This window comes from Pelecanus crispus, chromosome 14 (genome assembly GCF_030463565.1).
Source record: "Pelecanus crispus isolate bPelCri1 chromosome 14, bPelCri1.pri, whole genome shotgun sequence".
In the NCBI taxonomy this organism is placed as follows: domain Eukaryota; kingdom Metazoa; phylum Chordata; class Aves; order Pelecaniformes; family Pelecanidae; genus Pelecanus; species Pelecanus crispus.
The window spans coordinates 6,589,024-6,649,971 of record NC_134656.1 but is presented as its reverse complement, the minus strand read 5'-3'; the positions used below and the strand labels follow the sequence as shown (position 1 = coordinate 6,649,971).

The 60,948-nt window shown below is 42.2% G+C and overlaps 2 protein-coding genes across 2 annotated transcripts; one reads left to right on the top strand and one right to left on the bottom strand.

The window, feature by feature from the left end:
- Positions 1-6,447: 6,447 nt before the first annotated feature.
- CTCFL (CCCTC-binding factor like) lies at positions 6,448-20,742 on the bottom strand. Its single transcript, XM_075721358.1, has 11 exons — positions 20,719-20,742; positions 18,952-19,464; positions 17,746-17,953; positions 15,879-16,049; positions 15,282-15,415; positions 13,212-13,332; positions 11,748-11,897; positions 10,613-10,773; positions 9,784-9,966; positions 8,896-9,016; positions 6,448-6,602 (listed from the first exon to the last, which is right to left on the bottom strand). The coding sequence occupies exons 1-11, from the start codon at positions 20,740-20,742 to the stop codon at positions 6,448-6,450; spliced, it is 1,941 nt and encodes a 646-aa protein (XP_075577473.1).
- Positions 20,743-34,955: 14,213 nt separating this feature from the next.
- PCK1 (phosphoenolpyruvate carboxykinase 1) lies at positions 34,956-41,925 on the top strand. The gene is made up of 10 exons (XM_009485397.2): positions 34,956-34,973; positions 35,168-35,442; positions 36,813-36,994; positions 37,605-37,808; positions 38,132-38,319; positions 39,297-39,459; positions 39,590-39,814; positions 39,907-40,038; positions 40,775-40,870; positions 41,471-41,925. The coding sequence occupies exons 2-10, from the start codon at positions 35,219-35,221 to the stop codon at positions 41,923-41,925; spliced, it is 1,869 nt and encodes a 622-aa protein (XP_009483672.2). The 5' UTR covers positions 34,956-34,973; positions 35,168-35,218.
- Positions 41,926-60,948: the final 19,023 nt, after the last annotated feature.

Genomic DNA, 60,948 nt, shown 5'->3' with positions numbered 1-60,948 from the left:
GGAAAATAACTACTATAACAGTTTTATAACTTCCACTTCACAGAGAAACAGCTGATGAGTTACAATAACAGAACAATGAAAAATCACCTTTGCCTTAAAGGGAGGATAGCTTAGTTCCCTCAGCATGCAGTGCTTCCAGAAAAAGGATGGCAGTTCAAAATCTTAATTATAATCAATCATTAGCCGCTACCTACCATTTGATTAGTTGGTAATAAAAGCAAGGCTTGCTCTTATCAAAGCAAACAGCAATGTCACTCCTCCTTTGCATTCCTCCCTTTAGCTGGAAATGTTGTTATGTGGATGGGGCAGGGATAGAACCAGTAACAGACGGAATCTGGAAAAAAAACAAAGCTAAAAATAAACAAAATTGCTTACAGAGGTAACTCAAATAGTGAACTACCCAAGAAGAAAGAAACTAAATTCTTCATTGTCAAGTGCCAATTCAAAGTGAAAACAGATTGAACCAAAACTGTCAGAGAATTCTTTACCATTCTGTAAAGATCACACACCCAGAACGCCAGACACTCCAACTGTTTCAGTGACTAACTTCAAACAATAGCTGGGCTGCTCAAAAGCACAGCAACAGGGAATGATGTTTGCCTGAAGGCATACTGTATTAATGTAAATTGCTTTCAAATGCACGTTCAGTTTTTTTAAACAAAACAAAAAATAGATATTAAACTGTGCGAGTGGAAGTTACTGTTAGAGCCATGTGTAGCACTGTCAGCCATAATTCAGTCATCCATTAGTGACTGCATGGAGTGAGCTTACCTTCAGTGGGAAGCACAGCAATGGGGGCCTCTACTTGTGCCGAAGGAAAACGTTACACATTTTACTCTTCCTACTTAAAGGTCTGAAGACTATTGAGTCTGCATGTCCTTTATGAACCTTCCCAATTACCACCAGACGAGACTCTCTCCATATTTCCTCCTTATGAGATGCTATACCACTACTCATGCCCATGGCCATTAGTCACGCTGCCACAGTGCCTTTATACCAGCTTAAGCGCTGACCTTTAAGAAGTTCTAAATGTTATTTCAGTTTTAATATTCTGAATTTAATGTCTCTGGAAGTGATTAACAGCACTGGCTTAATGTCATTAGGTCCTTGCCCATTTGCTCACCACCTTCTGCTAATGTAACTTAATCATTACATGCTGCAACTCCCCGGGTTTCTATTTCTAGTTTGCTGAGATTAAACTAGTAATAAGCAGCAGCATACTGTATCATCAGTGGGCTTCATTGCTCCTGAAAGAAAAAGGATTAAATCAGAGATTAATTTTGTTCTGCACATCATCGTCCTCATCTGCACAATGGAGACAACGTGGCTATGGCTGAGAGCACCAGCTTAGGCTTTCTCAAAACAACAACAAAAATCAAATTCCTGTCTGTTAAATTTTTGTCAGTTATATTTGCAGTATAGTTGCAAGATTGTTAAATAACCAAATTCATTTTAACAAACAAAAAAGTAATCACAGCAAAGATCTTCAGTAGATGTACCGACAGACAGCAGACACATTTCCCTAATCCAGACTCAGCAATCAGCAAAAAGATTTGAAAGACAGGGAAAATATTAGTTTGGATATGAAGGAGAGGATGGCAGGAATTTAAGATTTGATAGTTCAAGAAAATTTCTTGGAACATTCACAAAAATGCCAATCAGCTGGAAATCCACAATTTTCCTCATCTACTCTACTGGAATGACACTTGGACAATGAGTAAAGATCACCTCGTGGTAAAATCTTACATCCCAGCACGCAGGGGAAGACCTAGTCTTTGCGGTGACACTGACTGTGCATCCTTTCCACACTGTTGTGTCAAAGCTTAACTTGGAGAAAAATGAAGTCTATAGGAGTTGAGAAGCTCACCTTATTATGAAGGGTCTTAGCAACTCTCATGGTCTGTGTGCACACTTCCCCTCACCTTAAAAGACTTCATAAATTTGCCTAACAACTCTGTTGCTTGTTAAAAGCCTTAAAATCGCTTTAGTTAAAGATTTCTTAAACAGCTTAAATTATCATTAATTTTACATGATAGATTAAAATAATTCATCAGCAACAGAAAAGAGATCACCATGCCCCTCGCGCACACTCCCTACGCCTCCCTTGCACTGGTGGCACTCACCTGACCTTTCACTGAGCCAACTCAGTCAGCTACGCCAGAGCAGAAGACAAACGCAGCAAGGGCATGGGCAGGGCTGAAGAGGCGTCGCAGTCAATGAACGTGGAGGGACGGGCCGTGCAGCCGGGGCTGTGCCAGCTCCACCGAGCGCGAATGCCCATTTCGGTAGCAACAAGACAGCCCCATCTCACCATAGCTGCGCTTCAGCAGAAGACAGACAGGTACGCACACCCCATCCTCTTCCTCACAGTGACTACGCCTTGTAGCGGTACTAGGACTCACCAGCCTGCTAAGGAAAAAAGCTGCCAAGAACTCTTTTCACATAGCCTCGGCATGCATAAAATCACCCGCAAGATACCTCACTAAGGCAGTACTAAGACAAAAAGAACCAAAGCACCTTTGACATGCATCATAACCACCATGTTTAGTGGGCATGGTGGTGTTGGGTTGATGGTTGGACTGATGATCTTGGAGGTCCTCTCCAATCTTAGTGATTCCTAGTTTTTACTTTAATTAAAAATAATCCAGCCACCAAGCCAGGAAACATGAAATTGCTACTCTACCCTTAATTGGTTTAGTGGTGGACTTGGTAATGTTAGGTTAATGGTTGGACTGGATGATCTTAAAGGTCTTTTCCAACCCAAACGATTCTGATTCTACGATTTGTTCTGCTGCCTGCTTAACGAGATGTGAACGCTTGCTGCCACCTACAGGAAGCTCCGCTAATTACCGCCATCAGCCATCACCTCCCGCACAAAGCTTAATTACACGCTATCATGCAAGCACACGTCCCCACTTACCGCCCCACTCCTGCTGACACTTGCTACTTTTCTGCATTTCCTTGGCAAATTCTAGGATTTTCTGGGGAACAGTTCTTCAAACTTTCAGAAGACAACTCATTCGAATCGATACATCAAACTGCACGCACTTTTGCGGCATCATGTGCCAAGTATTAGCATCGTTGAAGTTACTATCCTTCAAGGTCTCATGTTATGGAGCCTAATTAGTAAAAATGTATCCAAAGTACTGTTTTTACTCTTTCTCTGCTTTTATCTACTGGGTATGGTGCAGGAACTGTACTTTTCCTCAGACGTTAACTATATAAAGCATAAACAATTTCTGCTTGCAAAGGAAACTCAACATGCATGCTTTTATGTCAAAATTTTCTTTTCTGAATAGCTGAATTATCCAAGAACACTGTTAGAGAATACCATAGAATACTTCAGTATTACCTGTTTCATGACATGAATCACTCCTGTATATTTAACAACTCGGTCATAATTAGTAAATTAAAATATTTTTAAATTGGCATCTGTTCAGAATATGTACTAGTTTAAAAGATAGTAATACATGTGTACTGGTCTAAAATACATGAATAATATAATTAAATTAAATTATCTTTGTAAACTAAACATCTGAAAGCCACAGTGATGCAAATTCTTAGTCATGAAGAACAATCACTGTTTGCAGTTAAAAAGCATGAGACCACTAGGAATGGCTCCTGAAGAGGCCAAAGCATTTCTTGATTTTCAAAAGAACACATTTCTAGCTTCTAACTACTTAAATAATAATTTTGCAAGTTCAGAGATAACAAGATCTTTTATCATTACATTCATATTCCACTTTATGCATACTGGTTTTCAGATGTCAGCACAAAATGAGTCAGCCTTGTTATTAATTCAAATGAACAATATTTATTCAGAAAATTGATCAAGTAATTTATACCACTTCTAAAATGAATTTTAACAAAGAAATCTGTTGCTTAGAATTTATGACACAAATGGAAACAGCACAAGAAGAATAAAGTCAACAACATTATTTAAACAATTATCATGGACCAAAGTATTAAGTCCTGTGATTGGTAAGGCAGCCAGACCAAATCATTGACTTCCTGAAACTGGATAAATATTACCGTTATGAAAACAGACACAAAACAACAATTATGAATCTTTATTAAACACTCAAGTAATACCATTATAATAGAAGGCGGACAAAGCTAATGAGTAATTTTGATAAATTCAAATACACTGACTTCTCAGTGATTGCTAAAAACATAGGCTACAAAACTGAATGAGGTTTCTCTTACCAACGTGGTAATTCTGTTCATGTATTTGGTTGAGCTGATTGATCAAGGTCTCGATGAGGCCTTTGAGTTGTAGAGCGGTCTATATCTTCTAAACTGGATAATTTACTCCTGTAAGACAGCAAGTATCTCATGCCAATACTGACATCCTTATCTCCTTGCCAGGTACATGGAGATACTTAAGACACTGCATGACAGTTAAAGCTCCTAAGCACGCCACTGTTTTGGGTCTTACTAACAGCAGAACAGTTGCCAAATTTAAAAAGTTGTTCTAGTAGAAGAGGCATGTAGACATCTTATTAAGTATAGGATTTATAGGATAAAGCTGTTCACTTACTATACTAACTGGAAAAAACTTTCATTTTAACAGTCTTTTCAAAGTAACAAAAGTTAAAAGTTCCAGTATTCGGATCTCAAACCGCAGTTCATCTGGAATGCACAGCACACAGCAGAATTTACTACCCCTGACATCAGCATAACTAGCAAACATAACTTGCTCAACATGCAAAACCAAATAATTTTATACTGGCTGAGTTCTGTATTATATTTATAATGAAGTTAAACATAGATGTTAGTCTTGAAATTAGGATAAGGGTTTGGCATTTTTATTAAAATTACTTGTTACATGACGATATTATTAAAATTGGTTAGTAATGCTAGTGCTTATTTATAATGAAATGTAACATAACAATAGCAGCATTAAAGATGAATATTTTAAACGTATTTAAGATTTTATGAACAGGTTTCCAAGTATTAATTATAAATGACAAAAAAATGAGTGAACAGTGCATAAATGGTAATTGTGATCATTGTAACTAATCATAAAAATCAATAGTACTTACTGTAATTACTCTAACTATATTAATTTTTTATTAAGCACTAAACCCAGTAGTTCTTATAACCTAAAAAAAAGTTAGAGCATTGTATTTGACAGGTAAAATTTCTCTGATTCTTAAAGGTACTACAAACATGAACTTTCCTAAATAATACAAGTGTGCTTTATTGAAGGCCTAATTAAAATCAAAGTCATGGGTGTGTTTTGGATCTAGCACTAAATGTATGATCACAATCTTACATGGAAACAGTTGCAAGAAGGCTATTTAAAGGGGAAGGAGGGGGGAAGAAAACAGCTACCACCTGCACTCAAAAAACAGTCAGCTTAATGTCATGGAAATTTATGCATTCCCAGAAAGGGGTGGTCCTGGACACTTTTCTGACACCAGCACACACTGCTGCTGCTTCAGTTTTTGTCAACTCTAACGATCATCCAGCTCTATGTCTGTCCAGCTAACTGATCTGACCAAAACTAAGACAAGAGAAAAGATTAGTTTCTTATTAAATCTGCAAGCTGATCCAACTCGCCCTACAGCCATATGGTTGCTAGAGCTGAAACAGAAGATAATTACGCTTGGGACATGGGGGAAAAAGACAGGACAGGCAGCATGATCCAGCTGTGAAACCATACCCCAAAGCTCACAGGAACTCTAATGACAAGCCAAGAAGCAAAGGATCTGCTTCTGCCACTATTTTCCATGCTGATGTAAAACTACAGGAACTCTTCTGAAGATAATGACATTATACCTATTGAAAACCACTGGGAAAAAGAGCATGGAGCTAATAACTAACAAATAATAACTAATTAAATAATTACTAGAAGAATGGGGCATAAAACCCTGCGCTTTTTTAGCACAAAATTGTATTTTAGCTTTGTGAATTCTATTAGAAATGGAAGTGTTTGCAGAAAGGAGATTTAGTAAATGTTCCTTGCATTAAAAAAAATCATTGCCTTTCATCTGCTCACCTCATGAAAGTACAAAGAGACTGCAGTTCATGCAGCTCTCAATTCTGTAGAGCTACTGAGGAATAAATTTACTTCAGATCAGTATGCAATTCTGTTGAGTAAATCTGGAAGAAAAATGAAATGCAAACAAGCAAATGAAATGCAAACAAGTGAAACAAACCTATCTACTTTTTCATAAATTACTCTGAATTAGCAATTTTTTCTTCATTCTGTTATTACATGTATGTAATAAAACAGGTGAAGGTTCCCTATAACTTTCACACTTTGGCAATGTTATTTTGGTTACACAGTAGAAATTGCAACAAGAAGAAAAATGAGAACAGAAGGGCTTCAACAGCCTTCAACCACTGTCTTTTCTAGCTTTCTAACTGGATGTAGTTACACACTTTGAACTGGTCAGCTGCAACCAGTGAAAACAAGGAAGACCAGAGTCTGTTCGTGCATTATTTGTCCATCATGTTGAGAATCATTTCACAAGTCGTTTCTGTTTTCTGTTCTCTCGGAGTTGCTGTTTCTATTCCATCTAAAACAGGAACAATCTCACTAGCACAATGTTCATTTTTCATGGTGGAGACATCTTGGAACGATTCCAGGACAACTTTGCAAAAAAAAATTAAACGTTGTGGTGATTAACCAGAAAGACAAGTAAATATTTCCATAAATTTAACAAATAGGTAATTTAATTTAGTGGAGAAAATACTGCCAATATATAACAGCAGCATCTTTTATTTTATAGTTGATTTGGAGAATGAATACATTTTATGTTGAATATTACATTACAAGCCATGTTAGTGAGTAGTACCCACGATATGCTTATCAGAGGAAAACTAACTATTATTTAACTGGAAATTTAATTCTCATATACATGCATTTTATTTTTTAGTTATTAGTAACAGCAAATCATTGACAGCCCCAGTGTTTCGTAAAGCCACACACAGTATTCCACAGGCCCCTGCAAGTTGTGCAAGAAGTGAACAGTGACATATACTTGCAAATGTCAACTTTGGGAAAAAACCTTCTGGAACCAGCACAGAAATTTCTAATATTTGTGTGAGTCAATTAATGGACTCAGTATTTGCATGAACAACATCTAAAGACACATTATCTTAGCTCTAGAAAATAATCTTCCGTATAAAGGGATCTGCAAGATACTGAAGAGAAACTGTTTGCACATAGCAAAACATTAATAAACAGCAAAATCTAATTATTGCAAAAACATAAACACTGCAGCTGTAACGTTTCTCTCTAACCATACCATTACAGCCTTACCAGTGAAAACAGAAGTGTCAATGCTAATGTAAACTCAGCTGCTGATATATATTCATTAGATTCAGAAAAGCTTCAACATTTCTTCTTCTCAATATGTCAAATTTTATCTCAGTGTCATTGGCCACAGATCACTGTAGGTATAATCTGATATACCAAAATTTAAGGGTTTAGGACACCTAGGCCTTAGATGTATCTCTATTCTTGTCTCTTACTCCATAAAAATCACCTGAAGAATCCTATCAAGGAGACTACTATGGCTTTCAAACAGCATCTGGGAAGCAGAGAGGCAAAAAATGACACGACGTTCTGGCCAGGCAAAGCTATTTTTTTGGCCCTGGGGGCCCTGAAGGTGACCTCAGAAACACATGGCCAGCTCTCACCCTGCAACAGTGCAGAGATTCAGCATTAGATCAAACAGACAAGGGGAAGGCAGGATGCACAAGGATGCAGGGTTCCTGCCCATGGCCTGACCTAACTGAATATTGCATATTGAGCTTTGTCTAATTCAACAGAAATGCACATTACTGAAATTACGAGCAGACACCTCCTCTGGGTCAAATTTAGACTGTAAGGTGAAACCACCAGAATATTACTACATATGTGGTGACAGGCTAAGGTTTATTTGCGAGAATAAAAACAACTTTTTCCTATGTTTTCCGAGTTGCAAATAAGATAAAACATCAATGATTATATCAGCAATGTACTAGCATAACCCAGATAGAAAAGGCACTTCACTTATTGCTGTGGAGTTCTTGCTGGCAAGACATCAACTGACCAATCAGTCTACTATTTTGGTCTGCCAAAACCTGGACTTACTCACTTTCTGGGAATCTTAACCTAATGAGAAAAGATGAAGAAGCAGAAGAAAGAGAAGGAAAGGGATTAACTATGGACCATCTTTTGGTTTATATTGAAGTTTACAGAATAAACACTCAGCGCTCTAGAGCTACCCACAATGAGTAACACCAAGCAATTACAAGTGAGTTTCTGACTGCACAGACATGCCGAACGAAGAGCTCTATAAACTGGCGCGATCACCTCTACAGTACGACAGAAGAATGACTCTAGCTATTTAAATCAGTAGCATTTTTATTATCATTGGATCACTATCTGGTCTCAGCACGAGAGAAAGAAGATGAACAATTTCTTTATTAACATGTGTTAGATCTTCTGGGATTAACATGCAATCTGAGTTCTGAAATTGAAAAGTTTTCAACCTGGTCTGTATTAAAGCAGTATATTATAAATCATGAGCTCTTAAGAAAACTCACTATGGCACAACTCAGTAATGATGTGTTTCATCCTCCTTTATAAAGGCAAAGAGAATTGGTAAAAGGGAAAAGGAAAATGCATTTGTAAGCATTGCTAAGCAGGGAGTTTAGGAAGACGTTTGCAGGAGCAGGGGAACACAAGTCTCAGAATGGGTACCTGAGCAATGACCCAACTCGGATGACAAGAATTTCTCACACACAATAAAGACTATTCTGAAGTATTCTTCCATTATTAGCACTTAAATTAGCTTCATTGTGAAACAGTAATTAAACAGCAGGGGAAAATCACTGCCTTAGCCTTTTATTCTTGATTCTAATTTACATGATTAAATTCTAACATTCGTTGATTACCTTCTTGCTTAACACGCTTTGGGTTCTCATGGGTTTTATTTTTGCCCTTGCTTCTTTTTCTGGGTGTAGCAGTTTTTGCCCTCACCAATCCACAATTTTCAGCATGCTTATGCATATTATTCTGTTAGCATAATGAAGCACAAACATATGAATCAAATATTAATGTATGTAAGCATTTTAACACACACACAAAACACAAATACGGTACTGACAGACAAATTTTGGAACACTAAGTGAAAGGCTGACTTAGTTAACAACCTCCATAAAACTCCTGAAGGTTTTCCAGAATACATATTAAAATTCTGCTTTAAAGGAACATTGCCATTTGGTTGGTATAAAATCCAATTTATAATTTTCTGGTTCCTGGATAAGCAATAAAGTTTTACATGTAAAATCTCTATGTGGAAAAAAAGGTTACATTTACTTTAGAAGTGTGCACCAGAGATATGTTCTCACTGCATATGAAGATGTGAATAATAATTTCTTACTTTCCCTGCTGAACTGGTCCTAGCCCTCTTTCACTTCAATTATCTTTCCAAATTAATTTGTCTTAGAATTCATACCTCCACACTGCCTTTTTATTTGTTTTAAGAAGACTACTGTATTAAACATTAGTAACTTCAATACTGGATGGTACAAACCAGTACCAACCCTGAAAATATGATGTGGCAGATATTTTCTACCTAAAGGGGATATTATAAAGTTCTTTATTAATCCCCCAATGTAAGGTTTGGGAAAAAGAACAAACAAGTTGTGCTGGCTTAGCATTAAGGAGTTAGCATGCCAGCCAGTACACTGCTTTTTACTCTCAGGCCTTTGTGACAATATGATCTGCGATACTTCGCTAAAGATAACTCCACTGAGATTCCTTAAAAGGAAGCGTCTTACCCGGAGTGAATAGCCCTTACCACATTTAGGGCATTCATAAACTGTACGCTTAGTATTAGAATCGTGGTGCTTCCTAAAGTGAAGAGTGAGAAGCTGCTTCTGTCGAAAGCTTTTGCTGCAGCACAAACAAGTGAAGGGCTTCTCACCAGTATGGGTTCGTTTATGTACAATTAAGCGTTGTTCCTGAAACAAAGAAAATATCTGTTACATAACTATCCCAGCTCTGTGATACGTTCAAAAAAACCACAGGCACACAGAAAAGTGCAAGGATGCTGCACAGACTTCTTGATTATCCTCCACTGTAAGCGGATGCTGAACACGTTGGGATACTGCCCACTCACTTGGAGCAGGTCAGAGGTTTTCCTCCTAACCTTATTAAGGTTGGCAGAGAAAATAATCAGAATGGAGCAATGGTACATTCCCACATATCAAGGCCAAAGCAATGCTATCCTAAATGTATTCTTTAAAATAAACTTTTCACTTCAGACTGAATTTATTCTGACACACCGCTGAAAATCACACTTAGGGCGCACATATTATATTTTGTTCTCATCACAGTGTCACTGAAAGTGATTACTCTTATTTTATACTTCCAAGCAGTTCATGTACGAAAGATTTATCAAGAAGGTAGCCTCAGACTTTCCAGCATTTCAATTTTACTGTTTATTTGTTAACCATTTATCTTGCAAACAAATGTAACTACACTGTTTTAGTTAGATTGCAGTAACAGAAGTTTTTATCTTCCCAAGGTAAATATAACTCCAAAGCCCACCGTACCTTGCCAAACCATCAATTGAATAAGCAATAATTTTTCAGTGAATTTAAATACCTGCTTACAAGCGTAGCTGCACTGATCGCATTTGAATCTTTTTTCATTTCTATGAGTCTTCTCATGCTGAATAAGAGCATAGCGCTCATGAAAAACAGCTTCACAGTAACTGCATTTAATTGCCACTGCCATGTAGGAATGCAGATTTCGCAAGTGGACACCTGAACAGTTATTAAAAGCAATTAATTTTAATAGTGAATTTTTTATTTCCACTATTTTGAACAAGAGTTAGACTCGCATAGCCCTGCGTAACACATACATTGTAGAGGAAAACACAAAAAAGAACTTTCTGTGTTCTCTGCAATGGGGGTAAAATTGCCAAATAGGCAATTTTCCAAATTGGTTTAAGATAACTAAAGTTGCAGCAAGATGTTGTAACTTTCCAGAGAAATTAAGCAGTTATAAGCCTAAATCTTACTGAGTTCAATGGAAATCATTTAACGAACCAAATCCTTTCAAAACGAAGTTTTGAATGCTTGAAGCATAGTAAAACCATTGTCTGCTGGACTGATGAAGTCAAAAGTTAACTTGCACTTTACTAACAAATGCAATTACATGTATTTCTTTAAATTATAAGGACAATATGCTCAGCAACTAAACACGCAGCACAGTTTTAGCTTAAGCGGTAAAAGTTGATTTGATATATGCAAAAAACCGTATATACTAAAACATTCAATCTATTTTAGTTTCACATATAGCTAGACCCATATACACATTTTAAGTAGAGCTGAGAAAGAAACAGAATGTGAGAACTGAAATGGCTTTATACAGATCCGACTATTTTTTGTGGTTTTGAGAAAAAACTTTTCAATACAACCTGGACATAGATTTTTGCAAGGTACCTTCTTACTAAAAAATAGAAAGGTCACAATGCCACAGGTATCGAGCAGAAAAAAAGCTAAGTGTTTGCTACTTTCCATTTTAAGCAAATTAAAACATCAACCACAAGATGTCACCACATCTCCTTGCAGAAGGAACTTACCTGCAAAACAATGAATACATTTTCCATAGAAATGCTCTATAATTATATAAAGTCATATATAACATATTTGGTATCATTGTAAGCAGTGAAAATGAGAGATTTCACCTCTAATTATCTCTACATTTCATTTCCAATTTTTTCCTTTCAACTCACCCAAGTCACTTTTTCGTGCAATAAAGGTACTACAATGTGGACACTGGTATTTTGGCACATTTTCTCCATGCTTCTGTAACATATGGACTTTCATGGTACCACTTTGAGTGAATTTGGCCTGGCAAATGTAACATTCATAGGGTTTTTCACCTATAAAAAACATATTAAAATAATATACGCTTAGAAACTCTCTCTACTCAATACAAATGCAAAATTCCCACAGATCTCAACATCCATGTTCTAACAGCAACAGTCTCCAAACCAACCAAAATGTTACTATTAGTTGACAATGCACCTAAAGAAGTTTACATAGCTGATTACAATGCGAAATCTTGGTTTCCAGAAGCTGCGAGTCAAACTGATGAAGCATAAAGCCATCAATATAATTCTAAACTATTAACTGGGAATTATTTTAATTAACTTTTGGCTTGAACATTTCACATACGAAAATGCAGAATTATTAAATGTGCAAAGAGAGAAAGTGAACAGCTGTAACAACATCATGATAAAAATGATTTAACACCAGCCATTGGTCATGGCAAAAAAGCAAGCAGTAAATTATTTTTTTGCCATTCTGCCCCAAAAAGTCACATCAGGTGTGAGTATCATCAAAAATTACATCAACACTGGCAATTAGCGCAGTCTAGTAAGAGCAGAGAGAAACAGCTAGTGTTGAGGACCCAACATGCACACAGATTTTGAACCAGCTCCAGTGTGGTTCTGTGGACCAAGTCCCTACTGGTACTGGCTAACACTAGGTGCACTGCTGGACTCCTCTGTTTGACTCCCATTAAAAAACAATTGAGTTTAATTGCACCAGACTGCCTCGAGATATGAATCAAAGCATGGTAAGTGGGGATATTTGGAAGATTTGATTCAAACCACACTCTCACACTCTGATTCAAACTAAAACACTAATCATAACATACATTGCTAACATAACTGAGCTAAGTTAAATCCTGAAGTATATGATAGACACTAACTGCCTTCTTCAGAAGGCATGCACGTTACAGAGCCATGACTGGAACACATTGCTTTCAATGTTGAAACAGTTTAATTCTTTGCGGACCAAATTAGTTACTAGCAATTTGGGGCCACAACAATGTCCATGTTTTGAACACACATTTAAACTCTCCCGTCAGATACATCTCCATATAAAATTAACTAGTTGAGAAATAAAAGTAAGAACTTGATCCACAGAAAACAAGACCACGTAAATGAAATATCTTTCTAATATAAAAAAAAGTTTAGGAAGAACAGCAAGACTGTAACTACTAGCACTCTGCAGCTAGACTTCCAATAGCCAAATCCAGAAAGTTTAAAGAAAACGTTTTCCAGGCACATATTTACGCAAAATCACAAATGAAAAAAGTGCTAATTTTAGAGTCTGAAATTAGATCACGCTAACACTATGAATGTTAAGGCCCTAAGGACATAGACTTGATCATTACATCAGAGTCCTACCTGAATGAGTTATAATGTGCCTTTTCAGTTTATATGCATCTTTGCTAGCATAACTGCAAAGGTCACAGGCATAAGGACGCTCTCCTGTATGTGAGCGAATATGTCGTTTCATTTTGCTTGCCTAGTATAAAAATAAGACATTTTCTGCAGTAACATTTACATTAGAGACATATCAATTAAAATATAAGCAATTTTACAAAATATATCTATTGCAATTTTAAATATTGCATCAATTCCAGAATCAGTGCTCTCCTGCCCCGCCCCCTTCCTGTACAATCAGCTCGTTGTGGTTTTAGGTAACATTTTTGTACTCTTTCCCCAGATGATCTTACTTCCATGTTTAGTGCCAACATAAACAAAAGGACAAATTTTATAATAAGAACATAAAAGCTAGAATTTATAAATCAGCTGAAGGGGATACCTACTACCTTCAGGCTACTTGGATATGCCAGACATAAAATTCTTTGAAAATACTCAGGAAAATAAATGAAAGACCAAACTCATTAACCAAAGTCTTTATTCATCTTCAAATCCCAATGAAGCACTTTCATTGCAAAAGTTAAATTCATTCTACTTTTTTTATACTCTTCTTGTGATATGTTCTATGTAAATATTGTAGGTATGCAAGCTAAAATTAGGCGTTACCTAATGTTCAATTCCTCCATTTACAAACATACTTAATGAATTCACTGCTAGATCCATTCAAATCTACAATACTATTCACTTAAATAAAATTAAACATGATTGCCAATCTTTGTTATGCAAAAGTCAAGTCATATGCATGGTATTACTAGGGGGTCCTTCAGCTCTCCTCCTTCAGGTAAAGCTTACAGCAATATTAGTGACAGTTCTGCAACAGAAATCAGCACTGAATACTTCCTTATGGAAACAAGGGAAAGAATAGGACACTTTGACATGAACTGAAAAGGTTTTTAAAGATGCAAGCTATCCAAAATCTAATTAATAAGATAAGGTGCATGGAATAAAGTTCAGGCTTGCTTACAGCTTTAGATGTGGATATAGCACATACAAAATTTAGATACTGAATATCCACTAAACTGTGACAGTAATTCAATCGTAGGTGACTGTGACTGTGATTCAATCATAGGTGTATGACTGAAAGCCTATTTTTTCCAAGTGAACCCTTAGGCAGTCTCTAATTTTTTTATTTCCAGATTAAGAACATTTCAATCCTGTAAAACCAAACATAAACACAATACATGAGCTTCATTTTAGACACTAGTCAGTCTTGTCCTACAGTATATGGAATGAAGTGTAAAGGAGGACCAACTATGCTGTTGTAGGATCAAATTCACACAAATATATTGCTGAGCAGCAATTTTAGTATAATAAAAAAGAAAACACCCTTAAAATGTAACTAGTGTTAAAAAGGTAAATAATTGTACAAATACTAATTTGAAGCAACTCATTTATAAATATTACTACATGGACAAAGTAAGGATTCAAGGAATTCAGATTACTTGCTCCTTTTCTGAGGGGCGATGGGGCTGAAAAGATGTGCATACAAATGAAATGCATGTCACTACAAAGTTTTAGTAACCAGCTATCTTGCAGTAATACTGCAGTAACATAGCAGACAAATGAAATTCAACCCATCGCTGTGGTCCAAGGCCATTAGCAGAGTCTGGTGGTCTTTGCTTTGATGCTATTGTACATGGGCCACGGATTCCTGGGATCCAGCAGATCTCCCTAGCTTTATGGTCTCTACAGTCCTCTTTCACAGTATCGAAGTATTACAGAAACAATAAGTTTGGCCATTCCTCCTAATTCAGAATGCATATATACATCCGCATCACAAGCTAAGTATTAATACTGTAGCTTGGCATCTGCAACTACCTCTGTAATGTATTGACTTGATCTCATACAGAAATCTAACAATAACCAAGGATCATACAGACAGTATGATATAGCACAGGTAGTTCCCAAATTAGCAGAAACTTCTCAAGGTTAAAGATCTCTGCAAAAATGTTATAACTTTACAGTACAGTAAAATCTTAGTATGTGAAAGCCTAAAAACCCTCCCAAAAGATTCAGGAAGGCTGCACTTACTTCTACACTAGAATATTTACACATTGAGCACTTGAAAGGTTTTTCTAAGGTATGTTTGTAGCGCCTGTGTCGTGAGAGCTCACCACTGGTCACAAATGCCATATCACAGTCGCTGCATTTATAGGGTCTGGTCCCTGTAAGGATACACCATTTCTTAGAACTTTATTTAACAACGTCTGCCTTAAATCAACATGCACAATTTTTTAATAGAACCTCTTCTGAGATTCGGAATTTTTATATACAAAAAATGTAGACCATAAGTTTATTATAAACATGTTTTATCGATTTGCTGATTTGGTTATATAGCAAAATGAAAACATCACAAAAAATTCTATTATGCACACAGGAATTAGGCACAACTGAAGTCAATATTCAGTTGACAAAAATTTTTAGAATGTTATTTAACAAAATAAATGAATACATACACAGGGAGTTACTAACTATAGACCATGTCTTTCCAGCATGGAACTCCAAACGAGATCAGAAAAGCTTCTGAGCACAAAATGATCACAGAATACAGCTTTAAGACAGTCATTTGCCTGTTAATTAAGTTCTGCAGACAATATGTAAAATGAAGTATTTTCACACATTAGATACCTGTATGTGCATTCACATGGTTATGCAGGAGAGTAGCTGTACGAAAAGCCTTAAGGCAAAGGTGACACACATGACGTTTCTCATCAGAATGGGTTTTCACATGACGATTAAGACTTGATAATCTGAGTGAGGTGAACGTGCACAAACCACAGCTGAAAACTTCTTTTTCTTCTGTGAGAACAAAGACACATTTAGATAAGCCACAAAATAATGACTTGACTTTTTCAAAAAATAGTACCAATTTCAATATAGTTCCTCTACTTTGGGTAAAACTACTTCATACTTCTACATAAAAGGACTTCAAAATACATTTAAAAAAAATCAAGGCGTCAGACAGAAGTTATTGTATCTATTTAAGACTTAAGTGATTTGCCCAAAAAATAGTGCCATGTGTTAGTGATACAGTTTAGAACCTCATCCCAGGAAACCTAACTCCTAGCCTAGCTCTCACCTCCAAGACAGGATGAAACTTCCTCTCTTGGTAACATCATTAAGACCTGCTTCATCAAGGAACTTACAACCCATGCAACACACTTTTTGATGACAACTGTATAATTAGTACTAAGTAAGTTTGTTCGAAGACCTGGAAACGGCAGGTTAAGCTATTCTCAGCTTTCTGCTAGTCCTGAATCCGTAAGCCTAAGTAAAAAACATCATGATGTAAAAGCCTCTTTAAAATTGTTAGTTGAATTTGAGGAAAAAAAGATCAATTCCTTGAAGAAGTCATAGAATAAAGTTATGCTTTCTGTATTACATAACATTTCCAAGTTCATGGCACAGCAGTAATGAATTTCTTTTGAGCTTAACAAGAGTAAATGTGCAACACTTTCATTTTTGAAGAAGATTGGAAACTGCAAAATGGCAAATACATTGTATTTGAAGAGCCTTTCCAGAACAGTTGTCTCAGCTCCCAAGTGCACGCTCTGTAATGATTTTCATGCTGAGACCAAAATGTATTTTATACAATGCTTTATACCACACAGAGATGTGCAGCTAACACTCCACTTCAGTAACAGCAAACAAAACCACTTTATTGTTATTTATTCATTGTGGATTCATGCCCACACAAAAGAACATTGTTAGCTTTGTTAAAGCTGATCAAATGTGCTTCCTATAAACGCAGTAACTAAAACAAGGGACATCAACAACTGGTACAATACCCACACGTTAAACAACCTCAGCCAAGACACCTCAACGTCCAGATACTATGACACACACGTTTACAGACTCTTCCACACTACCAATGTCATACAACTTTTACAGTACATACAGTTTCTAGGGAAACAGTTGCTTATCCACTCCCTTCTAAGTCAGTCCTTAACTTCTGCAACATACTTTTATGTTCCTAAAATCTTAAATCAGCCATTTTCTGTTACTTTTACTTAGGTTCTGGGAGCTACCTTGCCGACAGGCATTGATACTTGCCTACCACCCTCAGCCAGCAACTTGGAACCACTCTTAAGCTCATCCATAAACCCCTGAACAAGCACATTTTGAAGCTGAATAAGGGAACTAAGACTAAGTAAATTACTAGGTTTATTCAAAGATGTTTATTATTAACTTTGAAATCTCCCTGGAGGTTTCAAATACCACATACTGTTCAAAAGACCATTAATTTCTAAATGCCATCCAAAATGCCTCTCCTGAGCACAACACAGGTGACACCAGCCTGAACAAGTACCTTTTATCACTTAAGGCTCAAGGGCATTATTCCTTCTTCCAAATTTCCACAGAATGTTAGATTTAACCTAATTTAAACTTAACAATTAACGCTGTGAATATTTAATGTAAGATTTCAACCTCACTTCAAAATCTAACTTCACGTATGTTATCTAAAAATGAACTACAAAGATTATTAACTTTTTACCTTTTTTCTGATGTGGAGCACAAATCTGAGTTTTTAGATTTCTGGGATTTCTTACAACTGTTTGTTCTGATGGAGTTGCATATTCCTGCTCTTTACCTCCATCGCATGAGTCTGACAAATCATCACTGGCTTTGCAGCTCTGGCTCATTGTTTCCCCAGGAGTGAAAAAAAGTACCTTTCCTCCCCTCTCTTCAGATGGGGTCAGTTGCTGGTCCTTATTTTCAAATGCAATGACATCATCTCTGTCAATCTATTTAAAAGAACAAAACATTTTACAACTTCCCTCATCAAAGGCAGTCGCTAGTGGCAAAATGACTGAGCTATCAACAAGATGCAAGACACTAATTCACTTTGATTTTCAGCCTTAAACGTGATGGACAAAACCTAAACCAAAAATCTGCGTTTAACATACAGTGGCCTAACTGGGAGGTGAACAATTACTAAAATTGAGCCCTAGCTCTTCAAAATTTTGTATCAAATTTCAGAGCATCATTTTAAGATTACAGCACTGAGAACATAGAAACTTGTATCGTTGCATTTTAAAAGCATTTTAAATTTAATTTCAGTACACATACCTTTTAAAAGAAAACAACAAGAAAGTATGCTCTCAATTTTTTACCAAACTAATATAGGACTTTTGCAGCCTAATGGTAATGCTTATGTATTTTTCTTTGTCATACAGCAATTAACAAGGTTGTGATACTTTTTGCATTTGATGAACTTAAATATGACCATACCTCGGAAATTATCTAAGGTGGCATATGAGTTTTAAAAGAAAAAGAAAAATTATAAAACCAATAGCTAGCACAGGATAAATACCAATGTTTGCATGTCCTTTTAATAAAATGCGTGAGAGCAGATTACATATCCAGTTTTAACGACGACTGCTGTATTGTACTAATGCAGGAAAAGGGAAATTGTCGAATGCTACTTAAGGGATCTAGGCTGTCAAACCAAGTAGCACCAAACTGGCAAACTGAATTGAAAACTTGTCTGAACTTCAACAGGTTAGTCATCTAGAAAGGCTAAATTTTTAGTTTGCCTTTCTAAACACGGGATGAAATTATAAAAAGCTGTACAAAGGATTAGAAACTTAAGCCCAACAAATCTGAACGCCTAGAAAAAATAGTATTTAAGTCAGAACCAAATCAGTGTGACAGTACAAGCTAACAGCTAACTCATCACCACCTTCACCACATCCAGAACTCGTACCTCAATCAGCAGCACATCTGGTGATTTCTCTGTTGGCTCGCTTTCTGAACTCTTCGCTTGCCCTTTATCTTGCAAAACGCTAATCTGCGTGAGCCCTAAGTCATAAAACACACAGATACCTTCCCGCACGCCGTGCAGCACACCCTGCCCCTGCGGCACCACCAGCTGCGGCACAACTGCCCCGGCCAGCACTGCCACCGCCGCGCCCTTCTGCGGGTGGGCACTTATCTGGCAGGCTGCCTGCACCTCCTCTGCCTTCGGACACGCCGTCTGTAGCATCACCAGGTGTTCTTCACCCTCTTCAGGAGACAGGGACCACGCTGGGGGGACGCTTGCCCCCGTCCGCATGTCGAGTGCTGCGCTGTGGTCACTGGCACTGCTCCTCTCCTTCGCAAGGGTTATCCCGTCCCCATCACACTCTTCTCTGCTGTCCCCGTTTTTCTCCGCACCCCCGATTGTGGTGAAAGACTCCAGCCGCCCTAAGGCCACGTACGCTGCTGAGTGAACCTGTTCAAAAGGCAAGATTAAAAACGAGGGCAAACCACAGGCTTTTCAGGGCAGCCCCCGGGCCCTGCCTCGCACCCCAGCCCTCGAACCACCCTGCCGGCCCGCACAGCTCCCGCACACGGCGCGCCGCACGCCTGCCACCCCCCGCCGCCTCCCTGACCGCCCCGGCCCCGCTCCCAAAGCCTCCCGGCCGGCCCTCACACCCTCAACCCCCCCTGCTCCGCGGCCAGCGGCTCCCCCACCCCACCCCACCCCACCCCACCCTCCGGCCCGCAGCGGGAAGGCTCCCACCTCCCGGCCGGGAGCAGCCGGGCGGCCCGCGGGCAGGGAGCGCGCCCCGGGCGCCGCGGCGGCCCCTCAGGGAAGGGCGGGCCGAGCCGGGGCCCTGCCCGAGCGGGCCCTTCCCGCTGCGCGCTGAGGGAAGCCCGCCCGTGGGGCAGAGCCGGTTCCTCACCTGTTCATTCCCCAAGAGGGGCAAGGGCCTGGCAGGGGCGAGCCTCCGAAGGCCTCCCCGTGAAAGGCCCGTGCCCGACGCGAGCAAAGAGCCCTTCTCCTCACAGCCAAAGCGCAGCAAGTCCGCCCCGCTGGCCTGCGAGGCCTCCTGTAAAAGCGGCGGCCTCCTGTAAAAGCAGCCTGCCATTTTGTCGCGCTCGAGGCCTGGATGGAGATCTCCCAGTCTTAATTGTAGGCCCTTAACCTTCTGCTCCCGCTTGGCTGGAGACCACGGGGCTGAGCTCAATTGGTTTCCCCGTCGTGGTTTAACCCCAGCCACTTGCTCACTCCCCCTTCGGTGGGACGGGGGAGAGAATTGGAAGGATAAAAGTGAGAAAACTCATGGGTTGAGATAAAGGCAGCTTAATAGGTAGAGCAAAAGCCACACATGCAAGCAAAGCAAAACAAGGAATTAATTCACGACTGCCCATTGGCAGGCAGGTGTTCAGCCATCTCCAGGAAAGCAGAGCTCCATGCTCCTGCTCCGGCTTGAATTTACCCACAGACTGCAGTCCCTTAGCGGAGTACCTTATTCCAGGTCAGGTTGGACGGGGCTCTGAGCACCCTGATCTGGTTAAAGCTGTCCCTGCTCACTGCAGGGGGGTCAGGCTAGATGACCTCTAAAGGTCCCTTCCAACCCAAAGCATTCTATGATTCTATACCTGCTCCAAGTGGAGCCTTACCTATGCGCCGTGGTCTCTTCAGAAGTAAACCTGCTCCAACATGGCCTTAGCCATGGCTGCAGTCCCTCCAGGAGGGTACCTGCTCTCTCTTGGGCTTATCCATGGCCACATGCTTTGAGGTGCTCCAGCGTGACCTCATGCACGGCCACTGATGCTTCAGGGTGCTCCTGCTGCAGCACGGCCTTATCCACAGCCACAGATGCTTCGAGGTGTACCTTCTCCAGCATGGACTTGTCGTTGGGCCACAATCCCTTCAGAGGTATACCTGCTGTGGCACACACATAACCACGGCCACAGATGCTTCAAGATGAACCTGCTCTGGCATGGGCTTATCCATGGCCACAGACACTTTGGGGTGTCCTGCTCCCACATGGACTCATCCCCAGGTCACAGTCCCTTCGACTCGAGTCACACTGGAGTTCCAGCCTGTCCAGTACAGCAGCACAGAAAGAGCAGCCAATGGCCTGGCCACTGCTAGCCCAGGCGCATGGCCACTGCTGTTATCAAAGGGTTCCCGGGCACAGTGGAGTAAGTTGATCAGCAGTACAGCAAGCAGCGAAAGCAAAAAGCAGCCGCTAACGAGCACTAGACTCTAATATAGAGTAAGGCAAGCATGCCCCATGGCAAGCACAGGAGCCTGCTGATTAATAGCTAAAGAGCAGTAACAGCTATAAATTCAATTTAGCACATTCCAATCAAACCTGTCATTATCTCAAGCCCTTTGAAGCCCATTTTGGGTGCCAAGAAGGTCTGTTGTAGTTTAACCCCAGCTGGCAACTCAGCACCACCCGGCTGCTCACTCACTCCCCCTCAGTGGGATGGGGGAGAGAATTGGAAGGGTAAAAGTGAGAAGACCCATGGGTTGAGATAAAGACAGTTTAACAGGTAAAGCAAAAGCCATGCACACAAGCAAAGCAAAACAAGGAATTCATTCACCACTTCCCATGGGCAGGCAGGTGCTCAGCCATCCCCAGGAAAGCAGGGCTCCATCACGCGTAACGGTGACTTGGGAAGACAAACGCCATCGCTCCCAACGTCCCCCCCTTCCCCCTTCTTCCCCCAGCTTCCCGTGCCGAGCGTGACGCCATACGGTGTGGAACGTCCCTTGGGTCAGCTGTCCCGGCTGTGTCCCCTCCCAGCTCCTTGTGCCCCCCAGCCTGCTCGCTGGTGGGGTGGGTGAGCAGCAGCAAAGGCCTTGGCTCTGGGTGAGCCCTGCTCAGCAGTGAGGAAAACATCCCTGTGTCATCAACACTGCTTCCAGCACAAATCCAAACCATAGCCCCGTAGGAGCTACTATGAAGAAAATTAACTATCCCAGCCAAAACCAGCACACCCCGCTTGCAAAATATTTGAAGTACTTCCCATGTTTCTCTCACAGAAGCACTTCAGCCTGGGTGCCATGTTGCTGGAGTGCTGCTGAAGAGCTGGCTGACTGCTAGTGCCGCAGCATCTCTTACCCCGGGAGCTGAAGTACTTCACAAAATTGGCTGAAGTACATTTGCAGAGGCAGTAGAGCAATATATAAGCATCATTACACTATACTTTAGGCCAGAATTGGTTATTCAATGAGAACAAGAAGTTTTAGACTTAGGAGTTCTCCAAAGGCATTGTAAAAATATCTTTGAGGTAAACTTGTACAATTTGAGGGACTTAACATTTAATCTTGTGTACCCTTCTAGACTAGCAATTTCCAACCCTCAAACATTTTATAAGGCCCACTTACTATTAATACTCTATTATACACTAGTGCAAAGGATGGATTTGGAGCTTTATCTCTAAATATTAGTTCAGTGCGTTGCAAAGTACAGTACATTGCAAAATGACTATAGCCCAGTGAGGTCCAGACACTGCTAAACCACGTACTGAACTTTAAACAAAACAAAACCAAACCCCTAACCAATTCATGGCTTTTCTTTCCTGTGTAAGTAACCCATTAAAACTGGCATTTGTGAAATATCTTTAGCACAAAAGAGCAGCAAATGCCACTGGCCTGTTTAGCTGTACTATGCCATCAGACGAGATGGTGTTTTGCACAAAGCCAATATTATACGGTGTGTTTCTGAGTACAGTTAACACTGCTGGGTACCCAGGAACCATGCGTCCCCTTTTCCACTGAGTTTGGCAGGGACATTATTACTGTTTCCATGTTTTGGGCGCCTGAGATAGCAGGTGCTATACAGCACTATTGGAAAAGCCAGTGATTCTGATTACTGCAAAGGATGTAGCCATGAAAAGTACATCAGTGGGGCCACTGTAACAACTTGTAAGAATGAAAAATTAAAACCTTCACATCCTGAAAAATGAATCTCATGATAAGCCTGATTTTAGGTTATTGACCTTACTGGACCTTATCCTTAGAGACAGCAAGTTCCTGTACCTCCCATAAATACCCTTGACAACAACTACTATCCACAAATTTGCAGAATCCTAAATGCAAAAGTAATGTACATTTTTTACATTTAATAACTGCAAATTAGTCATAACTATTATGTTACTTGGAATCAACACAAATCCAAAGCAATTATTTAAGGTTGAATATGTATTCCAGCAATTTAGGACTGATATTTTAGTTAGATACCACATTATTCATCATCTACAGAATCTGTGGGCTCTCAAAACCGAAGAACAGGATGCAGAATACACAATATATTCATATAATTATGCTGCTGGTGACTGTAGCCAGAGATTATACTTCTTACACATTTCTGAATCTTTTCAAGTTACTATGTATACTGTGCCATTATGACAGTTGAAGGGCACTGAGGAAAAAAGTTGTTATAATAATATATCCTCCTTTAGGTCATTTTAATGAGTTTTTCTGCACTTGAAGAGTCATCAGCATCCAAGAGTTGTCCTGCCTTGTACTTCTGCATTATTAATACCAGCACCATCCATGCAGCTACAGTTAAAGGTCTGTCATTATTTCCATTATAAACTGATATTTTCAAGGATTTATAACTCAAATGCAGAATAATCCTTCAGTTCATTTTTATTGAATTTAAAGGAACCACTTGGATCAGCAATCTACAAACTCAGCCGCTTTCTAATTACATTTTGACACGATAGAGGTTAACAGCTCCATAAGGGCTGTTATGGTCTATTGTGTGTACAATCTCCAGTTACCAATACTGCCTAGTGCACCATCTATCTCTAACCACATTCAAGCTTCTACCCACTCCTCTAAAGGGTCTATTTCTTTCTAACAGATCAACAGCATGAAAAATCTATCATGAAAAGGAGAGAGGACCTTTTTTTATTTTTTAAGTCATAATTATATTTTGGGGGGTAAACACACTCAATATGAATTATTGTTTGTTAGGAGTATTTCATAAGGAATATAAGGAATTTAATGTAGGCACATTCTCTTCTGCTAAAGTAATATTACATAAAGAAACAAAATTCAGCCACAAAACTGCAGATAAATTGCTGATAAGAATCTACCGGTGCATGAAAGTGAATATACAGACAACTAAAATCCTAAATCAGCAGAGTAAATTCTACCCTTGGCTGCACTAAGGAAACACAGCAAACTTTGTTCTGATCTGCGTTTTCCTCCGAGTATAAACAGAGCAGCTGACTTTTTTGATGAGTAAAATATTGGATTATCTGTTCAGATTGTCAGTCTTAAATCTGAATAATGTCTTTTATAATATTTAAGATTCTTAATGCTTGTTAGATGGAGCTAACTTTTTGAAAAGCTCCATTACTATGTAACATAAAGCATATTTGACCTTGAAGGTAGTTCAAAGTCTTCAGTTTCATTCTCTTCCTGTGTTTTAGAAAATCACTTTGGGTGGCTGCAGAGGCTGTATAACCAGCCTTTACTATGTATGCTTTTCACCTCCATCTTCCTATCATAGGTCCTAAACTACAATCCTCTGATGCCTACAGAAGGATTGCCATCGATTTAAATGGGTTTGGAATTAGGCCCAGAATAGATAACTATGTGAAGCAATAACGGCGTGATTTATTTACACATTTTTGACCTGTCCACAAAACTCAGAGTAAATCAGGACTGTTGCAGTACACTTGAAAGAGGAAAAAAAGCAGGGGGGGAAGGGGGAGAGACGAAAGCAAAAAAGCTAAACAAATAAGCCCCAATTTAACCTCCAATGCTCCTAATTGTTTCATTTATGATATTCCATCTTGTAGTTGAAAACTCCATTCTTCTCTAGAACATGACTCCTGTTAGTCTACGAGAAAACCCAGTCTTTGTTGTGACTTATTTTGACAGCTTTAATATCATTTTCCACCTGGCATCTGGAAAGTTTTCCATTTTCACTTTCCTCCAATGTCTCACTTTTGTTTCCAAGTATATGTCGTATTCACACTGCACCTGTCATAGCGGTATCTATGTGCCTTAACACCGCACTGAAAACATATACGCCTTTACTTTTGCTCATACACCAGGGACAATTCCTACCTTCATCACCTGTTTTGCAGTGAGATATTGCCCCTCTTAATAATGACAGCAGTAGATAACCTCCTTCACACCGTCACCTGTTTCAGAGAAAGTGAGTATACTTTTATAATCTTCTAATTCATGTAACTCCTTTAAATATTTTTCAGCTTATGAATTTGTAGTTACTAAATGGTTGAAACCTTTTCACTGTACTTTCTGGTGCTGTTGTCAATTTGTTCTTTTAGCGTCCCACTTTCACACAGATGAAGCACGTCTTCAGAGACGACCAAAAACCTTAATTAAAAAAAATGAAAGCATGTCAGCTAATGAGTGAGATTAAAAATAAAATTATTATATTCTTTTGGATGCTGTTCTAAGCAACTGAAAGTTGCACATTCAGAATTAACTTAGTGCTTCAGTGCTGGCCTGGAAGATTCTCAGGAGAAATTATACAGTCTGAATTTCAGAACAGATACTGATCACTTGGAAAGAAGAGTATTATTAAAATCTTTTAGCTTATTTTTTTTCTTATTTGTTTTCCCCCCAGATATCTGGTTCTGAGATGGGAGCTGGAGTTTATTCTAGCAGACATCATTTAGGATTCAGATCTGACTTGGATTTCCGGTCTACCTAAAAGAACACAATTCTCTGGTCCCTGTCTCTATGGTCATATAAAAGCTAGTCAGACCTCAGTCCCAGGAACTTCTGAATATACAGTCCTGCTTGTTTCCTTACTTATTCCCCAAAGCAAAGTGAAGGTGGGAGCATAGCAAAGCAAAGACAGATAGAAGTCATCCTGGAGGGTTTTGATTGACCAGTGTCTAGCCCAGCTATAAATTACCACTTCTCTTTCTCAGTGCAAAGAGGAGGGTGAGGAGAGCCGCAGAGCTCTCTCGGAGGCACAGCACTTGCTTGGACTTCCTGTTCATGCACAATCAGCTAGATGTAGGCTTTGCCTAAGGCATGGGGAAAGCCTTGCTTGGCTCTCTCTCCAGTGCTAATCTTGACTTTGACAAGACAAATCATCTCTTTAAATATGAGTGGTTCTTGTAGAACCAAAGCCACTTCTATTAAGTTAAAGGACTTAATAATTTTAAGTATTGCCTATGCTTTTAAAATCCTGCTCCATACTGTTAATGTTTAGAATTATATAGCACGACAAAAAAAACCAGGGCATAATAGCATACAGATGTTGAATATATAAAAGGGGAAGTATTTAACATAAGCTTATTGGAGCTGAAAGTACCAGGGATGATTGATTGCTCAGACACAAGGCAGGGAAGTGGTCTAAAAAATATTAACCATAATTGCAATTTACCTATTAACAGTTTCATCTAACATCATGATATATTTAGAAACAATTCTGCGATCCAGTAATGGTCCGTTTGCTGCTTGCGGCAAACAGCAGATCTATGTGCCTGGGTCTGTTTGGAAGAAGGATGTTTACTTGAGAAGCATATTACTTCTTCCATTTCAAAAGACACTAGCATGGTTATACAGTTAACTACACCTCAGTGACTTCCACTGTTTTTACAGAGTACTCTTTAATCCGAGAGATAGCAAAGAAAGTTTTAAAGACAACTCCCCTTAGTTAGTGTAAAGGTTTCTGCTGCTGTTTGTGCAAGGGTCAAAGAGTTAAAAGTTTAAAAGGCAGAAAGTTTTCCTCTTGTTTTGCTAAACTGGAGGAAACGTGCTAGACTTGTGCAGAATTTGATTGCCAAACACAAAGTGAAGATACACAGTGAGAAGAGATAGTAAAGGTTTAACCCAACTGATGTAAGAAACAAACTCCAAGGATGCCCATGTTTCCTTGCTTTTACATTTTATTGCATTGTTAATCTTTAATCAGGAAAACAGTTCTGAGAGCAGCTCTTTGTGCCCAGCTAAACAGTCACCATTGCTTGGAAGTTAATAGGATCACCAGAGTATGAGACCATTAAATCATTGTCCTAATAAACCAATGAGTGAGATGTACAACCCAAAGGAGTTCAAATTCTGCTTCCACGTGGATATGCAGCAAGTGCACATTAAACCTTGCAAAATCAGCAGTAAGGAGTTAGTTGGTTGGTTCAGAAGAGCAGTAGCTTCCTGTGTGATTTTTTTTCCAGCTCAGATCACAAATCGGCATGGGCACTAAAGTTCCTGAGGAGCTTGAGTCAAGCTTCTCAATTCAAAAATCCAAGGAAATCTAGAATGGGCTACAACAATTAAGGGCATATTTAAAGACACATATATTAGTGTGACTTCACTGACAGCAGGTGATTTACTCCTCAATATTTATCAGCAGAGATACCTTAAATCTTAGAGTCTTCCTCTCTGCTACAGTGATACATCACCTAAAGACCAAAACCAGATAACACCATGCTTCTCCATCATGAACAGGTAACAGAAATATGGTATAGCAGGCATAACTGTACATCTTTTATGCTTCTATAAGAATAAGCAAAGTCAGCCTTATAGTCCTCCTCTTCACAATCTTTTTAAACAGCAAGATGAGGAAGTGCCTAAAAAGCAAATGAGAATAGCTAAACGACTTGTGTTTTGTGAATAATGGTTATTACTCTGTTCAGAGCTGCCTCTACAAACTTACAGTCTCTTGTTCTGTCTCAAACCGCAAGATCTCCTTGACAGAGCGCATTTATGCTTTCACCCAAAATAATGAGGTACTGCCTTAGTGCTAATGCAACGCAGATACCTGAACTATACAAGGTTAACAAGTGGGTTACTTGTTTTATTTTATTTGCAGAATGCAAGTTGGTTGGTATTCATTTGTATATATTAGTTTAAGTTCATGTATAAGAGGTTTCACTTTAAGTAAACAGTATTCATATGCGAATGAATCATCCTGAATCAGTAAATTTGGAGACAGGTACAGACGGTCAGTCAACAGAAGCATGTACAGCAGACTCAGAATTCTGTCTTCCTAAAAGCATAAGAAAAAAGTATCATCTCCAGGGTCCAGTTGAACCCTTGACCTCTTTACCAAGCGTTGCTTGCAGCAATAATCATACTTGTGGCGCTTGTCTGGTAGGAACCATTTACACTGACAAAACAAAAATGCTTTTACATTGAAAAAAATCCTATTGTCGTCCACCCATGTTGCCTTCTTCCTATTAGAAATGTGCTAAGCGTAAGTGTACGGTATGTAGGATTTCACCTGGCCCCTTAACACTTACCTCAGGGTTTTCCAGTAAACACAAGATCTATTACAGAGGTAATTGGGTTTTTCTGTAATGCTGATGTTCCTACAGCAGTCAGGTTCAAAAACCAAAAGGTATGTAGTGCTTGACATAGGCACATTTGCCTTCTGACCTTTAGATGTAGCCTGGCTTTTATTTCTGCACAGTCAGCTTCTCTATCCTGTTGTTGTTGCTTCCAGTGTTACAAAAATGCATGGCATATTCATCAAAACTATTTTCCTGGGACAAATATGGAACAAATCTCACTTGAAACAGAAAACACAGTTCAGCCCCAGTTGGTGCTTTTGTGTTGCTAGGAAAGGAGAAAACAGGTTATAGTAAATGGTTTTCATTTCAAATAAGAACATACTATTTGCATTACAATAATCTAGAGAGGACCCAGCAGGGACTATCTGTGGCACAGATATAAAGATGAGAAGAGTTATCTTGTTTAATTAGGTTTTAAACTCCTCTGGCCAGGAACTATCTACCAAACTAGGGAGAATGCACAAGAATAGAGAGAAATTGGCATTATGACCTCCCAACCCCCTTCCTATAAAGGGAATAAAGGCTTGGAGATGTGAAGTTACATGTCCAAAATCAAATGGGGAATCCATAGCAGAGGACAAAACACAAGCTAAACCTTCTGAATCTGCACCCACACTTACTGGTTAGAGCCATCCTTCTTTAAAGAAGTTGGCTTATGAAGGACATAGAACTGTGTCCAGTGGGTCAGACTGCATGTAATGAGGGATAAAAGTGACAAGAGAGACAAAAGGTAAATGGAAGTATTTAAATAAATGGGAAAAAACCACATTGCCAGTCAGGTAGAGAGAGCTGTGTAATCCTGAAATGACAACAGAGTGCAAGTGAAGGATCGCAGAGAAATAACGAACAGCATGCAAAAGGAAGGAGCAAGACAAGACAGGGTTATCTCGCCCTAGAAAAAAAATAAACCAGTTTAAATTTTAAAAGGTGCTGCCATGTCATTTCTTAAGGCCTGAGGAGGTGAAGTCTCCGTAAAAGGGCACAGTTAGCAGGTCCTTAGTTATCAGCAGGAAGCCAGAATACTGCTCTTGAAAAAGAGGTTGAAACATCTCCTGCTGCTTGAACCTGTGTGCAGGGATTTGTCATTTACCCCCTCCGCAGGTAGAAAGCAGGGAGCCCTTGACAGCTGCAAACACACACCTCTGTGGTAAACAGATTTCGCTCCAGCAAGGGTTACCATTTTTATTTGCAAAGCTGAATCTCGGTGCCATCTGGGCTTTGTATGACTGAGCAGAGCAGATGCTGCAGAGGTGAAGGGAAACACACAACCTTATGCTGACTGTTTTCCACTCTGTTTAGTACAGTTTGTCCCCTTCTCTCCTGGCTGTGGTTCTGCTGTGCATCCAGCCAAAAAAAATGCAGTAACCATGCAAAAATCATGTCATGTTCTTATCAACCTTGTGCTGGCTAAAGTAAAGTCAACTGAAGTCTTGGTGGGCCCAAACTCTCCATGTGCCTATTAGACCTTCTACAGTAGATGAGGAGAGCTCCCGAGCTCACACTTGACAGGGTTACACATACCCGGCCACTGGTCAGAAAGTGGCGATAGAGCCCATTACTCACATTCACACTGATCCCTCATATGGCTTTTATGGAAGAGAGAACAGTGTTCCTACAGGGAAGAGTCCCCAGATCAGAGTAACAGCTCAAGAAACCGCTCCAAAAGAGCAACTGCTTATCAGGGTTAAGATTACATGAATCAATCCATCTCCAGAGCTAATGAGCTGGTGAGAGAAAATGATGAACAGCGAATAACGTGCTGCTCAGAGCCACTAATTGAGCAAACACCATTAATGGGGAGCCGCTTGCTGCTCTGCATGTGGGGTGCCATCTCCCACCTGAGATTCAGGTGCAAAATCGGAGTCCAAACTGAGTGTCTTGTGTTGCTGAGAAGGGTCAGCAGTGTGACAGGAGGGAATGCATTAAACCTCCAGCATCCTTCACAGACAATGTGTGGGTGAGCCACAGTACCACCCTAGCCAAGATTCCAGCTTTTATTCCTTACAAGAGAAAACGGAAAAGAGAACCAAAAAAAGTAAACCATTTCTCTGCCAAAGCAGAAGAATAACAAGCAAGAAACCAGTCTGCTTGTGGAATAATGTCAGCCTTGGCACGGACTGTGGCACAGACAGGACTTTCCCTAAAATACAGCCAGGGATTTGATCACTTAAGCTGATACTAAACTAAGCATCAAAGGTTGGTGACTTTCATCAGGGACCATAAACACGCACTGATGCATGTTCCCCTCTGCTGCGATTTACTTCCATTTGTTTTGAGAAGCTTTAGCATGTCTGTTGTCAGGATGAAGATGATGGACAGGCTAATGAAAGTGCAGTCTAATCACAATAAATCTGACTACTTTTTTCCCCCTTTCTCATTCCTCTGCCATCAGAACAAGCCACTTGAAGGCAGGCAAAAAAGTTACCTCACTGTAGTGATCCACAAATGTTACGTCTTACAATCTGCCCAAGACAAATACTGTATCTGTACACTGGAGAGAGGGAGGTGAGAAGGGGAGCACTGTGCTCCCAGTTTGCTGCTACCTGTTCTGCCTGGTCCCAGGGGCTCAGTCTCATGGTTCACGCGGCGCACGAGGAGGGGAGGGTGCAGCACATGTGGCCGGAGCCCCCAGACCTCCTGCAGCTGGGTCAGTGCCGAAGAACTGCCTATAAGAAAAGGGGCTGTGAGGTGGAAATATCACACAGGGCTGTGCACGGTCCGGAATAAACACTTGGCTCAGTCACAGGCTCTTTTGCAAATGCACGCAATTTACACGGTTCACGTTTTCTTCTGGAAATTGAGGGAGCAGTCCCTGCCCTGGTCTCTGTGAGCTGTACACTTGCAAGGGCTGCCCTTGAATCCGGGTGCGTGCAGCATCCAGTCCAGCAGCAATTGCAGTATGCTCAGTATGAGCTGAGCACAACTTCACAGCAAAAATAACAATTGAGAAGCAATGTTCTTCTATTAGTAGAATAGCTTTAAAGAGAATCTTTTAAAAAAGCTACAATTTTATAACAAAAAAAACAAATGACAAACTCTTTGGAGGTGACAATATGTAGGATAATTAGCAATGGGAGGGGAGTAGAAGTTGAGTATTATTATATGTAATTAACAACTTTCTGATCTCATTGTGAGTGCTTTGTTGCACCTTGGTTTGTAGTGATGAGTTAAGCTTTCTTATGACACTTTTTCTGAGCATCTAAGAACCTTTACATTTATTGCACTGAGTTCCAGTAAGTCAGTAAAAGCCAAAGTGCTCAAAACCTCTATTTTGAACAGCCTGAATAGTGTCCCATCAAAGCAAACATCCTGAAAACGTTCCTTTCAAGGCACTTGTTGAATGCTATCATCTCAAAATGTCAGATTTACACTCATTTAAATAATTTGACAGCTTCCAAGAAGACACCTGATAAGCATCACATTCAAGTGCCAAGAAGCACAGAGAAAAAGTGCCAAAAAAAGTTAAATCCGAAGAAATTGTATCAGCTATTAGATGAGTATTATAATACAGTTACTACTAAAAAAGGTTTCTCATTTAAATGGAAAATAAACTTTACATTCAAGACAATTTTTTTTTAAAAAGACTTTACATTGCCCCCATACCACCTCCCATGTTTCTCACTAGTGAGATCTCCCAGCTCACTGAATCCAGACGGCAGACACATACATGGCAAACAGCAGTACACAGCGGTGTTGGGTGAACACCTCGAGACCCCTGTAACCGAGCCATTGGAGATGCTACTTCTGGGGTTTTTTTTGTGCGAGCCACCTGGAGTTATGAGAATTCAATATCTTCAGGTTAAACCTTTAATGCCTTCTGCTGGCTATCTAAAAGCTGAATCTCTAAATGAGAAGATTCTTAAAAAAAAACTTGGCTCTGATTTGCATATGCTCCAGTTATTTCATTGCACCAAATACTATGTGTCTCTTTTATATATGGGCTTGAGGCTTACTGTGTGTTTGCGATATGCTTTGAGATCCTCTGATGGGAGGTGTTACCTAAATACAAGTAATTTGATGCTTAAGTGTCTTGAATTCCCAGTGGACATCTGCACTCAAGCCCTGCTGCCATCACAAATTAAAAACATTTGGAATCCTTAATGTGATTTTTAATGGACATATGTTCGTAACACAGTGCCACCAATTTGGCATATTTAGTGTCTTCTCAAGAGAAGCCCACAGTTTGTATAGCAAGATTGTGGGAGGTTAGGATTGCAGTGCGAGAAAATTTGCACAACACCTGCCTGACTATAATTTAATTGGCAGAAACTAATGCTCCGGGCTTGGGGATTTTATTCCTCCGCTCAAAACTGAAGAGACACTAGGGACTAATCCTGCTGTCTTACACTGTCAATTTTAAGCTTTTATTCTGACTTTACTTGTGCTGCAATATGATCATTTTCTGGTCCACTTTATTTTTTTCTGACACCTGAAGTATTGCTGGTTTACTCTGAGTTGTTATTTCTACGTATAATGACTTATCTGACAACAGGAAGGACTCAGTATTTTTGTACTTCACTGAAAAAGGGGTCTGCTTAGTATTACTGAAGATTATGCCCCATTTTATTTTTAATGAAGTACTTAGTGATATGTTTTAAAAGGAAAACAGGACTGAAATATTTCTGATCAGCTCCACCAGCAACACAGTACGTGGACTCTGAAGACAACCACCACTGCTGTCATTATTAAATTGTCTTTGATTTTACCTTTGCTTACAGCAGAGCCCCATCTGGAGCAGTCTTTGGCACCTCTTATCCTACCAGATTTTTGTTTTCCTTTTCAGGAATGTTTGGCCTTGCAGTCCACCAAGGACAGCCCCTCTTACTTCACTATTTTCTTCCCTTCACGTTTACAAAACATAATAAAAAGCTTTGCAGGAGAGATAGAGGATACCGTCCCAGGGGAGGCGTTCCTGCAGCGTGAGGAGCAGCTCCGTGGTATTTTAGACTTGCAGGGCAGGAAGACAAGCTGCAATCCTGATCCGTGCTGCCCTGCCAGACCTGGCTGTTCAGGGCTTGCAAATCACTGCTGGCTGCCTCAGCAAAAGCCTTGCTGGAAACATCTCATTGACCACACAAACCTGCATAGGTGGCGGGTTATGAACATCATTTATATAGGGTGCTCACATCAATTTTGTTGCTTTAAAGAACTCCCTGAAAATTAGTTGGGATTCCTAGATTTCCTGTTCTGCAAATTACCGGTGACAATATTTTACATACATGGTGGAAGCCCCATCGATATAAAAAGTGACAGGTTGGCATGAAAGCATCGCCTCATCCAGGCCCCAGATGCTTTGCTGGCACTGGGTGTAAGCTGAGGGAGATGAAATGGCAGCAGGGTTATTTCTACAGATTTATTTGTCTGAAATACCTCAGTCTTCACACACCCAGACTGCATGGACAAATGGATGTGAAGATCAGCCTTTCTTTATGGGCATTGATGATCTAAAATGGAGTAGGGGAAGGTAAAGAGCTGGAAGACAGGCAGGAACAGTTAGAGGCAAGACCTCAAAAAGTCTGAGGTCACACTCTCACACTCAGAATTACAAGAGTAGTAGTGGCTATTGGTATCAAATACTGCCACAACAGATACGGAGATGTACATGTCTGTAGATGTACACGTGTCTGTATGTGTACATATGCATGTAGTGCACTTCACACATATAACAAAGCGTACAGCCACATTCCTGAGCAGTTTTGTGCCTTTTCTTTGAGTACTAATTTAAAGATGGGTTAGTTGGTAGACTTGGTAGTGTTAGGTTATTGGTTGGACTGGATGATCTTAAAGGTCTTTTCCAACCTAAACCATTCTATGATTCTATGAATATTTTATGACCCCCATAGGACTCTCAGTAAAATAAAACATAGCATTTGAAGGAGGGGGTTAATTACTGAGACAGTTGCCGATCTGCCTCTTCTGAGCTTGTAGCAATAGAAAATAATTTTCCGTTTGCAAGAGCCTAAAGCAAGCCATAAGCAAAAACTTTCTCTCCTGCACTGAAGGAAACCAAACATTTAGATTTACATTGCTTGTTTTTTTCAGAATGGCATGTATAAAAATAACGCCTCCAGGCAGGCGTATGTAGTGGTTATTCAGGCCTGTCAGTGCTCACTGTTGAACTTTATCCCCGGATCAGGCCATGTTCCCAAGGTGAGTAAACACACCTTGGACGAGCCTCCACTTCACAGCCAACTAGCGAGCATCTGCCTACCAAATGTGCCAACTGCACTTTGCCTGGACGACCCCAGTGTTCCCAGTTCCAGATACTCTTTGTACTCAACCTTTCCCACACACCGAGAAGTTAGGACGCTTTTGGTTTCAAAGCCAAATTGGATCAAAGTTTAGTTAATCTGCTAAATTTTGTAACTGCTTCAAAACAGCAAACCCAGGGGCTAAGAATCACTGCTTTCAGCATTCATTAATCAAACCTGTTAAATGATTACCTTGTCAGGGCTGCTTTGTTGACAACTCTGCATGATGACAATGTCAGTGGCACTGTCCCAAGACAGATCCAGTGGTGACGTAAAGGACAAGCCTCCCTCACCTCACCTAGTGGGATGGACACTACCACGAAGAATATTTAAGGAAGGAGGATACTTCCTTGGAAAGCAGTGATCGCAAGAGTACTCCAAAGCAAGTGAAACAGGATCAACTGAAAGGGACAGCAGAATCCTCTCTGACATCCAACTCAATCTTATAAAGACAGTAAGTAGAATGGCCTCTATTTTTTTTTTCCAGCTTGAAATTACCAGTGATCCAAGTTCTCTATATTGATTTTAAAGCAGAAGTTCATAAGTCTATTACAAATTCTACCTTTGCGTTATACATTGTTAGGAAGGCTTATTGACACTGGTTAGGATGTCATAGTATGCTAACGCACCCAATATATTTTATTTTAGATTGTGTTCAGTATTTCAAAGCCATCAACAGAATCCACTGCAGGTTCAATAATGCCCCCGCAGTTGAAAGCAGAGGTAAACGTCATGCCCAAGGTTGTCCAGGGGGATTTGCAGAGCCTGCCTCCAGAAGTGAGGGATTTCATTGAAAGTAATGCCAAGCTGTGCCAGCCTGAGAGCATTCATATCTGCGATGGCTCGGAAGAAGAAAACGAAAAAATTCTGGACATCATGGTAGAACAAGGCATGATCAAGAAGCTGAGCCAGTATGAGAACTGGTGAGTAGCCTGAAGGAAGTCAAGTATCAACTCAGAATCGCAATATGCATTTTCTCTCCTGTTTACTTTTAAAACTGCTTATAACCCTTTGATATTTGCTTTCCATGAACATTTTGGCACTGTAGCTTACATAGGTGAAATACTCAGGAAAACAAACCTTTTTTCTCTAAAAATTAAGGCAAAGCATATTATTCATTTGGACTATCAACTGTACATTGTCTCTATTGATTAGTTACATCAGGGAACTGAAATAATGTCATAAGACTTATGTAACTAATCATTAGCAATGGCTAAATATTATTTAGCAAATACATCTTTTGAAGAATTCTATTTTAGTCAATTAGTTTATTCATCAAATACTTTTTTGTGGCATTCAAATAGCTCTGTGGGTGTTCAAATATTATTCAGTACAGGCATTATTCATATCGTGCCGATGAGCTTTGACTGTAATGTATTCAGCAAATAATTTTTTCAAATATTTCATCATCTCTCCCAACTAACCCAACATGAAAGGAGAATATTAACAACAAGTACATATTCAGGAATTACATGCCGACCAAGAGATCTTCATGGAAGAAATCTGCAAAGTCTTTTGAATAACTAAGTGCAGGAATTTGGCAATCTGTTTGCAGACTATTTGGGAGAGAAAAGGGCAAGATTCACCAGATAAATTATTCATTGTTAATTATATGCTTAGCTGTAGTGATGATGGTTATGACAGGCCAACTAGAACATTTTTATACTTGTGGAAAATTCCTATGCACAGAGGTGAAAATGTAAAACAATCCTCTCTATTGTAAATAGATGGCAAAAATTCTTTAGAGGGGGAAGAAGAATCCCCTTTAATAAACTCCTTCACTTTTTATGATCATGCTTATACTCAGTATTTCTTTTGTGATGCCTCTAACTTAAAGGACTATGCCAATCCACTAAGCTGGATTCTGATCCCACAGGCACTTATACCAACAGTTAAAGTACTTGCCTGGCATCCACTTTGCTTGAGGCATCATTTTGTGGTTCCCATGCAAAACAACTTCACACTGATGAGAATGAGAATTAAACAAGATTAACTTTTCCCTGAAAGTCAGCAACAAAGAATAAGACTGAGATAAGAGGGAAAGAAGTATTAACGTGTAACCAGAATTTCCTAGGCCATAAAATTTGTTATTTTTACTGGAAAGTCTTGAAACAGTTTGTATGAGAGAATGTATCTGACTGATTTTTGAGTTTGTCTGTTATACTGGCTCTGTCACTGTAGTTTTGACCTTACAAAGCATTGTACCCTTTTGTGCTAAACCAGTCCCAGAGAAGGGTAAAAAGTGCTCTATTGACAATTAAAGTCTAATTTCCTGATTTTTGGTGAAATGCAGCTGGTTGGCTCTCACTGATCCAAGAGATGTGGCAAGAATTGAGAGCAAAACCGTCATCATCACCCAAGAACAGAGAGATACCACTCCGATACCTAAAACCGGAACTAGCCAGCTGGGTCGCTGGATGTCTGAAGAAGATTTTGAGAAAGCCTTCAATACCAGGTTCCCAGGCTGCATGCAAGGTAGGCAGGAAAAGGACTGTTGACGTTGAACTTCTAGGATTACAGAGACACTACTACTAGTTACTGTAATCTTTAAAGAAAGATTTTAGCTGAAGTTTTAGGTTTATACCCCTGATATGAATCACTTTGTTGGTTTCATCTGGATCTTTACCGTAGATCCAAACACCTGTGCAAGAACAGGCCTCAGTCTCTTTCCAGTATTCTTCTCTTCATAAGGAGGGGCAAAGTAAGGTAGGAAAATGTAGGTGATTTTTTTTCCAGGAAGTTACATAGCAACTAAGCAGCAGATATGAAGAGAGGTAAGAATGGAGGGCCCCCATCCCCAGCAATAATTTCAGGTCCAGTAATTTACACCAACAGACAACTTGGCCTCCACCCACCTTTACTACTGGCTAGACAATTTGTCTGAAAAGCTGCTTTCAGAATTTAAGATAAAATTTCTTGCTACACAATTAGACAAACAAACCTAAGGCTCTTTAAACATCATCAGAAACACCCACAAGATAAACAGCTTTTAAAGGAGTCAGAAACAACCTCCATATTAATAAAGATTATTTCAAAAGTTCCTTGTTTTGCTCTTTGCCACATCTTGCTACTCCCTGTTTTCCAGGACGTACAATGTATGTCATCCCCTTCAGCATGGGGCCTATTGGGTCTCCGTTGTCCAAGATTGGGATTGAATTGACAGATTCACCGTACGTAGTGGCCAGCATGAGGATCATGACACGGATGGGAACAGCTGGTTTGAAAGCCCTGAGCAATGGGGAATTTGTAAAATGCCTTCACTCAGTTGGATGTCCTCTACCGCTAAAAGGTAAGAGACATTAAAAACTGTCACCCCTGGAAATTCCCAGAGGCATGTTTTAGAGCTGACTGTGTGTTCTCAGCACATGGGAGACACTCACCGTAGAAGACCAGGGTGGTTTCTGTAACAGCACTAGGTTCAGAACTCAATTAAAGGAATTAAAGCTCAATGAGAGTTTCACAGAAAGGAGATTATTATCCCTAGTATTTACCAGGGGGTTTCCTTTAAAGCATCTGGTATGGGTTGCTGTCAGAGGCTCTATGCTGATGAAACAACAGCGTGATCCAGCATGGAAATCGCTGCATTCATGAGTACAACATTCTGTTCTGCAGAGCCATTAATCAACAACTGGCCGTGCAACCCGGAGTTAACGCTGATTGCCCATCTCCCGGATCGCAGAGAGATCATTTCATTTGGCAGCGGTTATGGAGGAAACTCCTTACTGGGGAAAAAATGCTTTGCTCTCAGAATTGCCAGCAGAATCGCCAAAGAGGAGGGCTGGCTAGCTGAGCACATGCTGGTAAGAGCTACTAAATCATGTGTGTTTGAACAGCCATTAAACCCTAAATTAGCTCAACATAAATACATCACATCTTGCTATCAATGAAATTAGTCTCATATGGATAGTCCTGTAACATTAGATATTAATTTATCACATGGCAGGCTTATGAGAAATAGGAAACTGCTTGCAAGGTTAAGTACCAAACATTTTAAAATAGTACCTGTAAAATCAGAAACCAAGAAAGATTTGGAACTTCTGACAGTGGCTACACAAGTGTAGGCAGACCCATGTACTTGAGCAGAGCCTAAACATCATCACTGGGGATCCACATTGCCCCTGCAAGTCTAATAGCAAAAGATTAATGGAAGTTTTGAAAATTGTCTTTCATATTATAAAGAGGTCTATGCACTCAAAAAATATGCAGATATTGAATTTTCTAAATGAATTCTGCTCTACACCCTTCCTGCCTTTCCTTTCTGCTGTCATTTAAACATTGTACTACCATAAAATACCACTGAAAAAAAGAATTTCAAAGTGCATAAGAGAACAGTCTCGGAAAAAATATCTATGGACTCCGAGAAGTGCGGAAGTATCCATACATGAAATGCTTTCACTACACTCCAGTTGTGCAGCCAAAAGAATATTGCCTTGTTTTCTTCCGTCTCAGCTGAGAAACACAGCTGTATACAGTCTGTGTATCTTCAATCAGCAAAATAAAAAACATTTAGCTTGAATTTTATATATATATACACCAGACATTTTTTAAAAATGTAAGAACTCCTTACAGATATTCTAAGGTCAAGAAGAGCAGAACTTTTGATTAATAAAGTACTGTTTGATTTATTTGTCAACTATATTATGTGGTATTTCTTCTGTAGGAAAAAATTTGCATAATTAAGTATTTTATCATTATCACTTGCTGGAAGACAATCTTCAAAATGAAAAGTGCAAGAAAAAAAAGACCATATTTGACAGTTGCATTAATTTTTCAATAGATCCTGGGCATTACCAATCCAGAAGGTGAAAAGAAGTATTTTGCTGCAGCATTTCCTAGTGCATGTGGAAAAACTAACTTGGCCATGATGAACCCAAGCCTGCCAGGATGGAAAATTGAGTGTGTGGGTGATGATATTGCCTGGATGAAATTTGATGAACAAGGTATAGAACTGAAAGGGGATTGTTTTACAGTCCAGTATGGGTTGCTTTTAGGTGCAGCAAGACATGCTACAAAATTCTGGATAGAAATGAAACAGTTTGATTTATTTATGTTTTGTCATTTAACTTCCAGGCAACTTAAGGGCAATCAACCCAGAAAATGGCTTTTTTGGTGTCGCCCCTGGAACCTCAGTCAAGACAAACCCCAATGCTATTAAAACCATATTCAAGAACACCATCTTTACCAATGTAGCAGAAACTAGTGATGGAGGTGTCTATTGGGAAGGCATTGATGAGCCATTACCACCAGGAGTAACACTGACTTCATGGAAGAACAAAGACTGGACCCCAGATAGTGGTAACCTGGCCCACTCCACAGTCTCTCTTGGCTTTCCCTGCTGAATTCAAGTTAATTCTGCCATTGTGACCTTTTCATTGTATTCTGTACAGGGGAACCTTGTGCTCATCCCAACTCACGATTCTGCACTCCAGCCAGCCAGTGCCCCATCATGGACCCTGCATGGGAATCACCCGAAGGCGTGCCCATTGAAGGGATTATATTTGGAGGCCGCAGACCTGCTGGTAAGAGATGCAGCAGCCACATATCAAGGGTGAAGTGCTGACCACAGAAGGGTTGAAACACAACTGGGCATAGACACAGGTTTTGCTTTCATAGCTGCAAAAGCAAGGAAATAACCACATTAGTCTAACTTCTCCATGTTAGCCTTTGACACACACAGTTACAGCCACTGATGTTTCAATGTCTGAATTGTTAGATGTTAACACAAAACAGGTCATAATAATAAAGGGCTGGAGAGAGATCAGGACCCACTGACCTGGGTAATACATAGACACAGCAAATTGCTGTACCTGTCTCAATTTACTTGCAGTTTAACTAGTTCAGCTAGGAAATGGTTAGAGAAATGAACCAGTTGTAGACAGGTTACAGAAAAGGAAGTAAAATAAATTGATCTGTTAAAGGTCACCTACAGTTGGAAAAGAAATAAGAGTAATGCTAGGTCTGAATCTGATATCAGGACCACAGGACCAGATTCTATTTCCAGTAAACTCTGCTGGGGATTCTGAGGTCCCAGATATCTCCCACTGAGCAACTAAACATGGATGTGGTAGCCAGTTTTGAAAACATTCATATAAACTTCTTTGCTATGAGAGGGCAGGAAATGAACTAGTTAAAAAAAACAGGAAAAATTAGAATACATTGTACAGTAACATGCATTCGGCAGTATCTCAGGTAGCAAAACATGTTATAAAAATGTTTCTGGACCTCTAATTACTGAAGTGATTTTGTTCTTTACAGGTGTGCCTCTTGTATATGAGGCCTTTAACTGGCAGCATGGAGTATTTATAGGAGCAGCTATGAGATCTGAAGCAACAGCAGCTGCTGAGCACAAAGGTAAATCAAAGTTTAATCTGCCTACCTGTATTAAAAGCAATCCTCTCTGGACTGCCTGCTCTGTCCTCCTCCCTTGCTCTTTCACATTTCAGTCTTGGCAGCTAATTTTGCAACCTGTGCCTTTTCGCAATAGAAAACATTTGTACTGGGATTAAAAGGCAAATTCTCTGTAAAAGTCAAATTAAGCAAAATAATCCCCTAGGTGGCAAGCATACAGAACAGGGTACAGGCATGGAGTTGCCAGAAGCCTTGATATGGAGTTCTTGTTGCAGTCTGGGATAAACAAACTTAAATTTTCTCTTCTGCTAGAGCTCAACATAAATACATGAACAATGAAAGCCAGCCCTTGAGAATCTTCATTTAGGCTGCTTGACGTGAGATTTAAGATACTAATTTCCACTGATTACAAAAATTAATTTAATTTGTACTTTTTTGTATATCAAGGATAATGCTTGTATTGCTTCTTAAAGCTCTTTCATTCAGAGGCAGAAGGGTGGTTAAGGGACCATGGGCAGTAAATCCTGGGAGGATCTGGATCTTTGCGCTTTAGAATAAATGTGCTATTTATTACCTTACATTGTCCATTTGTGTTTTGAACAGGCAAAATCATTATGCATGATCCATTTGCCATGAGACCTTTCTTTGGCTACAACTTTGGCAAATACTTGGCCCACTGGCTCAGCATGGCACATCGTCCAGCTGCAAAACTACCAAGGATCTTTCATGTTAACTGGTTCCGGAAAGACAGCCAAGGGAAATTCCTGTGGCCTGGCTATGGAGAGAATTCCCGAGTGCTGGAGTGGATGTTCAACAGAATTGAAGGGAAAGCCTCTGCCAAGCCAAGTGCCATAGGTTACATCCCTGCTGACACCGCTTTGAACCTGAAGGGTTTAGAAGATGTCAACTTGACTGAACTGTTTGATATCTCCAAAGAGTTCTGGGAAAAGGAGGTAGAAGAAATCAAACAATACTTTGAAGTGCAAGTTAATGCTGACCTTCCCTATGAAATAGAAAGAGAAATGCTTGCCTTAGAGATGAGGATAAAACAGTTGTAGCTGATCAAAACAACAATTATTTATCAATCTACACATACTAGAGACAGGACAAACACATTTTACCTAATAACCACTGGAAGCATAATGGCACACTGATGGGCAGGGAGTTATAATGAAAGTAAGGTCTTAGTTTAGTTAGAATATAGGTAGGGGCATTCTAGAAGTAACGTCAGACCTAATGATTTATAACTACATCAGTTGTTGTGAATAGGTGAGCAGCTGTGGGAAGGTATGTGCATGTGGTCTTCAAAACCCTGATCTGTCGCTTACACACGCATATAGCCATGATGTGTGTAAATTACTTGCCTAGTTCTGCTTATACAATCCAAACCAATCCAACCTTCAAGGTGTAGCACATTGTTTCTATCAGACAAACCACTAGTGTCTCAGACTCTACAGGAAAGAAGAAAGAAAGTTAGATGCTGTATATATCTATTACCTAAACATATTTCATGGCTTAAATATTTTTTAGAAAAATGAAGTTGTAACTTTTATCAGAGTGAAAGATGACTTTGTATTACTAATGCGTATTTAAGATATTGCTATTATATATGCCTCATGTTCCTGTGATTTCCAGATGTTTTGAATGGCCTGTTCTTTAAACTGTTGAAATAAATGTTTATACAAAATATGACCTCATTTCCAGTATTCTCACTGTTTATAAACTACATGCATATAAATTGGGCCTCCTGTCAATACCAGAGCACAGAGAAATTCACACGTGGAAGTTAGATGTTGACTAGCATTGATCTGCTAACTCGTAAGCCAACTAGTTTAAGCCACCTACTGTCTTTGCAACTTTTATTCAAGCCAAAGGAATGATCCAGAAATTATGATACCAGCTGCGAGCAGTCATCCAGCTAGTGACATGCCCTCCATAACTGGCCATTGTTAGTTAACTTCAGGCATTTATAAAATAAACTACCCTCCAGGAAAGCCCCGTATTAGGACCTGGCTCATTTGCTAAAGTCATAGGATTTGTCTCTGTTCTGCAGTACCTTGGCTTTTGCAAGAATAACTAACAGAGCTGTTAAAGTAAAGACAGTTTGGGAAGAGTTTTCCAGATTTGTTGAGATGCCTAAAGCCTTAGAGCTCAATGAAGATAGGGGTAGGAGCCTGTATTGGCTTCCTTGTAGATCCAAGATACTAAAACCATTGCATGTTCTCCCAATTAAAGGTGTCCTTTACATGCTTCCCATGTCCCTGGCAGGTATCCTGCTTTTTCACTTTGAATGCTTGATCTCCCAAAATATATTGTAAATATTTGCTTAGCAAAAAGAAAATCACTTACATTGTGTAATAAGCCTTTTTATAGACCCTGCTTCCTTGCAAAACAAACAGTACCAGGGCTGGTCAACAGATGCCCTTCAAAGTTTGCTAGGAGAGGTCACATAGCCTGAAAAGCCTCTACCTACCTCCTGGCTCCATGTTTTGGACTTAACACTAACATTATCAATTCTGAAGCAAATAATACAGCATAAGTCAATAGATATATCACACAAAAACCAGACAATAGAAAGCTGTGACGAAAGCAGAGAACAGTGCAGCCTCTGTAGAGATGATCATTGGTTGACCTGCTTGCTGGTCAAAAACCACATCTGCATGGATGCAGGTCTCCTACGTGGTCATCTTTAGCCTGTGTACTCTTGAGTGGGCTCCAAATTAAAAGAAAAAACAAGATGGAAGACAGTAAATAAGTCAGAATAAGTGAGCCAAGAGACACTAGTATATGCACTCCTCAGATTCAAGAACTAATATCATGCGTATAAAATAAAGTTGTTTATAAAGTAATTCTATAAATAGTTGATGAAAGGCTTGGGCCACTCCCAAACTGATATGACAGTATTGGACCTAGTATTTGGATAAGGCTAAGGAAGAACAAGGAGATCTAAGAAAATCTGTCATGCTAATATCAGAGAGTTATGGCCAGTTACCGTCTCAGAGTTTCTTATGGGCCTCATGAGAGGATCCCTGTCCTGAGCAGTACAAACATATTCCAAGTACATTTTGAAATGCTGCCCAGGAGACGTACAGAAGCTCGGGGCTTTCCAGACCTGCCTTCTCAAACACAACCAGGCTCGATATTCTGAATATTACAAATTAAATGACTCGTACTTCATGCCAGTGCAATCTGTGCCAAAGGCCCAAGCCCAGAAGGCACATGGACGTGGGAGAACTGAGTGACACTTGCCCCATAAAATGCTGCTTAATGAGGAGATAGGTACCATCACTGTGGGACAATACAACCATGACTTTGTAGCACATGCCCAGCTAGCAAGATTGGTATTATAATGTGCTAACTGCCTTGAAAACATCATACCCCTGCCCAAACCATTGGATTTCATATTCTGACTAAACCCTCGCTTTCTCCTCCTCACCCCAAGAGGTTGACAGACTTTCCTTCCCTTGACCGCCACTGCCCTCGGGGTTCTCCTCTGGATATTCTTTCCATATAACATAACACAACTCATGGAAAGTGGCTATCACAAGCACTTCTGGCAAAAATATTTAAACCATTTGCGGTTCTCCCGCTCCACGCATTTTAACCACATGCACCTTTTCAAACACTGCTCAGAGACTGACGGGTGTGCAAGTCATTCCAGAAACTACAGAAAATGGGGGGGAAAAATGCTGTACTGTTAAGGCTGAGAACAAGAAAATAACTTTTTGCGTGAGTCATTCAACAGCTCCTTTGTATGTAAATATATCCACAACCCATCAGCATCTATAGGGAGTACAATTTACATTTTGAATGATCAAAATGTTTAGTATTGGCAGAGAAAATGTTTTAAGAGAGAAGGCGGCGGTTTAAAATTTAGAAATGTAGTCAACCGTGCCAGATTATGATCTCAACTTCTCTCCCTCCAACAAATACTATGCTCCATAAAAACAAAATGAATTAGAACAAAATGCTTTTAAATTGAAATTTGGAAGTTCCCCTGATTTTCAAACGAAAGAGGGAAAGGCAACAAATGCAATAAATTTCAACAAATTAGTAGAGAAATATAAAACTTGGTCTATTAAATGTGATTCAGAGAAAGGAAGCACAGGAAAGACTAACACATGAAATGTACAGAGCCATAACATTTGCAACAGCTGTGTTATGAAATGCACTTGGTATTCTGGGAAGTGAGAAACAAAATACTTCTTTTAAACACTTGTGGATGTACCGGTGGCAGAAAAGAAGAGAGACAAAATCAAAATCACAGTTTAACCATTAATACTATTGAGGATATGGTCTCTGGTACCTTGTTTATCCCATGATTCACCAAACAAGACAACACAGTGCTGGATGCAACACATCTGGGGAGGCTGTGCTTGACTCCCATAAAGTTAGTGCGGTCCCTTTAATGACCTTTATCTACTCAGGCAAAAAGTCTGGCTTCAGTGCCAAGTACTCCTATTAGCACAGATAAATCCGTGGAGCTCAGAGCCAGACCTTGGTCCAATCTTTGCACAAGTTGAGAAGTCTCCAGGCCTGATGCCATCCTTTGGACTCATTTCTAATGTTTCAAGGTCACATTTTGACTGTGTTTTGTCTTGTTCCTTCAGATCCCTTTCTCAGATGTCAGTCTCAGTAGTAATTAGCTTGAGTATATAAGATATCCACACACCTGTATTCTGTCAACATGATGAAGGTTAAACCAAATAAATAAATAAAACAGAAAAGCCACATCCAGCTTGCTGCAGAACTCTTACTGGAAAAAAGTGAAACCCAACTTCAAATCTCTCACAATTCTATGATGATAGGGCTATTTTCAGGGAAAGAAGTAAAATTCAGAGAAATGGCATTTGTGCTCTGGGAATTACTGTTTTCCAGAAACCTTGGCTACCATAGTAACATGATTTATTCCATACTTGCTGCAGTATAGTCAATTAGCTCCCTAACTGAAAGACAATTATCGTAACTAGATACATACCTGGCTGGAAGACTACTGAAATGCTGCTTATGAATGGCAAAGCAGCACGCTCTAAACTCCAAATTAGTAATCATTATTGTTGATCATGGAGGACATTTCTGGCAGTGGTTTAACCTCAGCGATACAAAAGGGCACATTTGTCAAATAGGTGCTGGCAAACCCCAGTCACCGAGATTCCAAACCACGTCCTGCCACATCTGTGAATCTGTATGCAAAACAGCTAGGTGGAAAAAAAAGAGAAAGAAAAAACCAAATTGCTATTGTATGCCTTTACTGCATTCTGCAGCCGTCACGGATATAACTTTCTGCTGCAAAACTTTAACAGAGGAGTTTGTGAGCAAATTGCAGAAATCCACATATATTAATATGCAAAATTCAGGATGTATCTGATCCTTGCAAACACAAACGTCGTTATGGTGCCTTTGTTGTAAGAGGCCATGAAGATGACCTCTGAGTTGTCCCTACCCAGCCTGAAGGGATTTAAGCTGCCTTCATTACCATCAGCGACACTGGTCACCTCGGAATTCATTTTGCTCCTCCTTACACTGGCACCATTGCACTTGCCATGGCTTTTCTCCAGTGTAAGTGTGACCAGATGTAGGTTCTGGGATTATCTGACTTCAGCTTTCATTCAAGCCGATAAGCTGCTAGCAGAACTTTTTCTAACACACATCCCAGAAATGTTCTTTGTGTCTTCTTTGGAAATGTCAGATACTGGCCATTGGAAAAGAGAAAACATCTGTTTTAATCCTCCCGAAGGAACATGTCAAAGTTTTTGTTCTGTTTTTATGCAGGCTCCAGGCCTTTCATTCAGCTAGAAAATCCCTTTGTAAAACTGCTGCGGGTTTTTTTTGTTGTTGTTTTTTTCTTGTAAAGCACCACAATGCCATTTCCCAGGTTGAGATGGCCAAGGAACGGTCCTTCCCAGAAATTTGCTCCTGATAATGGCCAGTTTGTCCAGAACAAACTAAGCTCACCCTCCATGGAAAATAGCTTCTAGCATCACAGTTAATAGATCTTATCCCTGCTTTGTATAGTTTGGGGGGCTTTAAATTAATAGTCTGAACTCTTCCCCCTCCTCATTTCATCAGTGAAATCCTAGGAAGGCCCTGTCACCATGGGGGAGGCTGGCACAGCAACAGCATGTGCGTATGAATGCCATCTCAGCTATGAATGTGAAGAGCACAACAAAACCTCGTTTTACCCACCGGAAACCATCACTATATTTATCTGTGTCTTCCTGAACAGATGAGAAACTTCCCATGGTGTTCTGGAGCGCCAGATCCCGAGAGCAGCTATGAATAGCAGCTTTAAATTTAACCAAGGTTGGAAAGAGAGTGAAACCTAAATGCTACAAGATGATGCCAGTTCAGCTGGCTCAGAAGCCAACAGAGTCTTGCTTGCAAGTGGCACGGAGATGAATTCCAGCCCACAGGGCAAACAACATCGCCATCAGTATACAGTAACGCCACAAAAGTGGTATGACTTTGCATGACTTACGCATCACTAAGGCCAGAGAGTTACAACTCTCCCAGGAGTTATTCCTGCTGGTAGGAGCCAGAAGGGTGGTGAGACCCAAGTGAACCTTCTGGAAGTGACAGTGCATTGCACTGACTCTCATTGAGCAATTCGACTCCTGTGTTCCTTTTCCTATAGCTTGTTCAAGTATGACCAGACTAAGGTAAGTGTGCATGAACTTTTGTTCCACCTCAGTCACTGGATTGCCTTAATGCTAAAGAGCAAGTTCATGAAGAGCCACATGGCAGTGACCGTGGAGCTGGACAGCAGAGCTCCTGCTGGCTTCGGCAGTGACAAGAACAATCTGTGGGTTCTTTGCTGAGGTTTGGTTTTGTATATTCGGTCTGGTTTTGCCTTTCAGTTTGGGATACTACCAACAGTTACTTGAAGCTCCAGAGGCAGCCAGTAGAAAAAAGAAAGATGCTATAAATTTAACTAGGACAGCAGTTGGGAAAGGGAGGGGGAAGGCTGTTTGAGAACTGTGGGTTGACTGGTGGTCTTAGAGTACAGAAACAATATCCTTCTACTACTAAGTAGAAGCAGGCCTCAGATTCCATGGAGTTCTCTTGGTCTTTATTCTATAAAGACAGAAATCTGGCTCTATTTCATCATAGTTATCTACACTCAGGCACCCCTCCACCCTTGAAGGAGATTAGTAGTGATAATGCATCTGGTACCTGCCCCAGCAATAACAGATCTATGTGGAGAAGATTAGAAGAAATTGTTTGGGCTTTTGCCCAGTCCTAGAAGTCCCACCAACCATTTCCAAAAGTCCCATCAGTTTTTATGGCTTGTCTCTCAAGAAGGCTGCTGAAACCTACATGAAGGAGAGACTTTAAAAAGATTTTTGCAGACATTTATTTCTGGCCAAATTATGATTGCTTGGAGGAAAAAGAAGCCACCATACAAATCTTGTTAGAGACTTCAGCAGGAACTCACAAACCCATGCAGAACTGAGATAAGCTAAAAAAAGCAATAGCATCCAGGAAGGAAAGACAGACCAGCCAGCCAAATGCAACTCTAATTCCAACCCATGACAGACCCCTGGGGCAGCTCCAAAGCCACTTAGCACAAGCATGGAGCTGGGCCAGGAGGAGATGCTGGCACCACAAGAGCAGCTCTAGCAAGTCCAGACTGCAATTTGGGGATTTGCTGAGGGGGACAGACTCGGACAGGCTTGTTACCCCCAGTACCACGAACACACAGCTCCCCACCTCTGCAACCCTCCAAGTCAGATAGCTCCAGGGACACCGTGATCCCTGAGCTCCCTGTACAGCAAAGTGTGCGCCGTGTGCGTACATAGGAAAACAGAGTAACAGCACATCTGTTAACGACACAAAAACACGCTGGCAATGCTTGGTGTGGCTTGGCAGGGGAACCTATATCAACTGTCTGCAGTCCAAGGTCTAAAGGGCAATCTGCCTTCAGAGACGCCGCAGCTTCAAGGAACTGTGTCTTGGAGTGAAACTGGTGCCTCTGCAGCACACAGCCTGCACCAGGCCCCCGACATGTACCAAGTGAGTGCTGTACCCGCTTTGTGCCACACAGGAGGTGAATTTCCCAGGAGAGCTAGGGGGAAAAAAGTACAGAGAGCATCTTGAGAGGCTGAAGGCTAATGCCTGTGCCTCTCGGACCCCTCCAACAGACCTCCCTGGAGGGACTGCTCTGCCAGCACAGAGAGTACATGGGACACCAGCACAGGATTACCAGGAGCTGGGATTATTTACTACAGCAGGGACTGGAAAATGCCTTTTTTTTTTTTTCAGGGAATAGAGTGCACAGAGCTGCCAGGAAGGTGACTGTACTGATTATTCTTGTGCAGGACTGCTGACAACTGCCTGGCCTGAGGGTCCCCAAGCAACACTGTTCAGTGCAGTAGGAGGAAGGTAAAGGAGGGGGACCACATACTTGGGGACCAGAGGGTTTCTAGCAATGACAGCTGGAAAAGTCCCTGCAGGCTGTGTCACACTGCTGCGATATCTCCAGACAAGCAGCTCTCTCCCGTATAGCGATACCCTTAGAAAGTACAAGCTGGAAGCTGCTTCTGTTCCAGTTGCCGGAGAGCAGCTCCCAACCTCCTGGTCCAGGTGAACATGTTTGCTGGATGCTGTCCCTGCTGCAGACATGGTGGGAAGGCCAGGGAGGGCATCTGTTCAAGACATTTATGATGGTGCCGTTTTTTTTAACCATGAATTTGAACAGAAACCATGTTGCACCTTAAATGTCACTGCTAGGCAGAAGGAAAGTCATGAATCTTTAGCAATCTTCCCAACATCATGATTTTCAAGCAGAAAATGAATATACATTGGAAGAAACACTACAGCTGTGACTGCCTCAGTGAAGCCATTAACAAATGCAGTGTAACATGTCCAAGTGCAGTCAGCCCTGTCTGGGGGCTGCTGGGTCTTTCTCCCATCCTTCTTCTCTCCCCATTGCTCTGCTTATTGTTTGCTTCATTGTTAATCCCACCTAATTTAAAAATAGGAAATTGATTTCTTATGTATCCATTACAAACCAAATCATTTCTTTATTACAGCAAGTATAGTATTTCATAAGCAAGTCATGGAAAATTAAAACCATGCCTGTTGCTTTGATGAAATAATGGAGAGAAATGCTGGAGGGGAAGGCACAGACAGCTGGGGGCTGTCATGCAACCAGTGGTGCATGTTAACTCTTTGCAGGCACCCAAGGCTCCTGCAGCTGCCAGGTTTCCTCCCCCAAACTGCTGGTTATAGTGCTAAGTACTCCCTTATCGCTAAAGCTCAAAAGCATCTAAGAGAAGGAACACAACCCCTCTGAACAAAGTAGGTCAATGATTTTGGTGGCTGGAGATTATGTTGTTAACAAGTTTGCAGCCTGCCTGTATGCAGAAGCGGATACCTCTCAATATGAACATTACCAAAATTAGGTGCTTGACAATTGCTGTTGTATGGTGTACACAACACAGGAACCTGCAATACCAGCTACACATTAGCCCAGAAGTCCCTGTAGCATAAATATTTCCAGGCCTTGGGCATATTAGACCATTGTGCTTTGCTACCAGATAGGGAGATTTAGGCTGAAGGGCAACCGCAGTTGTCTGGAGAGATATTCGGTGTACATTGCACACAGGTTATGTCAGTACAGCAGGCACCCCAACCAGATCAACAACTAGTTAGCAGCGTACTGTGACTCAGGGCAGATTAGAAATTAAAACAAAATCCATTGTGTGCATTACCGAGGATTTATGGACTGTTTTGTGAACCTCCCTGTTGAGCAGACAGGACATGGGTCCTCTGAAAAGTAATCCAGATAAGTACTACAGCTCGCAGAACATTGCAACATCCAACCCAAAGTTCATTGACTACTTCATGCTGATCTCTAGGAATTACAGCCAAACAAAACCTCTTCAATTTCCCTATCAGAAGCAAAAAGATCAGTGAGTTATCACTGTACAGAATGTTTTTTATAATGTATTATCTATAGATATATCCATATAAAAATACCATGTCTGAGGACAAAGAATAAGCAAAGCTATCACCACAGACCACAAGCAGACAGACTCCACAAGAGTGAAGGGTAGCAGAAGAGATCGTTTCAGAGCAGTAATTCATCTCTAGTCTGTTCATCTCTCTAAACACACTCTTTTGAGCAAGAAACTGTTTGCCTATGCTTCTTTGGGGTAAGATTCTCCCATTTTTTAAAAAGAGCCCATGTTACACTATCTTGGAAATCTGTGTCACTCAAAGTCTGCCATGTCTCAGGGACTTGCTGTTCTTCTTCCTGGAAGTCAGGGCCAGAGAGATGATCATGCTAAAGTAATTCTTACACCAGCTAAGAGGACTGCAAACACAGCCACCTTACCTAATCCTTCCCCTGCTCTGGGAGGAGGCCAGCCAGTGAGCAAGCAGCAGGCATTTGCCAGTTCACTGCAAAGAGCTTCCTAACAAGCAAGCCAAAGAAAGTCCTCTTAAAACTCTTTATGGTCCTTTTGTGCTGATGATTCTCAGAATTGGAAAACAAGTTTTGTAACTCAGTGGGAACGAAGGAAATGGGCTCCTTCCAGGAACATCCTGCATCGTCTCTCCTGCTCCCAGCTCCAAAGGGCTTGTCTAAAGCTGTGTCGCTGGGAAATACCGTGCTCCTTTCTGCTAGTTTCTCTATTGGCTGCTACTATGTTGAACCAACTTATTTATGCAATAAAGATCCCAAGAAACAGTCTGTGTAAACTACTACAAGTTACCACCAAGCAGCTCCAAGATCAGCTAAAATGGCCAAAGGTCTCTCAGCCTCTGTAAAGTTCTCCTGCGTAAGAGGCATTTCCATTCCCTGTTACAGGAGATGCTTTACACTGCTTTCTGGTCTGCCATGTTGCTCCCTCATCTGACTTTGACAGAAACTCAGTCCTCTGAGTCCTCTATTAGCATTTTAATGATTATCAAATATATTATGGAATTATTTTCAAGTTTCTTCTTTGGAAAATATCCTCCAGGAGTCCTAACAAGTATTTGTTTTGATGATACATTTGGTAAGATGGTCACCAAAAAAATTCAGAAATACAGAAACATTCATTTGCACTTGCACAACAGAGCCGATTCACCATGTTAATATTTTAATGGAACCACTGGATGTTTTCGGTAGCTGCATTACCACTATGACAGCAACAATAACTCCCAGACAGAAGTCAAGACAAGACATAGTAATTAGGTCAAACCTTTGGGATAGATCTGTCATCACAAAATGTAAATGTAAGTTACTCTCCCATTGCCTAAGCTCTGTGAGCTGTGCTACTGCACTGGGTTGTCTAAGCAGGATAAAGAAGCAGAAGTAGTGAGGGTCATTTTGCCTTTTGCTGTTGTTCACAATTACTCTGTGGTTAATTGATCTTGATTAATTATTTAAAGTAAATGGAGCTTTCCTGACCTAATGGCAACATGTAAACTGATTAACTTTACACAGCCAGCAAAATGATCTGCACAGTGAGATCAGCTCTGGTAATGTATTATTTACGCCAAGTTATCCTGTGTCACTGCTGCCAAACACAAGATGGCAATCGTGAAGGCGTGGTGCAGGTCCCCTCAGGGCGAGGGTTAGACTCACCCGGTCCCTTAGCACCGGTGGGAAGCGGGGAGGAGAAACTCTACTGTGCTGTGATAGCTTGTGGCACCTCCTGGACTGCATCCATGTGGGCTTGGGGGAAGGAAGGGAAAGGAGAAGGCAACCACCTGTGGGGTGGGACAAGGGCTGGGAGCATGTGGGGAGCTTGGGGGAGACAGCAGAGCAGTGAGGAAGAGCAAGGCGCCTTCGAAGGCAGGTTTGAGCCGCCTGGAGGGACCAGGCTGCAATTTGGCTAGTGGAGACAAATACTGCTGCTGGCACGGCCCAACCCTGAGAAGCAAATGCAAACCGGCCCTTTGTCCAGCTCTGTTTTGGCAGTCCTGTCACAGCCCCCCATCTGTAACATTGCTGGGGGTTACAGGGCAAAAAAGTATATTTTGTGCAGATAATGGCTATCTTTGCTAGAAATCAAGACCTAGATAAAAGCTTTCCCAGAGATTCTGCCTAGATATAGGTCTGAGCTTTGCTTATCAGCCCGGATAGGGCACTGCTGCTTCTGTTGCAATGCGGTAAAATTGGTTCCTGGAGTAAATTATGCACATTGGAAGAAAGTGATTTGTTTGGATATCTACAGTATTCCCCATCTCTTCTGGCCAATCACTAAGGCAGGTACACAGATAAATGAGAAGAAAACACTCGTCCGCTCTGGCTTCAGGGGAGAAGCAGATAAGGCTGATAAGGCAGTAAGTGAAATTCTCCTCCCAGCTCCCAGGCCAATACGGACTTGGGCAAAGGCTGCTCAGCTACAGCAGAAATACTGCTGTGGCTGTTTGAAATAATAGCACCCCCAGGCACAAACAGGACAATAACCCCCCTTCTCCATCAAAAGCTTCTTGTCCAGAGAACTCATGGTCAGGCGAGACCAGCAGCTGGGAGGAAAAAGAGGCACCCAGGGTCCTCCTTGGAGGCACAGGGATGGGTGGGAGACCCAGCAAGGGTGAATCTTTAGACACAAGCCAAGGCCACCATCCCTGGGGAAGCAGCCTCCCCCCAGACTGGTTCTGTGCAAGGGTGAGGATGCTGTTAGCTTACAAAACACAGAGGCGAGAGAGATGAGGGCACCAGAAGCCAGCTCACAGGCCAGCACCACCAGCGAGGTCCCCATCACCACAAGTTGGAAGGAGACAACACCCCATTGAAACTGTCCCATCCTGCTGCCACCAGCCAGGAGGGAAAGTACAGAAGACAGGAGCATCCCCAACCCGCAGGATGGACTAATGCCCATCAGCCATGCTCAGAAACCCAAAATCCTTCAGTCAGTGAGAACTTTCTTAATGACCTGGCCATGCCACCAGAGACTTTGAAACCATCTCCCTCCTTTTTAAACAGAGATTCATGAAGTCTCATGAGCCATATTACAAGAAAATGATAGAGGCTTTCTGCCAAATTGCTGAGACTTCAGGGTTTTTTTTTTTCCCCCTCCAGTTTCTTTTACATCCCAACAATTCCTTCCCTGTATTTATTTCTACTTGGTTTTCTACCTCTGGGACCAGAGCAAGCCATCGAACCTCGATTAAACATGCCACAAAAGAATTCAAGCCTTGACATGACCAAAATATTGGTTTCCAATGAAACAAAACAAAGGACTAGGATGAAGTAACTATTTCAGCAGCTTGTGCAGCCATGTAAATAGATGTTGCCAAGGGAGACTGAAGAGAGATAAGGCTCCATCACCCCTCCGGAGCTCACAGAGGAAGCGTTCAGATCCAAACCCCATTTCCCAGCAGCATTCACCACTCCAGCTTCAGCTGAAATGGTGGATAAGTTGCATTTAAAAGATAAATGTTTTAAAAAGAGAAAGAAAAATTCAGGCTTCCCAGCTGGACACCAGGAATGCATTTCCGCTTGGGGTGGGTTTCATTTTGGAGATGTAGGACATCTGCAGTCTCCTGCCTGTGAGGAAGGGACTGAGCAGACCTCAGGATTGACCCAGGCCAGCAGCAAGAACAAGAACATGCAGTGTTTGTTTTTACTGAAAAAATATGTATTTCTTTTGATGATAATCTTCACTGGCAGCCCCCAGACCTACCAGGCTGCCTCACTCCAACTACTCCAAAGGTAGAAACCAGGCAGAAGGGGCTGGCAAGGCTGGAAGAGCTGAGCCTCACATCCTGTGATGCTGGGGATGTGCTGAGGGGCCACAGGCTGCACCTGGGGAGGTTCAGGTTGAACATCAGGGAAGTTTCTCTGGGAGGGTGGCTGAAATGCAGCAAGGCTGCTTGAGAGGCCAAGGAGTCTCTGTCCTTGGATGCTTCCAAACCAAGACACAGCTGACCCAAACTAGCCCTGGCAACATCTCAGGGACCAAACTCAAGCCCTCCCAAGGTCCCTCTCACCCAACACTTCCATGAACACAAAGGGAATTAGTGCAAAAGGAGATGAATTCAAGATTGACCACAAAAATATGACCAGCAAGTACAGGAAAGAGGCAGCTCTAAAATAAGTGGATTTATCTCTGTGTGTTAATTAACACTGAACCCGATAAAGCCTAACTACACATTTCTTTTAATTAAGAGAAGGGGCCACTTGGCAGCTCCCCCATCTGCTCCTCTATCACAGGGACACCCACACTGGGCAAAAAACACTCAGGAATGCAGCTCCAGCTCACCCGCTGGCGTAACGTGTTTGTTCTCCAGCGGGTTGGATTCCTGCTTGCAGCCGGCTGTATTGGCTGCACAGCTGTACTTTGGTCCAGGAACATTTCACCTGAATGTATGAACCCAGTGCTACAGCCACCAGGGTAAACATTGTATTTTCAGAGGGCAACACACACGCCATTTAGTTAAGTAAACCAATGGACATATCGACTTTATTTATATTCAGCCTTTTCGGCAAATTACCAGGGCAGACTGTGCCAGTTTTGCAGAAATCACAGGCATCATGCTGGCCTGGGGGGCTTTGCTTTCCGGGATCGGGGTGGGGCTGGCAGAGCAGTTACAGGGAAGCTGGAGCCCCAAAGCATTGCAGCAGCCCAGGCCACCAGGCTCATGGGCTTCCATTCCCACAGAAGCAAAAGCAGTTGCTTTTTGTGGTGGTCTGGGTTTGGAGGGGGGCACGGGAGAAGGGAAGAGGCAGGCCTGCCGGGTGGCTCAGGCAGTGGTTAGCAGGGACAGGCAGCCCAGGCTGTAAGCACAGTTTGGTTCTTGGGAAGAAAGAAATCTAACCAGAGCCTGCACGTTTGTATTAGTCTATACACTTAAGACACATTGGGAAATAATTCCTACCCCACTGCAGCCCTCCCCAGGGTTGTTGCCTATGGGCAGAGGGGTAGTACAGACCTTGGGGAGTGCAGCCCCAAAGAATACCTGACCCAAATAACTGCACATCACTGCCACGGGTGTGTTTAGTGATGCAGAAGAGCATGAAGGATTTCAGGAAGGCTGCAAGGAGACCTGTGCCTCTGACAGAGACCAAAAGCTCCCCACGCTTCAGGCCAGCAGTTCATGGCTGGGATCAGGACAGCGAGGGTAACACACCGGCTGCCTCACACCTCCCAGTTACCCCACGCTGCATTGCCCGTATGATGCCTCCTTCGCTGCCCAAACCAGCTCCCTTGTCCTGAGGAAATCAGCCCTTGAGAGACAGGCTGCTCCCTCCTACACAGGGCCCCCACCAACACCAGCCATGGGGTGGGCTTGACACAGACTCCACCCTACACAAAGCAGCACAAAGTCCCTTCACAGGAGCCTGGGTGCCCACGCAGCCGGGACAGGCTATTGCATGACCAGAGGGCAGGCTGTCTTGGGTCACTTAATCTCAGCACTGCATGAAAGAAAGCCGGATTTGGGGGTTCTGTAACTGGATGTTTTATTTATTTTAAAAGCACATCTTGTTTCAGAGAGTGTTTCAGGTAACCAGTAAAGGGAAGTTCAACACTAATGGTGCAAAAATCCCCCCAATGAATATACAAGCACGCTCTGGTTTAGGAGGGAGCATGCTGCTGGGCCTTCGGTTGCCCCCTCTCAGCTGAACTGGAGTCCCAGGCCACAAACACACTCAGCACAGACTGCATTAGCCAAAACCTCTTTCACAGGAGGCTAACCCACCCCAGCACACCTGCTGAGGACTAACAGGCCAGTTTCTGTGGCTCAGCTAACATCGCCACTAAGCTACAGTGCCTTGCCCATGCGTTGGAGCCCTTCACTGCAATCAATGTTTAACCCCAGTAACCTAAAATGACCCAGCAGAGAGGTGCCTCACATCTGGATACCTGCCAAAGAGTTTAGCACAAGCCTGAACTTCACCTCCAATGGCAAGGTGAAGCTGGCAGCATCTACACTCATCTCAGCCAGGGATCTCCCCCCATCCAGGCACCCTCCCAAGATAAAGCTTCTGTCCCAACTAGGGCCAATAGCTCCAGTTTATCACATATTGTCTGACTGTTAATGTAATATGGTGCTTATCTCTTGATACACAAACAGAAAGAGCAGGGCAAAGTAACCCCTATCTCTCTACTCACCTCCTATCTTAAAAGGACAAAGTAGCCAGAAGTTTCCGTGCACTAAAAATAAAATTTAGAAAAAAAAAAATCAGGATACACTGAACCGCCACTCAAACAAGTCTGCAGGTCAAAGCACTACTGGAGGAGTGCTAGCTGTGTGCCTATTAGATTCCTAATTCCCATTACAATACAGCTGTCATAACCACCCTCACTTGTCTCAACAGGGTAGTAAAGTAGTTGCTGTGATATTGAAAGCTAAGGGGACTCTGACACCTGTTCGGCGCTGCACCGCCAGGATTCGGTTCTGGAGGTTACCGTGCTGAAAGTGCTCCTGGTCCTTTCACAGCAGCCAGGCCAAGTCTCCCTTCTCAATGGCAGTCATGCAAATGCCCACCCCAATCAGCAGGGCGGGGAAGCATTCAGACAGCTTGTGTACAAGTTCCATGTGTGAGCATATTTAACAAAAAGCCCTTTCTTTTCCTGCAGACGTCTTTTCCAGTGGAGGTGTGAGCTGGTTTCCACAGGAAGCTTTTCCAGCAGAAACGTCTAGCAGGAAGTAGCTTGGCTGCCCCTTTTGCAAACTGGGGCAGAGAGGGACCACTGCCACCCTGCATCCCAGGGGACAGGCTGGCTTGGGGATGGCCCAAACCCTCCTGCCAGGTCAGAGCCCCCAGGCAAGCACCGGGAGAAGATGCACAGCCCAGCAAAGGATGGGACTCACGTGCAGGCACTGGAGCAGAGCAGCCGGAGGGCAGGACAGGAGGCAGCCACAGAGATCTGGCAGCATCGGAGGAAAGCATCAGCTGAGCAAGACTTCATCATCATGAAGGGCAAGAGCCCTTCCTCCACGCCTTCTTGTAGGGCCTCCCCACCCTCCAGGTGCCCCTCATCAGCACTAACGGGACTGCCATTAACCCCCTCCTGCCCCAGCTCTGCTCCTGCTCATCCCAGCTGCTGGGGAGGTGGGGAAGCAAGGGTTTATGCTGGCAGTAACGGGGATGGAGAGGGGAAGAGGGAGGCAGCCCTTCCCTTGGAGATCCAGCATGTCAGAAAAGGCAGGTGGTCAGAGGATGCGAATGGCCGCGGGACATGCCGCCATATACTCCCAAATTCTGCTCGGATCATTTCAAACATCCTTATTCTTACCCAGCCTGGCCATGGGTGTCCCCATACTTGTACCCCACCCTCCCCTCATCCCTTGCTACGGAAAATCATGCTGAGGTATCCCATGCAGCCGAGAGCCGAGCACCTTTCCCTCGGACAGCCCGCAAAGAGGCTCCTTCGCTCGCCATCTCGTGGTGGCAGCAGGCAGCCTGCCACGTCCCGCGTCCCACGTCCCGTGTCCCGCATCCTGCATCCCACGTCCCACGTCCCACGTCCCACATCCCACGTCCCGTGTCCCACGTCCCGCGTCCCCCGTCCCCTCGCCAGGAGCCCAGAGCGCACTGGGGACGGGGCAGGGTCTGCGGCACCGCTGTGCCGTGGGGCGCTGGTAACCCACAGCACCCGTCTGCTCCAGATGCCAGTCAGGGCCCCCCTGCTCGTCCCGGGGCAAGTGTGACCCAGCCCCAGTGGTGTCGGTGGGTTTACACCTGCGTAGCCGGGGCACAGATTTGGCCCTGCGCCTGCAGGTCCTTTCTGCGGAGTCGCTCATGCTCAGGGCTCAGTCATACCCCAGAAATTTCCCCCGACTTTGACAGGAGATGCAACAGGAGATGCACCAGGAGATTAAGACGATGGGGGCGATGATGTGTCAGCCATGCAAAGATTTCATGCTCCCAGTCTTGTAATGCATTTTTTTTATAAGTTTGGCTCTTCACACCCCCAGCACGCCAGGTCTGGGGTGCCCCCCCTTAGGGAGCTCAAAACTGCTGTAGGCATCACGGCTCAGGCACCCTCACAAGTGTCTGCAATGGGAAGGGACGTGCCCCGAGAGCCCCTCCGTGACGGAGGGACTGCCAGGGCAGCGGGTGGGCAGCTTTGTACTGGCACAGCTTTGCAACCACCCAGCAGCGTGGTTGCAAAGCTCCGAAGGCAAAGCTCCTGCCTCAAACCCTTTTAGCATTTTTTTTCTGGCTGCCAATGCAGGGCCCAGTATCGTCCCCTCAGCCTGTGCAGCCCCGGGGCTGGTGGCTGAGCCCCAGCAAGCTGTGCCATGGTGCCACCCCGCGCCGGGCTGCGGGGCTGGGCCCTGCACCACCACTGTGCATGCACTCAAATTTCAGGCTTGGCCAAATGGTTTTCATTAAACCTACAAAGGGAAATTCGCCCCAGAAAGAGCCGATGCCTGGAAGCTCTTCCAAGCCTGGATACCAAAGCCACAGCTTCTGCAATGTGTCCCCTCGAGCAGGGTCCTCCAGGACCTGCTGTGCAGCCCCAGCCCCTCCTCCAGCATCCCTCACCCTTCCCGCCCCTGCAGCATTCCCAGTCCCCACCAGACTTACCCTTTTTCTGGTTTTCCCCTCTAATTTGGCATGAACGACACAAAAGGACCAATTTGGCTCCCCACCCCCTTCCCATCCTCCCTCCTCCCCTGTCTGGCAGGTCTGTGTTATTATTAAGACACTTGAGATTATGGTTGTCTGAAAGTCGAAGAATGACAGCAAAGAACCAGATGCTGTACACTGATAAATTACAAGGGCATTATCCAGAGGCAGCTGTACCATATAAAAGCCTAGTTTTTATACCACACCATGATTTTCCATGTGGCATCGTATGGTTCCAGCATCTGGGCGTCACCGTCAATGTCTCCTGTATATTTTGCTGAGCACTGTCATTATGATAATGAAGAAATTGCAGCAGACGTTAATTGCAGTTCCCGCTGGCTATTGCGAGAACTTGAAGGCATCGGAGCGGGCTGGCAGGGCCTCTCTCATCTCACAGGGGGTTTCTTCACTGTGTTGGCAGCGGACAAGAGGGGTCTGGATGGCTCCGGGTGCTGTGAGCAGCATCCCAGCCCTGCTCTCCCAGTGGCCAGCCCCAGACAGGACTGGACGGAACTGGTCAGCGTGCAGAGATGAAGTCCGCAGGTCTCTGTCCAGTTCCCGCTGCGGAGATTTGTAAATTCACTTCCCTGGCTTGGTTTTCTCATTAGTCTAGGCAGAGAGCGGCCACAGACTGTGTGCGGGAAGGAGGTCCCCATGTCCTCTCCTCGGTCCCCCTTCCCGTCCCGGCCAGGCTGTGCACAGCGGGGAGACACGGTGGAGGAGCGGGGCTGAGGCTCACGGCTCTCGGTTTGTGTCTGGATACGGCCCCGCAGCAGCTCATCAGTTCAGAGCCTGGAGGGAAGTCAAAAAGGACTTTTAAAGTTTCTTCTTCCTCCCTCTGTCATGCATTTAGGGACGTCAAGGCCTTGGGCCAGAGCTGCTGCAGCACGAGCTGCCCCAGGGCTGGCAGGGCTGCAGGAAGGGATTTCCCGGTGGTGCTGGCCTCCGGCTCCCGCTGCAGCAGTGGGCTTGCGGTGGCAGCGGCTTGGTTGCTCATGGTGGGGAGGTGGGTCCCTGCCTTAGAAAAAGCAGCTGTAAGGTACACATGTATCTGGAGATCTACTGGCAGGACAAAACGTCATTTTGCTCATTAGGTCTGCATTTGGAAACATTCAAATTAGGTTTGTCTTTGGACATAAATATCAAGGCTCACCACTGTGTTCGTCTTTTCTAACCCTGCCCCTGCAGTCCAGGAAACTCCAGTTGCACGCAAAGCTCCTCATTTCCAGACATTGCTATAGGATGTATGGAAACAATATGCCCCAAAAATGCTCATGACATAACAGCGGCTTCAACAGGGACCAGGAACATCTGCTGCTTCGATGAGCGATTGCCTTTGTACCTGCATAAATCCCTTTGCAGGACTGACCTCACCAGCCAGTGCTCACCAAGGGCCAGGGGACCTGCCTTGTCTTGGGCTGTGGTCTTCGGGCACCACAGTGATTGCCCAGACCACGTGGGATCTTCGTGCCGTAACTGCACCGCCGGTGACACTGGCGGCACGTTGGAGGGCAGTTACCAGGAGGCCCAGGGAGCACAAGGGCAGGAAGATCTGAGCCTC

Excerpts from the sequence above, each read along its gene's own strand:
- CTCFL (XM_075721358.1), bottom strand. The coding sequence starts at position 20,742 with ATGGATAAGCCCAAGAGAGAGCAG. Across the intron at positions 15,416-15,878 it reads CCATGTGAATGCACATACAG|GGACCAGACCCTATAAATGC; the intron begins GTATCTAATGTG and ends GTATCCTTACAG. Across the intron at positions 6,603-8,895 it reads AAAGCGTGTTAAGCAAGAAG|TTGTCCTGGAATCGTTCCAA; the intron begins GTAATCAACGAA and ends TTTTTTGCAAAG.
- PCK1 (XM_009485397.2), top strand. The coding sequence starts at position 35,219 with ATGCCCCCGCAGTTGAAAGCAGAGGTAAACGTCATGCCCAAGGTTGTC. Across the intron at positions 35,443-36,812 it reads CTGAGCCAGTATGAGAACTG|CTGGTTGGCTCTCACTGATC; the intron begins GTGAGTAGCCTG and ends GGTGAAATGCAG. Across the intron at positions 37,809-38,131 it reads ATGTCCTCTACCGCTAAAAG|AGCCATTAATCAACAACTGG; the intron begins GTAAGAGACATT and ends TCTGTTCTGCAG.